This window comes from Manacus vitellinus, unplaced genomic scaffold, assembly GCF_001715985.3.
Source record: "Manacus vitellinus isolate BGI_N305 unplaced genomic scaffold, ASM171598v3 scaffold_5_pilon, whole genome shotgun sequence".
NCBI lineage: Eukaryota > Metazoa > Chordata > Aves > Passeriformes > Pipridae > Manacus > Manacus vitellinus.
The window spans coordinates 21692287-21743351 of NW_021940682.1; the positions used below are offsets into that span (position 1 = coordinate 21692287).

At 39.7% G+C, this 51065-nt stretch overlaps 4 protein-coding genes across 5 annotated transcripts in view; 2 read left to right on the top strand and 2 right to left on the bottom strand.

Moving 5' to 3' along the window:
* Nucleotides 1-29: 29 nt before the first annotated feature.
* Nucleotides 30-14881, top strand: LTA4H (leukotriene A4 hydrolase). Its single transcript, XM_018080801.2, has 19 exons — nt 30-300; nt 734-864; nt 2946-3066; nt 3537-3605; nt 4316-4420; nt 6584-6636; nt 7094-7166; nt 7459-7599; nt 7812-7835; nt 8703-8773; nt 8886-8997; nt 9878-10022; nt 10115-10218; nt 10629-10699; nt 11197-11251; nt 12019-12114; nt 12633-12715; nt 13959-14063; nt 14374-14881. Exons 1-19 carry the CDS (start codon nt 259-261, stop codon nt 14492-14494), a joined length of 1722 nt encoding a protein of 573 aa, XP_017936290.1. The 5' UTR covers nt 30-258; the 3' UTR covers nt 14495-14881.
* Nucleotides 14882-17745: 2864 nt separating this feature from the next.
* On the top strand, nt 17746-32367 carry HAL (histidine ammonia-lyase). 2 transcript variants are annotated; one of them, XM_018080808.2, is made up of 21 exons: nt 17746-18124; nt 18546-18606; nt 18776-18803; nt 19086-19160; nt 19259-19331; nt 19414-19480; nt 19669-19706; nt 19787-19912; nt 21312-21451; nt 22990-23037; nt 23641-23788; nt 23873-23968; nt 24084-24142; nt 24918-24998; nt 25841-25906; nt 26009-26174; nt 28183-28317; nt 29316-29424; nt 29525-29594; nt 30634-30799; nt 31271-32367. In XM_018080808.2, the coding sequence occupies exons 1-20, from the start codon at nt 17878-17880 to the stop codon at nt 30790-30792; spliced, it is 1992 nt and encodes a 663-aa protein (XP_017936297.1). In that variant the 5' UTR covers nt 17746-17877; the 3' UTR covers nt 30793-30799; nt 31271-32367. The 2 variants fall into 2 exon arrangements, with proteins under 2 accessions (XP_017936297.1, XP_008918493.2); XM_008920245.3 differs by having other exon boundaries at nt 17747-18124; nt 30634-32364.
* Nucleotides 32368-34311: 1944 nt separating this feature from the next.
* Nucleotides 34312-44156, bottom strand: AMDHD1 (amidohydrolase domain containing 1). Its single transcript, XM_018080906.2, has 9 exons — nt 43980-44156; nt 43223-43329; nt 41614-41678; nt 40755-41032; nt 37799-38024; nt 36688-36812; nt 35759-35852; nt 35201-35361; nt 34312-34766 (listed from the first exon to the last, which is right to left on the bottom strand). The coding sequence occupies exons 1-9, from the start codon at nt 44135-44137 to the stop codon at nt 34652-34654; spliced, it is 1329 nt and encodes a 442-aa protein (XP_017936395.2). The 5' UTR covers nt 44138-44156; the 3' UTR covers nt 34312-34651.
* A 6044-nt stretch (nt 44157-50200) lies between these two features.
* SNRPF (small nuclear ribonucleoprotein polypeptide F) overlaps nt 50201-51065 on the bottom strand; it is a 37290-nt gene continuing 36425 nt past the window's right edge. The window contains exons 2-3 of the mRNA XM_029963437.1: nt 50899-50991; nt 50201-50316 (exon numbers count right to left, since the gene is read on the bottom strand). Of these exons, the coding sequence (XP_029819297.1) occupies nt 50250-50316; nt 50899-50991 (160 nt within the window). The 3' untranslated portion in view covers nt 50201-50249. The remainder of the gene's footprint in view (nt 50317-50898; nt 50992-51065) is intronic.

Genomic DNA, 51065 nt, shown 5'->3' on the forward strand with positions numbered 1-51065 from the left:
GCCCCCGGAGCCGGCGCGGTGGGCAAAGGAAGAGCAGAAATGCGTGTTTTCTCGTTGAAACGGCGAATAGGGTGTTGCCAAAAAGATGGGAATAAATCAGTGGAAAACTACGCTTAGGGCTTTTTCACCTGTGTGTTTCGTTATGCCAGCTGCTTTCTCGGTTATTTTTGCAAATAAGAGTATGAACTTCATTAGCTCCTCTATATGTGAAGTTTGGGGTTTATGGGCTTCTTCTCATGCTGACTCCATAAAATTCTTATGCGGTTGGCACTTATTTTCTTAAGAAAAAAGCCTAATCCTGTAAGTAATAAAAAGTAACACTTCACTCGAGCTACAAATGGGAGTGTTGCACTATTTAGATCATCTTCTGTTGAGCGAAAGCCTGGATTTACAGTGGCTTGTTCCACGATGGAAGCCTTGGCAGAGGCTTTTATATCATTTTAGACTTCACTGCAGTACTGTGAAGCCCGATACCTTCGTAGTTCACTTAGTAAACTCCTGTTTCTGCTTCCATGATCAGAAGTTGTTTTTTTTCCTCTTTCCCCTCCAGTTTTCCCAGTTCAGTGCTGCTCTCTTAAAATGCTTGTTCCCAGTGGTCAACACAGTTAGGCAGTTTTTCTGGTTTTACTTAGTAAATACTTGTTCCTTTGGAGAGACTTGTGTTTAAGATTTCATAAATATTGCATTTATTATTACACTATTTAACAGGTATGTAATGTTTTCTTCATCGCAGGTCTTGGATACAAGAGATGTACAGGTATTTAGAGTGACTGTAAATGGACAGGACGCACAATTTGCTTTTGGGGAAAAGCACAGTTTCAAGGGGACTCCCCTGGAAATAACATTTCCTAAGGAGCTAAGAAGGTACACACTTTTGTCTGTTCCTTTAGGTAGTTTCCAAAATGCACTGTATGCTGCTTGTCTGCCTGTAGGGTTGTTCTGTAAAGCTTGCAAAGGGACTTAAATTAGGGTGTTGCATTCATTTGATATGATCTTGTAGATTAATTTGGTATTTGATTTTCATTAGCAAAACTTTGGGAGTCTTTTTACCTACTCCCAGATCATATATCATGTATAAAATTACTTGCTAAACTGAGTAGCAAAATAACATGTAATGTATCAAATTTTTTCCAGTGCTTCTCATCAGTAATATTATTTCTGCTTCAACTACCTGAATTCTGTCTTTTCAGAATTGCTACAGTGTAGTGCCCACGGAGTTACAGCCCCTGTTTGCCATTTTTTTTACATAAGGGCTGACTCTGCATTTCTGTAGAACTTCGGGTTACCACTATGATTAGATAGAAGTATGTTTTCAAATAATAAAAGTTTTAATGTGTTGACTACACTAAGTCCCTGAAAACTGGGACTTGAGTTTTCTCAGCACGATCGAGAATTAACTAACCATAGTTAATTCTTAAATTTAACCTCTTAAATTCCATTAATTTAAAGGTTGTTGCCAAATTACAAGATGCTTTTTGGTAGTTTGCTTTATATATTGTAACTCCATAATATCTTACCCCTCTATGGTGCCAAAGCTGTGACTGTATGAGAAAGTTCCCTTGTTTGAATACAGTTACATACTAAGTTGCTTCTTACTTTTTGGGTTTCAGAACTAGTTACTACCTCTAAAAACTGTTGTCTGGTCTCTAATTTTTTTATTCATGTTATACTTTGAATTAATGCAATTTAGAAACACATGTAATGTGAAAGAGAAAGGAATGTTGTACAATAACTGTCCCTTCTGGGAAACACTTATGATCTAATATGAAACTATACAAATTACGTACTTGAGCAAACAGTCCACACAAAAACATAGGCCTGTTTCTTTTGTGTGACTTTCAGATGCCTTTTTTTTTTTCTTTTTAGTGCTAAATTTCCTTGTAAGAAAAAAGGGGAGTTAGAGTTATGAGTTGTGATCGTAAGAATTTATAATTTTGTGTGAGATATAGTCCCCCGTGTAAGTATCAATAAAAGAGCGATAAGAAAGGGTAGGAGTTACAACTGACAGTCTGACTGTTCAGAAAGCAATATGTCTTTATGGTAATATGAAGTATTTTATCTTTTCTTTTTGAATATGTACTTTGGAATGCTGGTTATAAACCAGATATGTGTGCCTGGTCAGCTTATCTAATGTCCAGCTCCTCTGATTAGCTGAAGTTTGTTCTGATTTATGGTTGGATTCTTTATTCCAGAAAGTTGCATGTATAACCTGGAATTTTCTGAGAATAGAAGCAAGTACTTCTGTGTGCTTTTGGTGTGGTGGTTAAAATATGGTTTTAATAAATGAGAGTATGAATGTGTCAGGTTGTGTGTGTTCTCTTGTGAGCAAGCTGATACCTGTCTTTCACAGAACCGTTAGTTTTTACTTTACACGAATTCTGAAACCCTGAAAAAAATTTGAACATTTTTTATTTTTCTTCTTAACCCTACTGTTAATAGGGATTTTCAGTAATTACTGAAAATTTGCAGACTTTTTTTTCTGCTTAAGGATCATACTTACAGAACATTAACATCAGTAGCAAAATCTAAATTTTTTTTATTTACAGAATACACATTCTGTATTTTCCTATGTAAGGTTTTGCACTTTTTTGTTTGAACATTTTTTATATGTATATGTGCAATGTTAGATAGTTGTGATAGAACTATATATTTGTAGCTGGCCCAAATAGTTCAAAGAAAAAGTCCATGTTCTCCTTGAAGAGAGGAAAGGAAAAGTTTATGGTTAGTAAAAACAATAAACAAGTGTTTTGACATAAAAATTGAAATAAACTATCTAATTTTTACTATCATAATTTGAAGGGAAAAGTTGTGCTTAGTATGCTACTTGTTCTCATTTTTAATGCTTTTGAGACAGTGCTGCAGACCTATTTTCCAGAAGTCTTTGCAGAGGTATTTCAGTGTGATCAGGATTTGTGTCAAAACAGTCTATGTTCTTTATTACACAGGGGACAAGAAGCAATTGTTGAAATCTCTTTTGAAAGCTCTCCAAAGTCTTCAGCTCTCCAGTGGTTTACTCCAGAGCAAACTTCTGGAAAGAAACACCCATTTCTCTTCAGCCAGTGTCAGGTTGAGTACTTTTTTTTTTTTTAAGCTTGTTTACATACCACTATTATTTTCCTCTGGTTTCTACAGAGCTGGAGAGGAAGTCTGCTAAGGGAAGGTACAGTAGCCCATAACTTCTAATTGTGCATGTCAAAAGTCCTAAAGGGAAACACTTAATGCCAGGATACTGATGAGATTTTTTACATGTTTGCAGTTTAATAATTCTGTAAGAGCTTTACACTCTCCAGTTGTTGAAGAACATACACTACTTTGTAATCAATATATGTGGCTGCTGATCAGTCTTACCTACCATTATTTCTTTTGCAAAAGCCTTAAAAACTTCTGTCATATATAACTGATAGAAGTATTGGTTTGTGGATAATGAATTCTCTGGAAGAGCTGTATAGATTTCCACAATAACACATTAGTTGATTTATTTCTAGTCCTCTGCATTAGAAAGGCTGTTATAACTTTTTTCTTTTCTCCCTCTCTAGGCTACCCACTGCAGAGCCATCTTTCCATGCCAAGACACACCTGCCGTGAAACTAACCTACTATGCAGAGGTAAATGAACCTAAGTCAATGTGTATCTTAACTAAAGACAACTGCAACAATGGGAGAATTTATATTCACTCATTTTTGGGGGATTTTCTTGTAGCTGCCAGCATGTGGCCCAAAATAAAAACAGAGAATGTTGATTTTCAGCTTAATGTAAGAGCCAAGAACTGTTTATCTTCCCTGTAGTACTCCTCTAGCTTTTATGTTTTCTGATATATATATTATATCAAGTCTTTTCATTCACACATATCTATTTCCAAAAGAAAAAAATACAGTAGTAAGAAAGAAATAAGTCCTAAAATTAAGAATGGCAAGAAGTAAGACAACAAAGAATGCTGTAGCATAAAAATTCTTGAAATTACTCTTATGTATTCCTTTAAGTATTTCTTTTGCTATGTAGTTAGGGGATCTTTGCAGTTTGATAGTTTGATTGTTTTAAGGAATCAAACAGCAAGATGTGCAATATGACGTTATAATTCAGTTGTCTGAAGAAAGTGAGACTTTTAACTTCTGGTGGAGGTAATCCTTCGGCTCAATTAAATATTACCGGTCTTCAAGACAAAATTTTCCACATACATTATATTCTACTTGATGGAGATGACTTAACCACAGAACGATCTGGGCTACTCTTTGTTATCGCTTTGTTACCACTGCTTCTAGTCTGTTGTGTAATCCTATGTGCTGCCTGCATTGCTTAGAGTTGGGTGACCTTTCAGATATCCATTCCAAAAGAGCTGGTGGCTCTCATGAGCGCTAACCGTGATGGAGAGATGCCTGACCCAGAGGACAGCAGTCGGAAGATATACTGTTTCAGTCAGAATGTAAGTGCTCCAGGAGAGTAAATGGATGCCCACGGTCTTATTCCTGACTCATGCAGTTCACAATCACTTCAGAGATGGTTTTGATGTCATCAGGAAATCATGTGACTACTCATGGTGGGTCTTTGCTATTCTAGAAATAGGAGGTATTATGGATCTGGAGATCCATAATACCTCCTATTTCAGATACCTCAGATCTTGTTCTGAGAAGACAGCCAGTAAGTGCTGGTGGTGTTTACTGGTCTTTTTTGGCATTCCCAGAAAAGCAAAATTCAAGTATTGAAAACATTTGGTGTACTCAAAGCTAGTCCTGTCAAAATCGTTTCTGTCTGCACTGATCCTTGGAAAATAATGCAGACACAAATAACATGAGAGTAGGTTTTAGAGAACATATACTGCAAATTTTAAGCTCACCAAGATCTTAGCAGTGAAGCTCAGCATTGAAACCAATTTTTAGCTTGAAGTTAGGCAAATTCTGACAGCAGAGATCCTGAATTTTTTTTTTTAATGTGAAAACTTTGGCTTCTGTGGAAAGTATCTTCAGGGAATTTAATGTTACTGTTCTCTGGATGAAATGCTATTAAGTGGTGCAGCTAATTTAATGATTCCACTGCTCCTAAAGCGGCAGTCTCAATTTACTCTTCTGGCATTTTTCTTCTCACAGGTTTTTGGATTACAGTTCTGATGCTTATGAGATCTCTTGGTGATTCTAGTTTGTTTTGCTGAACAAGCAGATAAAATTAACATAAGCTTGAAATTTGTTTTTACAGAAGATCTGGGCTATTGAGAGACTTAATGACTGCAAGGAGGGATGGAATTGTGTGATTGGAGGAGAGGAGGGGAACCTACTCTGAACTGCAGCAGCTCTTGGGTTTCATTTGGTTGCTCTGTGAAACCTGAGGGAGGCAAGAGGACAGAGAGGGAAAAAATAGTTACCTTATCTGAGAGCTCATCAAAATGCAGTGTTTTGCCTTCTCTGTGGAGCCAAAACATTTGCCACTCACAATCTAGTACTTAAGGTTTCTATGCTGTGTGTTATCCAGAGCTGTATGTTATCTAGAAATACATTGTTGATAAGTTTGGTGAACCTGTACAATTTAGAAAACCATTATTTTTTAGAAAAGACATGTTTTCCTTTTACCAAAAAATTGCATTAAGCGCAAAATATATAAATGAAAAAAGACAAATGTGTTTCCTGAGATAAAAGAGGCAAATGCATCAAGCTTTTGGATATGTAAGTGTGCTGAGCTTATGTAGAACTACTTTTTTTGCTCTTGTGTGGACAGGCTGGTTAGAAGTGTAGTGGAGACCAGCCTCTGTAAAAATGAGTTTACCACCCAAGAGCCATTGACATTTGAATTTCAGAATGTCAAAATAGCAAATTGGACATCAAAATATAGGGATATATTGACAATTTTGTAATAACTTGTCTATTACTTAAGTCAATGGACTTTGTTCTTTTCAAGAATATGTTCTATGGATTAATAGGTAAAATTAAAACACACATGATGATATGGGTATTTTAATAAATGATATTTAAATAGTTTGGAGATAATGGTGGAATAAAATTTTCTGAAATGTTGTCTCCAACTAATTATGATGTAAAGTATTACTTACTTATTTAACAGTGTTAATCAGATAAAGTGGAACTCTTACAGGGATGGCTCTATTATGCCCTTTTCTTTCCAGAGCACTCAGAGAAAACATTTCTCTATGAAGATATTCCAGTTTGAAGTTTTTTCGTAAAAATAACAAATACTCAGAGTTTGTTTTAATTACAAACGTGGAAATCAAATACATACATTTTGATTTTTCCTGAATTTTTTATATCCATAAATATTCTTGTTTACTTCATTAACGCTCTTCCTGCATCCTTCTGTGTGATAAAACTGCCCTTTATCCAAACAGTGTCTCTTAACTTCTCCTTCTATAAAATTTAATTTAACTGAAATGAATATGGAAAACTGACTTTCTTTTGAACAGGAAGTACATCCTATGGAATATCATTTGGGGAGTGCCTTTAAAAAAACAATACCTGCCTTTAAGGCAGGAAACTGTAGAGGAAAACTTCTTTATTTACATATTTTTGTTTTTCTCTGAATCAGTGGTCTTGCTAACTGACATTACAAATAAGATTTCTTTTTTTTTCCTCATGTTCTTCACTAGGTTCCCGTACCTTGCTACTTGTTTGCTTTAGTGGTTGGAGCTTTAGAAAGCAGGTGAGTGAATCTGCACACTATAAATATTAATAACTATAATAAATCTTCAGAGTTATCTTTTTAAAAAATTTGTTTCTTGGTCTTTTTTCTAGTTTTAAAAGGTCTTAAAGGTTCAGTTAACCTGTTTGTATCAAACTGCATGTATATTGATTTGCTCTTGCATAATCCTTTTACTTTTGCTGTAAAAAGTGAAGTGTTTGGAACTGAAAAAGCTCTTAAGGGTTTACAGTTTAGCACAGGAAATAGATCTTTCTTGGGTAACAGATAAGCCTTGTCATGTACAAAAGGCAGATAAGTATAGCTTCAGCTTCATTTCTCATCTGCACAAGGTTGTGTTAATCTAGGCCATAATAATGCATAATAATGCAAAGTTAAACATACGCTTTCTATGTTGGTTTCCCATAGAATTATTTCTGGTTCATAGTGTCTTATTGGCATTTATTTTTACTTTCAACAGAAAGATTGGCCCAAGGACACTGGTGTGGGCTGAAAAGGAGCTAGTGGATAAATCAGCCTATGAGTTTTCTGAGGTGGGTAATGAAAAACAATAATAAAAGTTTTGTAAACTATTTTCACATAGTATTGGAAAAGGAACAAACTGAGTTTAACTGTTTTGTTCATCTGTAGCTCTTCTTTCTCTCCCAAAAATGTTTGCAGCACAAAATTATTACTGCAAATACATATTGGTACAGTCTTGTACTCATTTTGCATGTGGGACTCACCAAGGTGACAGAGGATGAAATATGGGATCCATTGCTTATTGTTTGTTCAGTGCTTGTAGTCAGAATTCATCTTAGAAACTAATGTGGATTCTTGTTTCAGGCTGAAGCTATGCTGAAAACAGCAGAAGATTTAGCAGGACCTTATGTATGGGGACAGTATGATTTGTTAGTCTTACCACCTTCTTTTCCTTATGGTGGTATGGAGAATCCTTGTCTCACTTTTGTAACTCCAACACTATTGGTAAGTATAACAGTGATAAGCAAGGCCTAAGGATAAGTTGACTTGTACCCATCAAGTGGTGGATAGTAACGTACAAATTGGATTAATCTTCTTAGACAGACCTGTTCCTACCTCCTTAGGAGTTAGGGATTGTACTAGAAACTGCATTAAGTGGTCTATTTTGAGGTTTACTTGAACTGACAACTAAGTTATTTTTTTCTTTTCTTTTCTAGGCAGGTGATCGATCTCTGTCAAATGTAAGTCCAAAATAGGTTCTTGTTTTTCATTCTAAGTAAATTCTAGAAAACTGGAGATGTATGTATTTTGTATAATGGACAGATGGTGCCTGTATGTATAGGGGGTGACTGGGGTTAGCTGCTCTGTAGCTCTTTTCCTGTCCTGTTAAACCACAACACCTATGTATAGATATGTTTAAAAACAACAACTGAATTGGCCTAATTGAAATTGTTTCTAGGGAACATCTTCCTCTATACGTGTATCTATGAACTAGAACTCATATTATGTACAATTTACTATAAAGTGAAAGTAATGAGTACAATTTGAGTAATTTTTTTTTTTTGGAAAGGTGAGAGCTCTGAGTATTTTTTTATTTCATATGTGTTTCTACTTGACTGATGTACTGCTAAAGAAAAAAAGAAGATTTTCTTATACCAAGAATACAGAAATATGGATACTTTTTAATGTGTTGTGCATCATTAGCCTTCCAGGGGTGACTTCCTGTTTGATATTTTGGAAAATCACAGCACTGCAGAAGTTGCTTAGGTGGGAAAGTAGTACTAGCCCATCACTTGGTATTCTGTATTCTGAAATGTGATTTCATAAATGAGTTACCTACACCAAGCTACCAGAGGATTTTTGTTGATCAGTGTGGCTCTATGGCTTGCAGGCTGGGCATTCAAAGTTATTTCTGTAGAAGGTTTGTTAGGGGAGTTAGTCCTCTACTTGAGATTTATATGGATAGGTCTACAGAACTATGAATGGTGGCTGACTTTTGGAATGTAATGTAGTAAATAAGATCCTATCAGGATTTTAGTCTTTCTGTTGGAATTCGATGTTCCTTTTCCAGAGGAGTCTAAATTTTATATCTGTTTTCTGTGTTTTAGGTTATTGCTCATGAAATCTCTCATAGCTGGACAGGAAATTTGGTAACCAACAAAACATGGGAGCATTTTTGGTAGGTATGATGTTCAGTGCAATGCATATGATATTTTAAATTTAATCTGTAAAGAGACCAACCAAATTCATTTTGCCATCCTATGGTGCTGACTTTATCAATGTGTTTCCAGGCTGAATGAGGGTCACACTGTATATTTGGAACGCAGGATTGGTGGTCGGTTGTTTGGTGAGCAGTTCAGGCACTTCCAAGCCCTGGGAGGCTGGAGAGAACTGCAGAATACGGTAAATATTTTTAAAGTTATCACAACTTTATGCTTAAGACTATATCTAAATTAAAAAAGCTGTTTTCATGTGTTTCCCACAAATAAAATTAATTGAGTCAGCTTTCCTAATACTTTCTTATTAGATGATGAACAGCTTTGATTCCAAGGTGTATGATTGCTTCCCAAGGTAATAGCTTAATATACACAGATTAGATAAAGCTTTTTAATCTATTTTAAACTGTCCTGTAAGTGACAGCTTAAGTAACATCTTTAGAGACTCCCCTGCTTATTTTTGGGTAAGGCTAAATTGCAGTGTTACCTCTTGCCGTACTGGTAGGCAGCTAAAAGCTTGTCAAAATTATATGCATGCGTGACCATCCAAATTTCCAATGCCTCATGCAAGTAACTGTTTTGGGTTTTTTTCTGTGTCTAAAAGGGTTGTTTAGTTTTGTGTTTAAGTAGCATGGTCAAACCTTAGTTTTAAGATTTCAGTCTGCGATATTTCCAGCCCTCTCATTCTCTTTGGTGATGCAGTGTGCACTGGTTTACATTTTTTTCTTCATATCAACCATTTAAATCAGGTGGTTAAATAGTTTATTAATAAAGGGATAAAAATGGATAGTTTAATAGGTGCTTATGGTTATGACAGCTGGAGCACACGGTGATTGGTCATAACATCTTTCTGTTTGTTACACGATCAGGCACTGATAAACGAGAAAAATTTTAGTAAACTATGTTTTGTGCAGATTCAGAACTTCAGGAAAAAGAATGAGAAAGAATGCTTTGAAATGAGGCTGTCTTAGTTTTGGATGGTTTATACTTTATAGAGAGAACTATTAGTGATTTGAAAGAGTGCTAGTTTTCCTAGATTAATATCTTTTCTTGTGTTTTTGACACAGATAAATACTCTTGGAGATAAAAATCCTGTAACTAACCTTGTCCTTAATCTGGATGAAGTAGATCCTGATGTTGCCTATTCATCTGTTCCGTATGAGAAAGGCTTTGCTTTGCTTTTTTACCTTGAACAACTTCTTGGAGGACCAGGTAAGTGTTAGTCAGACCTTATATTTTATTGTTTTCCATTTTAATTTCAAAATTGTTTCAAACACTGAAACAATATGTTTTTTAACTGTTAGATGTCTTCATGGGCTTCTTGAAGGCTTACATTCAGCAGTTTGCTTATAAGAGCATAGTAACAGAGGACTGGAAGAAGTTCTTGTACTCCTACTTCAAGGATAAGGTTGAGTAGTATTTAAAACTAATTGCTTGAAACCTTTTAATGTGAAATTACGGTATAACTCATGATTTATCATCTTTAAAGACCAGTTCTTTATTTTTCTTTTCTTTATTTCAATATCTTAGTATGATGTAATCTGGCATTTTGTAAAGATAGGTTTGCATTATGATGCCTTTTTTTTTTTTCTTTCCATAGAAGGGAATATTTTGTTTTGAAGTAATCTGTATAGGATTCTCCAGGGTAAATGGAGCAATGTTAATAAAACAAAAAAAAAAAGGTTAAAACTAGATTTCATAGGGTATGCTTTTCTCAAAAAACAAATGCAACCAAACAAAAAACCAACCAAACAGAAAAGAACAACGAAACCATTAATTCACATTTAAAATTTAATAAGATTTTGTGTTGCTTTGTAGGTAGATGTTCTTGATAAAGTTGATTGGAACTCATGGTTTCATGCTCCAGGAATGCCACCAGTGAAGCCTACGTAAGCTGCATTCTTCTGAAGTTCATCTTTTCCTTCTTCAGATTGCATATGATTTTTCCAAACAGTCATGAAACAGTTTGTAAATAGGGTTAAAGTCTTCTTACAAACATTTTATTAGAGAATGCCCTACTACTATGTAGGAGAAAAAAACATCACCGTTAACATTTTCAGTCTTTTATTCTGGTGGAAATTCATTTTGCTTTGAAAGTTGCCAGGAAAGGTTGTTTTTTCTGGCACATTGTTACAACAGTCTTCTCTTTTCAACTTTAAGCTGTAATATATGTATGAGCATATATGCTGAGTATTAATCATTTTAGGAGTCTGTGGGATCAAGGGATAGTGATATCTTTTGTAAATTGTGTTGCAGTATTGAGTTGGAGCATACAATGAACAAATGTGGAGCCACTTGAGAATAATTTCTAATTATTCTTGTAAAAAATATTACAGGTGCTTTTTCTGTTTCCGAAGTGTGATCCTTTGTTTTTAATATTTGACAGGTATGATATGACACTAGCAAATGCTTGTGTTGCCTTGAGCCAAAGATGGATTGAAGTGAGTAGTTAAAGAATGCTGAGGTGTCTGTATCTTGTAAAACTTTGTTGTACAAAGTGAGCCCTTCTTTTCTGAAATCTATTGTTTGCTGAAAGAGCGTGTATTTATGGTGATAGTTTGGCTACCAAGGATTCTGCATTTCCTAGACTAGCTTTTCATCAAAGTTTGTGGATTAGCTATGACTTATGTTGGTGAAGTGTGGTACATATTTTAACAAGGCACACAGCCAGCTTCTTGTTAAACATATGTAGTAACTGAACTGAGAATATTCTTTTTGAAACCCTGATATTATGACTTGATTTAAAAACAAATGCCAAGATATCTCTGCATCACTGATTATATTGTATCAGCAATAGTCCTACTATGTTATAGTGAAGTTATGCATTTCCCATCAAAAGCTGAAATACATAAGTTGTAATAAGTAACTAATACCACATAATTTTCTCCTAATTTTAACCATAAAAAACATACAACTAATAGAGAATTCAGCATACCTTCCTTTTGTTAGCTCTGTGGCTTTTCACCTAACTAACAGAAAGACAGTGGAGATAAAAAGATCAGTGGAGAGAAAATAAGTGAAGAATACAAACATCAGACAGCAGCTTAAATCCCTCCCTTCCCTTTATTGTAACATCCTGCACAGATAGAAATCAATATCTTCTTTATGTGAAATGCCTCAACAGTAAGTGCGGATGCCAAAACAGAAAATTACACCCTATTGTACTTTTTAAATACCTATTAAAAATTAAGTAACCATTCTCTTTTAGGCAAAAGACAGTGATTTGGGCTCATTCAGCTCAGCAGACCTGAAGGAAATGTCATCTCATCAGTTAATTGAGTTCCTGGCACTGTTGCTTCTGGAGGTAAATGTGCACCTGGGGTGACTTGATTCTGGTATCGCAAGAGCAGACACAGAAGCCCTACTGTGCTTTGGAATTAAGTTGTTCTTTTAAGTTTTACTAACTTAATCTGCTCTCACCATACATGGTTATTAAAACCTTCAGCCTTGCCTCCCTGATTTATGTCTGGCTCTTCAGTTAACAAGCAACATATAGAGTATTTTGGATTGAAAGGTAAAAAGAAAACTATGAGATGATGCTTGAATTTGCCTGTATTTGATGTTATAGCAAATAAGCTATAAATCAAATGGAATGCAAATACTTTGTTTTGATTGTTTTGATAGTACTGGATGTGGGATTTAGCTGATATTTATTCCTTGCCTGTTCCCTAATACTGTGGAAAGGTGAAAGGAACAAATAAAATATTTGTAAGACTTCAGTTTCTTTGTAGCATCAGTCTTCTTGATTACCCTGTTTATTTTTGAAGTATCTGGCTTGAAGTGTTCCTCTGGCTTATTCTGACTGTGCAATTTCTTTTTCAGGCACCTCTTCCATTGTCACATGTCAAACGCATGCAGGAAGTATATGACTTCAATGCTATAAACAATTCTGAAATAAGATTCAGGTTGGTTCTAGTGTGGGCACTTTCCTAATATTAAATGCTTTCATAAAACGAATTGTCCTGCTTCATAAATGGTCTGAGACGTCCTTTGTACAGAACTGGTGCAGACTTTGGATTTGGGTTTTTTGTTGTTGTTGTTGTGGCTTTTTTTTAAAAGTACATGTGCAAACATGCTTACCAGAGTCGTGTTCTGTTACTGTGAATTGGGCAAATACAGTCTGGTAGAAGAACTCAAAGTGGACAGTGGATTAGCTGTACCTTATTTTAATCTGTCATGCTAGCAAAGGAACCTGACAACCTGGTAACTTATTTTGGGGGTGGTCTTGAATAAAACAATAGTGACCAATCTTTCCAATATTTAGTCAGCACCTGGTCGTCAGGACTTAACCTAGTCAGTTTTTCTGCTGATGTACCAATGTTTTTTTCAACACAACTTGAAATTTTTTTTGTCATATTTTATTGCTTACTATTATAAAAAATTTGTCTCATTAAAAAAAGTAAGTGTCAAAGGGGAAATTTCTAAACAAGCAGTAAGTACTTCTGGCTAAATTGATCCTCATGCCACCCTAATTTCTTCTATTTTATACTTACAAATTGTGTTTGCACATGTCACTTGTTGGAAAAAGGTACCCCATCGGGATATAAGTAATCTCAAAAGGTATCTTGAAGTATTGCATATTTTGCTACTGTTACCTACTTGGATACATTTAAAATAGTTACCACTGTTCTGCCTTAACTGGGGGGAGTTCTTAGTTTCTTATTTAAAAAACTAAGTATTTTAAACATATAGTTCCAACTTCCTGTAACAAGATGAATTTCTTCTCTTTTTTTAAACAAAACAAGCACATGCCAGTAGCTTGTGATATTTTGTTTGGATTTTTTGCTGGTTTGTTTTTCGGGGTTTTCTATAATCACTTGGTCAAATATGACAAGGGCTGTATAGTTCAGCTCTAATTCTGAGTGATACAGCTAGACACTATTGTAATATAAAAAATTACATAGCTTCAGAAGATAATCAGACCATTTTGGAGAAACTTGGTTGCAATTTTTTCCTGTTTTATGGAAAAGTTCACCTTTGTACTATGCTAGTCAAACACTAAATATTTTATGTTGAATTTAGCTAGAATCTCACTCCCGTGATGACAGAGCAGTGCCCGGAATGTTTATGGGAACAGAGTCGTAATATAACCAACCACCACAAATGAAAATAAAAGTGCAAATTTTTTCTTTGCCCCCCCATCTCCAGATGGCTGCGTCTCTGTATCAGGTCCAAGTGGGAAGAAGCTATTCCTCTGGCTCTAAAAATGGCAACAGATCAGGGCAGGATGAAGTTTACTCGACCCTTGTTCAGGTAAAAGTAATCTCCAAATTGTAGGAGCTCATGCTGTTGGCATTTCTAGTATAATGGAATGTATAATAGAAATGCATTTATGGCACACCTTTAAGTGATATAATAGAGAATTCTCGGAATACTGTGACCAAGCTTATCTTCTGAGTCGCTTTCCACTTGCTGACTTTTTTTCATAGAAGAAAGCTTAATCCCAGTATGCACCTTAAGGCGAGGCTTTCAAGGGAAAAGTAAAACCTTGAGGAAATCCCTGGTGTACTGTTTTTCTAGATTTTTGTAATGGTGCTTCCCCTCCCTCCTCCTTCTTTTACAGGGACCTTTACAGTTTTGACAAGAGTCGAGATCTGGCTGTCAAGACATTTCTGGAGCATAGACCCTCTATGCACCCAGTCACTTCAATGCTTGTGGGCAAAGACTTGAAGCAGGACCAGTGAAATTTTCTTGTTCCTGAAAGAAGAGACTTGTTGCCCAAACTGTTGATATGCGTGCTTGATTATGCCATTAAATGCTCTGCTGCTTTGGTACTGATGTAGCTTAAAATTAATTTTCCAAATCAAATTCAGTACTTTCTATTTTGCACTTCCAGGTAAAGCAGCAAAATTGCTACATCTCTGGAACTGGAAGAATGTTTTTGTTACAAGCAATTTTTAGAACACACAGAAACTTCTGAGATGTCAGTCATTTGTCAGTGATAGAATTGAAAAACATGAAAAATTAATTGGTGGATGGTATGACTCTTTGTGCACAGCATTCTTTTCCATAGCACGGTGATTGAAACTTCAAGTATCTAAAGACTACAAAATAAATCTTTTGTTTCCCTACTTGCCTGTGTACTGATCTGTGCAAAAAGTTTTGATTTAATACTTTTGTTTTATTTACTGTTTTGTTGTGGGAGAAATTTTTGAGTCCAAAAGGACTATGAAGGTGGTTTTCAACCCACTCACTATATATTTTCAAAACTTATTATTGCAGGGGAGCTAAAGTCCAAGTCTTTCCTTACCCAGTTTGATATTTTTAATATTTGCATTTTTAACCGGTTCTGGGCTCTACCCCTTGTGCTACTATAACAACTTAGAGGTAAGTGTGAAAACAATGGGAGAGGGGTGTTTCCTGGATTTGTTACAGCGCTGCAGTTCAAGGTGGTGGCGTAGGTGATGCTGTGGGGAATGCTGCCATCTCTAGGCTGGGTTTTGCAGCGAGTTTGGTAAGGACTGCTTTCCCTGGAGGTGATATGTTTGTATAAATTAAATCTGTTGACATAGGGATAACCCCGTGCAAAGAAGCAACAAACAAAACCAAAAGTGCTGATTTAGGGGAGAAGAATAGCAAATATAGGTCGTGACAAAAGGCTTGGATTAAATAATAGCACTTAAAAGGGGAGAACCTGACAATTGATTAATTTATGTTCTGAGTTTTGATCCTTACAAGCTTTCAAGTTGTCATAGTTTAACCCCACCCAGCAACTAATCACCAGGCAGCTGCTCACTCGCTCCCCCTAGTGGGATGGGGGAGAGGATTGGAAAAGTAAAAATGAGAAAACTCAGGGGTTGAGATAAATACAGTTTAATAGGTAAAGTAAAAGCTGCACACACAGGCAAAGCCAAACAAGGAATTCATTCACTGTTTCCCATGGGCAGGCAGGTGTTCAGCCATCTCCAGAAAAGCAGAGCTCCATCACACATTACAGTGACTTGGGAAGACAAACACCATCATTCTGAACATTTTTCCCCTCTTTCTGCTTCTTCCCTCCTCAGCTTTATATGCTGAGCACGATGCCATAGGGTATGGAGTGTCCGTTTGGTCAGTGGGGTCAGCTGTCCCATCTGTGTCCCCTCCCAGCTCCGTGTGCACCTTCAGCCTCCTCACTGGTGGAGTGGGGTGAGAAGCAGAAAAGGCCTTGGCTCTGTGTGAGCACTTCTCAACAATAACAACATCATCCTTGTGTTATCAACACTGTTTCCAGCACAAATCCAAAACATAGCTCCATACCAGCTACTCCAAAGAAAATTAACTCTACCAGAGCCAAAACCAGCACGCAAATAGATGAAGTGTACTTCATCAAGAGATTAGTTGTTTTGTGGAGGCAGCTCTAAGATAAATTAAGGCGTGAACATACCTTGCTGACTTTTATTCAAGGCACTCTAAGTGCTTCACTTCAACTTTATCCCACATATGTTTAAGTAGTTTAAATAAAAATTATAGAAAATTTAACTCGTATGTTATTGAGGCTGAAAGATCAGCTTAAAATCTTTCTGTGAATGTTGTGGCACTCAACTTTTATTAAACACAATAAAATACTGGCCTTGGGGAACAAAAATAATGTAATTTCCTCATGTGTGTAGAACTTAAAGACTTTCTTGTGTTAAGGATGTAATGAGCCATTCACTCTCTTGCTGCTCCCCTGAATAAGTGGTAACTTCTGCTGGAGAACCTCACTGAAACGAATTTTTCTATATTTCAGCTTAGAAATTCGTGCAGTTCCTTTCATTTGCTCCCAAAATCTGATTAGGCTTCTGCTACAGCATCACCTTAGTGAATGAATGGAGATTCTTTTGGGCAAAGCTTTGGTCAGAGGCGGGGGTTTCTGGGTGTCAGCAGGCTCAGGTTTGAGTTATCAGATTGCAATGAAAACTGTCCTGTGTTTTATAAAAGCTTTATGTCACTGGTTTTGGGGTAACTTACATTTTGTTATAAAAGCCTATGTATCATATATAGTGCTTTGGCAACTGGAGTTCATGCTGCCAGATAATCCTGGTTTCTTGTTGTCAGAGCCAGAAAAAAGAAAATTGTGTCAGGCATGGCTTTCACTATTCTCATTACACTGCGCTGCTGGGGCAGTGTCTCCCACATAGAGACTCCCACCCATGGGTCCCAAGCTAACATTCCCTACAATAATTAAGCCCCAAGTAGTCCCTTTGTCTGAGAACACTAGTATAAGTAGCATGGACTATGAGTGGTGTTACTTGTTTTGGCTTTAAAGATAAAGGTATTTTCAGCTTCTGTGTGGACATGGTTATTGCTAAACTTTATTTTGGCACCATCATAACAGGTACCTCCACATCTTTTCCTCTTTGCATCTGCCTGCAAAGGAAGCATGACATAGCAGCACTGGGCTTGATAGTGTGCAGCTATGGCCTAGTATTTGTTGCTACCTGTTCTAGTAACTTCTTTCAGAGCATAAGGGAAAGGGCAATGGAAATTAATTGATCTTTTCCTCACCTACATTAAAAAATTTGTTTTCAAACTTGATCATGGAACCAAGCAAAGCAGGTTTGCTTCCTCTACTGCCTGCTTTTATCCTGCTCTGGATAGAGATGTAAAAGTATAATCCAATCTTCTTTCAATCCTAGCAATCATGAGCAACCCATAATCTTAGGTGACTCTCTTGCAGCCCTGTCCCTCATGGAGGTTCTTGTTACTGTGATTTACTGCCAGGTGTTAACTTTAACTCTTGTTAAACCCTTACGTTTTTAGAACAGTTTCACTGCATCTTAGTCAAATTTATCTAATCTTAGTACATAGCTCCAGCTCCTGGATTTTCATTTCTATATTCCTGATGTGATCTTTGGAAAAAAAATGGGGGTTGTGTCCCGCCGTGAGAAGGTGTGTTCCCTGGGTTTGGTTTGATTGGATGAAGTCAGCCAAATACATCGATCTCGCTTATTTACAAAGGTGGGGATTTTGAGGGTGGATTTTTGCCTCTTTCGGATTGCAACACTGGACTCCAGACAGGCACTTCAGGCCATCGCGTGGTCAATGTGAGGCTGCTCCACACTGCAGCCCTTCTTGGTCAAGGAGTAATTTTTGGAGAGAAAGCATGCCGAGATACACAGTGCATGTCCGAGGAGAATGGCTGGCAGTGCCGTGCCTAAGCTCCACGAACACCATTCGGTGGCTGGGAAAGGAAGCTGTGAGGCGATACATGAAAAACAAACCTGACAATGGGGGATTTGCCTCAGTGGAAGAAGTGAAGTTTTACATTCGAAGGTGCAAGGGACTTGGCTTGTTGGATCTTGATGATACAGTGGGAGATGCTCTAGAGGACAATGAATTTGTTGAAGTTGGTAAGCAAAACCTTAAACAATGTATTGCAGGGTGACTGTGTTGGCATCTGAGTCAGCCAACGGTGGCTTTATCTAGATTCATCTAAAATTGTGCCTGAGATAGTCTACAGTTTTTATGGAAAAATGCCCAATCATTTAAGAATATTTAGCTTTTGGAAACAGACCTATATAAGGTTTAGAAGGTACAGGATTCTATATACATCATCTGTATATGCTGTTATATATAGTATAAGCTGTTCTGCTTTTGCCTTTGGAATACCTTAAATAATACATACTTGTTATTTTCCCAGAAGCATACAAATATGTTTGGGGCTGATAACTGCAAATTAGAATTCTTACTACTGTATATTGTAATGAATAACAACTTATATAAAGAATGCAATTTAATCCTCTTTGTGTTTATTCTGCATATTTCTTCTAGTTATAGAAGGAGATATAATGTCTCCAGATTTCATACCATCTCAGCCAGAAGGAGTTCATTTGTATCCTTTTTTGAGTGCTTTGTGAACTTTTTACAATTCCAGATTTATAATTCTCTAGATTCCTCATTTTTTTAGAGTTCTTTTGTTCTTAAAACATATTTCCACCTGTAATCAAGTGGTTACTACCCATGAAATTTTGTCTGCCCTTTTTCCTTTACAGAACTTTCAGATACAGCAAATACCGAGAACCAGAACAGGTAGGAATCACCAATGATTTTATAACTCAGTATTACCAGAATACGCTGAGAGTTAAGCCATTGCAGCATTCAGAAGAGCAGGGGCTGTTAGATTGACTGGGTCTAGGAAACTAAATTGTGATATGTTTATTATGTTTTTATTACTGAGTTCCTGTCTTATGAATGAGCATGCAGAAGCTTCCTGTCATTGCTGAGTTTTGGCTGTATTTTTTATTTATTCTGATTATTAAGCAATGTTATATGTATCTATATCCCAAAATAAAAAGTGATTTTTTGGTGTAGTATATTTCTTTAGATGGCAACAGCTTAACAACGGAGGACTTGGTCAATTTAGGAAAGGGGCTCTACAAGATAAAGGTAAAGATTCTGAACAAACACAGCTAAAAATTACATGTTTATTTTTCTACAACTAAATAATGATAAATAAACTGGTATTTAAACTACTTATGTTTTAGCTTACACCTGAAGCTGAAGCTAAAGTCAAACAATCACGAGAAGTGATTGAAAGGATCGTAAATGAACAGACAGGTAAATATTTTTACCTCTAACTATTAATTGTTTAGAAAACTTCATCAGGTTCCCTTCTTAACCAGCAGTACATTTCTTGCAGTTGTTTATGGAATCACCACAGGGTTTGGGAAGTTTGCCAGGACTGTCATCCCAAACAGTAAGCTGAGGTAAGTTGTCTGTGCAGCTTTCTCTGTCCTTTCTTCTCAGGAAAGGAAGAAGAGGGAGCAGTTCAACCCTATACTTTTATACTGTGGGGTTTAATGAGAGAGCTGCTTCAGTATTTCCTTCAGTTTTGTGCAAAATAAAACCAGATGAGACTTTTGGGGAATTTAACATGGTTTTTTTTTTTCTGTAGGGAGCTTCAAGTGAACTTGGTTCGTTCTCATTCTGCAGGTAATGAGAGACTGGCTTGATGTTTCCCTTTTCTGCCTCTGTTGGTAGTGGGTTAGTAACTGAGAGGGTTTCTGTTTCAGGTGTGGGGAAACCTTTGACCCCTGAGAGATCTCGCATGCTGTTGGCATTGAGAATCAATGTCCTGGCCAAAGGATACAGTGGAATATCCCTAGCAACCCTCGAGCAAGTTATTGAAGCATTTAATGGTAAAAAGATGTTTAAAGAAAATCCTGATTTCCCATTTTTTTTCTTTTAACTATTTTATTAAATGGTGTAACTCAATGGATCAAGTTACAGATGTTGGTCTTTGTACTTGGTGGTTCTGAGAGATCAGGACCAGAGCTTGGCTGTACAAGCTCACAACTGGAGACCATTCCTCTGTTGAAGGACGTGAAGCATGAGATGAATTGACAGGAAAGGCTGAAAGAAAGGCATGCAACAGATAGAAGTTTGGAAAATGAGCCTCTGAGAGGTCAGATAATAATTAATTCAAGATTAAGCTTGACTTAGAACATAACTCTGGGCAAGCACTTTTGCAAAGCCTCAAATCTTTAACTTCTGTCCTGTCAGGTGCTAATGTGTGTGACACCATCTTTAGGGATACTGGGTTTTGGGGAAAAGTGGGCTATTACCATATAGAAAACTGCATGTGTTAGTGTTTGTCAAGCAGAGCAGCTTAAGCAGCACCTGTTTTTGTGAGTAGACCCCCTGAGACCTACAGAGGTGTTTGTAAGCAAGGGCTACAAGGCAGCCACACAGAAGCACATGGCTAGTCAGCAGCTCACATAGCCACAACTGTCACAGCAGTTCCAGCTGGGTGGCCTTCCCTCCCTTGCCCGGTGCTGTGGCAGGGAAACTAGAGGGGTGGCTGTGTTCTCCATTATCTGATGACCATTGATGGTCCCTCTGGTGAGGCATGACAGTATGGCAGTGATGAGCAAAGAGCACCTTCCCTATAGTCAGTGTTAGGTTCAACTCTCCTTCTCTCCTTTTCCTAAACTGTAGATTGGAAGATTGTTCTGAGACTATAGACCAGATATATATGAGAGGAGAGCCATGTTCATTTATGTGAGCCCCTAAGAATACAGTCTTTGTGCTGCCTTCTGTTTTACCCTCCTCCTCCTCCTCCTCCTCCTCCTGCAGCAGGTGAAGGAGCTGCAATTCTGTGTTTAGCTCTGTGAAAGAAGAGGAACAGACTGGTCCCTTCCCAGCTTTTTCTGCAGTTTCCCAGGCTCTGTTTTTTCATTTTCACACATTTCAGTTCCCTGAGGATTAGGGTGGGGGGAAGAGAGCTCAAAGATGGTTTCTAAGAGTAACCCAGTGTTTAGTGGAGTCAGAAATTAAGAGAGAGGTTTGTCTGCACCAGGTGGTCACCCTGTGATGGAGACCTGAGAGGAGTGATGTTGTAGCTGCCTGGCTACGTGGCTGTAGATGCAATCACCCTGGGCTGTGGTCCCCCAGACTGCAACAAGAGTAGTCCTGTTGGTGCCATTGTCCATGATTGCAGGATGTTATTGTGACCACACTTATGAGCTGACTTCTCTGTTTTCCGAAGCGTGTATCAAGGTGAAGCTCTAATAGTTGTTTGGGTTTTTTTCTTTCTAGCATCGTGCCTTCCTTATATCCCAGAGAAAGGGACAGTTGGAGCCAGTGGAGACTTGGCCCCCCTCTCTCATCTTGCTCTGGGATTAATTGGAGAGGGAAAGATGTGGTCCCCAAAGAGTGGCTGGGCTGATGCTAAATATGTAAGATTCGTGCACCTGATTGTTTGGTTTTTTTCTGCTTGGTGACTCACTTTCTGAATTGCATGTAGCTTTGAGAGAAAGAGAGCTTTTGCTCAGATTAATAACATGTAAAAGTCTTCAGAGTTTCTGTACCAGTTTGAATTGGGACTAGGCTGCCTTTAGCAACTCATCCTCTGCCTTGAGGAAGGTGGATCCATGAGAATGCAATAACTGACTCACATGTCACTGGAGCAGATATAATAAGCAGCATGTTAATAAGTCCCAAGAAATATAATGCCATAGTATTGCAATACAAAATACCACAGTGATGACATTTATGAACTAGAGAGAGGGACAGGAAATTATACCAATTATGAAAGAACTATTACTGCATCTTCAGCTCCATGAACATTAGTGCTTTTCTAACAAATCCAAGGCCACTTCTCAAATTCAAAACATCAGATGCTAAGAGTACCTGGAGACTTATTGGAGGCAGGAATTTAGCAGTAAAATTTCTACTGATTTTATAATTGCTTTAAGTAAATACACAGGTTTTTGTGTATTTATCATTTTATCACTTATTTTATCATTTTTGATAAATTAACTAGGGTTACAAGGAACCTTTATATTATCCTCCTCCACAAGATGAAAGTGTTATAATGGAATTAGTTTTTAATCAATTGTTTTTCTCTCACTAATAACATCAAGAGATTAATCTTGTGTTGAGTATCTCAAAGATGGGCCCCTCCAAAGTCTTTCATGGTAGTTTGTGCCACTACACCTATCACTCCTATCTATGAATATTTGATTACCAGACTTATTCATGGATTGATAGCTGTACATCACTACAGACTGGAGAAGTATTGAGGACTACTGAGGCAGAGGAGTAGGTATGAAGCAGACCAGTGTGTCCTGAACCTTCAGGACCAGAAGTTACAGTCGTACACCCCTGAGATTCATTACCTCTTCGGTTGGAAAGGTTGAGAGATTCTATTCAGAAACAAGATTATGCTGTTTCTGAATTTCCCACAAGAGCAATTGCCCTATAGAATAGTCATGTATAGAATAAACTGAGTAGGATGACTCCTGTCACTAGAGATTTTCTGCAGAAAGGATTAGGGAATCATTTGTAAAGGAATAATTTATGCCAAGCCAAAACTGCTATGAGGCAAAGTGCAGGCAAAACTGCCTTCCCAAGACGTTTCCAGCCTTCTTTCCTATTACCCTCTTCCGTCATCTAAAATACAGAAGATGTTAATGGGCTGTGACAGTATCTCACTTCAGTGCTCCTACTACCTTTTTTTACTAGCATTAGGAAATGAGGTGCTAGTTTGGAGGCCCAAAAATGCTATCCTTTATTTAACCCAGCAGAAAAAAATATATTAAATGTTCATGATGTAAAGCTCTTTTTCCCCCATCACTTAAGGAATTTGTTAATATTTCTGTTCATGGAAACATTTAAGATTTAAAACTTTTAGCAATCAAATTACTGAAAAGTATTTTTCAAATTACTGAAAAGTATTTCTCATTAATTACCTTGTCATTAAACTCCTTCACAGGTCCTGGAAGCCCATGGACTGAAACCAATTACCTTGAAACCAAAAGAGGTAATAAAGTATAATGATGCCAGCTGATGGAAAACGAGCATAGTCAATCATTAGTTGCTTTATGCATACAATAACAGCATTAAATGAATTAATAATGTATTTAATTCAAACTTCAGAAGGATATTAATGAAGTGTTATTGGGAGTGGGATTCACCTCTCCTAGTGTCACCCTACTTGACTTGAAATGTCAGACCCAAGCTTGGTATTTAGATTGGCTCTGCAGTCAGTGGAGAGAGACAGGCCTCTTCAGAAAGCACTATATATCACCCTGAAACAGCTGACTAAAAAGCCCCTTCAAGGTACCTATCTGCCCTTTGGCCATAGCAGAGCCCAGATGACTGACTTGAACTACGTATCTGACTTGTTTGGAACTGCTGGAGTTCCAAAGGTGCTTACTGTGACTTAGTAGCATCATGAGCAATGACAGTTTATGTAGCAAAGATGCACCATCAAGCTGTGCATTTATGATTTCAGGATGGTCTAGAAAGCTGAGCAAAGGTCTTTCATTCAAATGAGAAAGAGAATTATCACAGAGATGGGGAATTGTCACAGCGTGTGAAATAACTGCAGTGAATTTTCTTAACATCTGCTATCTTTTTGAAGGGCCTGGCCCTCATCAATGGGACACAAATGATCACCTCACTGGGATGTGAGGCGGTTGAAAGAGCCGCGGCCATAGCGAGGCAGGCTGACATAGTCGCTGCCCTCACACTCGAAGTCTTGAAGGGCACAACAAGGGCCTTTGACACTGGTGGGTACTGGTGCGTCCCTGTCTGTTTGCTTAACAGCTCTTGGCAAGAGAGGCAAAACCTAACAGTCTAACTTGTATTTCTAGACATCCATGCAGTACGGCCACATCGAGGGCAGGCTGAGGTGGCATTTCGATTCAGGTCACTTCTAGATTCTGACCATCATCCATCAGAAATAGCAGGTGAACAACCTTAACCTTCACCATCTCAGATTACCGGAACAGGCTGGGTCCTTCAAAAGGACAGAATGCTTTTGTGTAAGAAATATTTGTCATTTGCTTCCCTTGTTCCTTCTAGAGAGCCATCGATTCTGTGACCGAGTTCAGGATGCATACACAATGCGCTGCTGCCCTCAGGTAAAAACTGGCTTTTATCTCCTTTCCCAACAATAGGCAGTGAAGTTTCCCTCAGAAATACTGTCAGTTATGTACTGTCTGACTCTGCTAGAGGAAGTGGTTTTATTTTGTTTCTTCTTCACTTCAAAGTTAGTGTTAATGGAGACATATAATTTGTTGATCCCATGCACACACGCATCAGGCAACGTCTAACTAAGCTGTGTTCAGATGTGGAGGAGGCCAGGTGTTGGAAGCAGAGGGAAGGTGCTGGTTTCCATGCTTGCAGGTTTTGTAGGAAGTTTCTTCTGCATTGGTGTTAAGACCATGAACTGAGTGTTTCCAAAAGCAGACAGAGTGTAGTATCTCAAACATGTTGGAAGAACTCAGTCCTGTGAGTTTTAACAGGAACAAAGCTATTAAATCAGTGGAATTAATGGAATGTAGTTAATTAATGAGAGATTTTGTTTTCTGTGGGGTTCTTGTAAGGCTACTTCTCCCCAATAACACTTCTGCCTCTGAATAAATATGTTATCTTCCATTTAGGGCAAACCAACCCAAACAAGTAAAGAATGTCATATTCAGATTACTCTTTTGGCAAAACTGCCATAATAATAGTAAATATAGTCTTTCAAGTGTCCAGGATGGGCAGTGTCCCACAGTGATGCAAATCCAAGACTATCTTCATGTGTGGATGTAGAGTGGGATGATGGGAAAGAGGGTCCCTGCAGCTCGGTTAGCATCCTGAAGGTAAACTAATTGCAGATACTAAGCTCAGGTGTAATGTCTTTTGTTCTAGGTCCATGGAGTTGTAAATGATACAATTGCTTTTGTGAAGGACATAATGACAACTGAAATCAATAGCGCCACGGACAACCCTGTATCTTTTTGATAACTTTATTACTATGTAAAATTCTTCTTGGCCTTTTTTATCCTTTTCTTCTGCATAAATACTTGCACAGGAGGCAAAAAAGTCATAACTGGCTTTGGTCAATAACTGCCATTGGCTGCAAGAGCAGCCTGTCTCCCTTTCCCCATGACTGTATTGGAGGTATGCTAGTATGTGTTGGGGCAAGGAAACCATGTGTGCATATGCTTTGGTGCATGTTAAATGTTTCCTAGATGGGAGTCCATATACTTTGATTGAATATGTCAGATAGATGGGACTTGGCGACCAAATGAATGGTGACTTGGTGTATGAAGCATCTGTTGGTGCAGCATGAGTGAAACCTGAACTACAGAGCAAGATTTCCACTTGGTCAGGGAAGATAGACAGATGTGTGATTGGTAAGCCCCATGGTGGCTCAGCCTGGTAAACTCTGCACAGTTTTTGCACTGGCACTAAGCAAGGCTGGATTTCTGTCAGCAGTATAATGATGCTGTGCATAATATCATCTATGAAGAATCTGTCAAGGAGCTGAAAAACTACTCTAGCATCCAAACAGATGTGTTTCTTTGCACCCCTCCCCACCCTCAATCAAAGACCTCATTTTATGTAGCTTATTTGAAAAAAAAACCATGTCAAAATTGAAACTAGAAGTTTGGAGAACTGAGATTGGGTCTTCATTTCCTGAAAAGTGAAATTGTGGAAGTAATATAGTGTGCTTGCAGATAAAAGCCTATTGGCACAAATATTTCTTCAGTTAAGATATTCCAATGACTGGCAGATATCTTTCACGTAAACTGTATTTCACTCGTGTGTACCTTAACTTCTCCTTAAAGATGGTGTTTGCTGAAAGAGCAGAGACCATTTCTGGAGGAAATTTTCATGGTGAATATCCTGCAAAGGTAATTAAGCATTTGGAGAAAGGAAAAAAAATATTTTGTTTCTGTTTTGGTTTGTTTGTTTGTTTCTGTCATCCGGTCTAATGAGGTTTTTTTCTTTTGTAGGCTCTGGACTATTTGGCAATTGGTGTGCATGAACTCGCTGCAATTAGTGAAAGAAGAATTGAGAGGCTCTGCAACCCCTCACTCAGTGAACTGCCTGCATTTTTAGTCACTGAAGGAGGTCTGAACTCAGGCTTCATGATTGCACACTGCACAGCAGCTGCCCTGGGTGAGTGCTTGAGCAGTATCATTGAGAGAGCAAGACAGACAAATTTCTATCAGGGCAGATGTAATCTAATAGTAGATACAAAGGTATCTCGCTCCTGTTTTCAGTCTCTTCTCCACATATTTTGTGCTGTTTGGGTGCAAAGTCTGAGCATTGAGTGCAGCTGCAATTATTTCAGCTCAGGTTTCTTCCTTGTTCTGCACTGACTCTTGGGCAGGTTAAGTGCTCTGAGCAGCCCCAAAAGTGGAAGGCCCTCAGTGTCTCCATTTGATGGCCGGGTCAGTACATCAGTATCAGACCCCATAGTCCTCAGAAGACTGGAGTTCCCAGGGCTAGTTATCAGAGGAGCACACTGAAATTAAGCACTAGTTCATTTTTTTCTCTGGCACTCATGACTAAGGCAACAAAAAGCCTGCTGGCTACTGAGATATTACAGTTCAGGAAAACATGAGCCAATATAAAGGTAAACATGCTCTGAGAAGACAGTAAATTTTAAAAGATGCAAACAGACAAAGGAACAGAGGATGTCAGATAAATGAGTAGATAAATATCCTGCTGAAAAAAAAAGTGAATTAACTAAATTGATGTACTAAATAGCCTGGGGGCTATTTTGGGAAGTGGATCTGGTCCCCTTGTTTGAGGGCTGGAAACTTACCTTTTGTTTGGGTAGAGTTTAGGGTGGCTCCAGGCCTCAGCTGTTGCTTGGCTTCAGGCTTCACAGCACACTTCTGCAACCTGGAGTGACAGCTTCTGGGGTGTTTTTGGTCTCTGCTGACACCAGGAGTCCAGGGGTCAAAACCTTCTTTTCCAGGTCAAAATAGACAGGATTTTATCTAAACTGAAGTTTGAGTTCCTTTTCTTTTTTTTTAACAAGGTACTACTAATATTTTTTAAATCACTCTGCCAGTTTCTAGGGTGTTTGTGTACCAGCTAATCTTGTTCACTGCCAGGATTAATAGATAAAACTGCAAAACATTTGCGGATGTTTTGCAATGCCACTGGATGTGTCTCTGCCCCCTCTCCAAGAGCTCTATGCTGCTGGACTGAGCTGTTTGCAGTGGCCACATGCAGCCTCTCTACGACCTGCCATCACCTGCTTGAATGTGCCAGCTGGGCTCTGGTCCTGGACTGTGTCACTCCAACCTATTTGCAATTGTGTCACCACCTCTCTGTTGCTCTTGTTGCTTTTCTGAAGCCACTCGTTTGGCAAGGGCATTACACAGCATCCTGCTGGGCTTCAAAAGGAAAAGGCCTGAGTGCAGCCAGAGCTCTGTGAATGCAGACTTCATTTTTTCTCTTCTAAAGAGCAACTCTCAACTTCAAATTGTCATTGAACAGTGCCCAAAACCCTTCCTGCAGCCAAATTCCCTTTGCTTTGGGGTGCAACTTGAGAGACTTACTCCAGGGCTCACACCTGGCTTTCAAAGCAGGAATGCTGTCACTCTCAGGGACATGATCAGTCTTGTGAAATGAGGGTGGGAGAGGATTCATATCAAACTCCTGCATCTTTCTAGAGGAAGTTCCTTGAGTGCCTCAGCTCCAATGAGGAGGCCAGAGGCTGATCTCTAACTGTCTTCTTGAAAGCAGGGGAATGGTGATATCTGTAACCCTAAAAAAAAGAGGGAACCAGTGATCTTTACAGGCCTTGGAGAAACAGGCAAGACCAGGCTTGTGTTTTGGTTATGCTGTCTGCTCTTTTTCTTTGATGCCATCAGGCCTTTGAGCCAGAGCAACTCAAGCCTGAAGATGGGGGAGGGAAGAGTGAGCAGTGTTTCTATATTTGGCTAATATTTGCATCTGAAGATTGATATTGTTTGCAATATAGAGGCAAAGGTTATCAAGGTGGTTATTACGAATAATTCAGTCCAGGTAAAATATGGATGCATCCTTGAAAGAGGAGCAATAGTTGGACCCAAAGTGGCAGACAGGCTTTGTGCTCCAGGTTGGCCATTGCTTCTTCTGTCTCCTGCCCATTCTCTCCTACACTCATTGTGCTGGATTTTTTTTGCAGTTTCTGAGAACAAAGCCTTGTGCCACCCCTCTTCTGTGGATTCCCTGTCAACTAGTGCTGCTACAGAGGATCACGTGTCCATGGGAGGATGGGCTGCAAGAAAAGCTTTGAGAGTTATTGAACACGTGGAACAAGGTAAAATTAAAATGCTGATTTCCAGATAGACCTCTGGGATGTAACCAGATGAAGATATTAGTGCCATTCATTCTAGATAGATTTTAAGAAAAAGGGAGTTAATGCATCTAAAAGAACTGTCTAAAAATACTGTGTTAAGTACATATTAAGTACAAGCATTTAGATCTTTTGAATGGAAATGAGGTAAAAGCTCTCTTGCTTTTGATTTATTTATTTATTTGCCAGATGATGTGCAGAGATAAGATGTCAGCTGTTAGTAGGAGAACTGAGTAATACGCGGTACACAAATGCTGAACTCACTTGCCCAGTTTATACATTTGAGAACTCTGAAGACTTACTTTACAGAAATACACTTTTTGGGTGCAAAGCAATGAGTTTAGGAAGCCGTGTGTTTCAACAGCATGCTAAGAAACTGAGTGTCCTAGATCCAGTTGGTTCACTCAGTTCCTGGGTGAATTGACTCATGAAAATGAGGAGCTATTACTGATAATGATGGGGTGTGAGTATGCAGATACAGTGCCAGCTTCTCCAGACAGAATACTCTCTTCAAAAGTGCTATATTTTTACTGATGTTTTCACGTGGGCTCTTGCAAGCTTTATAGAGAGAACTTCCTTTTAAAGCTCAGGCCTCTCTCTTCTCAGTGCTAAGAAGGTTTTCTGATTTATGATGGACATTCATTTGAGTATTCAAGACACCCTGGAAGAGATTCTTGGAGTTTTAAGACTCTCGTGTCCAGAAGTTCCTGGTACACTTGAAAGGTCTGCACAGCAGAGACCCAAAATCTGCTTGCTGAGGTGCTGGATACTGCTCCCAGCACCATCCATGAAACACTCCAGTCACTGGAGTGGCTCTCTGGGGTGTGTGGATCCACTGTTTTTTCACATTGCCTGAAACCATATCATATCAGCCAGAACAGAGGCCAGCGGTAGCTTTATACAGGAAACCTCCCCTTGAGCTGTGCCTGTCAGACATCCCTTTCACTGTTCTGATTCCCTAGTTCTGGCTATTGAGCTTCTTGCCGCCTGCCAGGGCATTGAATTCCTGCGCCCTCTGAGGACAACAACCCCATTGGAGAAGGTCTATGACCTTGTGCGCTCCGTGGTGAGGTAAGATCAGATAAATGCCTCCCCCAGAGGTTGCCTGGGGAGCAGCTGCTGCTGGTGGTGGTTAATGTTTGGCCGATGTTCGCAATGTGTCTCGTTACAGGCCTTGGATGAAGGATCGCTTCATGGCCCCAGACATCGAAGCAGCTCACAGGCTGCTTGTGGAGCAGAAGGTGAGTGCTGGCTTTTGGCGTGCGCAGTAGTTTGTCCCAAAGAGCAGGCTGCAGCTCTACTCTGGAAACACCCCTCCATACATGGCCTCACTAAAAGCACTCCTCCGCCTGGGGCAATCCCACCAGATGTTTTGAGATTTGTTTTTTCTTAGTTTTGGAGGATAGGTTTAGAAATCAGTTCCTAAACCTGCCCTGTGTTATAACTAGTTTACACTTCTAAATCTGTCAAGGTCCAGACACAGGTCCAACTTTGAATTGTTTGAGGGCAGGGTCCTATCACCCCACAGATGTCCGGAGGTATCAACAGTCTCTCCAGATAGTGATCCTTATTCCTGGGGCAGTGATTGTTCCCTAACCTGAAGGCCTTTGTGCATGGTCTCAAAGCAATAAGGGGACATGGCAGAAGGAATAGCAGTGGTGATATGTGTTAACCTAGGCTAAGTGTACACCTTTAGTATCTATCTATTTTATTGGTTTGTAAAATAAAATTAACAAAAGAATTCAGCAGAGTAAGCAAATGGGAGAAGAAAATTTTCCCCCTTTTTTTCTTGCATGACAGGAGGAGAGACAAAGGGAACTGTAGAGCATTTTCCTTTTTTGCCTTGAACCCCAACAACTATCCTTCCCCTTTTTCTTTGTCCATGCCAGCTTCTGTTTTACTTCCCCAACCCCTTCATGATCAAGTGGTTTTGTTGTAAGTTACAGTAATTCTCTCCCAACCATTGCACACAGAGCATTAACCAGCTAACAAGACAAGGCAAAGTGGTTTTGCCTTGAATCCTTTCACCTTGTCCCCTTGGAGCTGTATCCTTTCCCATCCCCTGTCAACTCCATCCACATGCTCTTCCCTAAACCTTGCTCTCTCTGCCTCTCTGATTCTGCTGATCACATACCGTATATCTGCACAGGTCTGCCTCCTACCCATATCTACCTCAACCTCAATAATTTTTCTACAGGGTTTCCTGAACTTGCGAGTTGATGTCTTAGCTGACCTTTTGTTTTGCCTCTGACTCTGCTGTTTCATTTTCTTGTTTCACAGGTGTGGGAAGTGGCTAAACCTTACATTGAAAAGTACAGGAGGGAACATATCCCTGAATCAAGACCCATTTCACCTACAGCTTTCTCCCTGGGATCGCTGAGAATGAATGCTGATGTTAGTCATGACCATGAGCATCAGGATGAACTTCAAGAGCTGTAATCCTCTGGTAGAGAGCAGATCCTTTCCAGACCTTGTCTGAGGGTGGCTGTTCTACTCAAACTCAATGTGGTTTCTCCAGGTGACTCAGGGGACTTGACTGTCTAGCTCAGGAGTACAAACAGATATTAAAGAAATGGCTCACTGCTTTCCTGACATGTGAAAGACAACTTTGTCCTGATAGTGTGGTTTTGACTGAATCTCCTGAACTTCTGAACACAAATCATTCAGACTCCTGCTGAAACCAGTGGATGTTTTATGCAGGGCCTCCTGTATTTGTTTTGTCAGCTCTTTGCCTGTTTTCTCTTCATTTGTGCCAATGATATCAGCCTGTTCTCACTTTTTTTTTCCGCTTTGTGTAACTGCTGTGGTCCCCTTCATTTTGCCACAAGAAAAATTATCTTTACATTTAATTCTTCTTTCTTTTGCAGATCATATGTGAAGTACAGGTTCTTGTATAACAGGAGCATTTTTTGAGCAGGTGCTTCACAAGTCAGAAAAGCTGAGTGGATAAGAATGTGCTATGGAGATTATTTCTCCAGAACAAATATTCTGGAGAAGTTCTTTCAGAAGTTCCTATGTCCCTGTTACCTATGTCTCACTCCCAGCCACTGTGGATGTCGTCACTGAAGTGAGCCACGCTAATGCAGCTTTCCAAGAGCTATGTGCTCACATCTGCAATCAATAAACTGAGGCTTCACATAAGACTATAACAATCTATTTTCCTGTCATGTGTGATGATGAAAATGTAAAGCAAAAGCTTAATTTGGAAATAAAGAGGACAGGTGAAACAGGGGCCAGAAAAGGGGGAGGAGGAGGTGTAGGAATGGTGGATGTGAACAAGTGCTGAGGCAATAGCACTAAGAACTACACTGCCATGGCTCACCAGGTATCTGCCTGGCTGCCAAGGGCTCATGACATGTTCTCTGTGTTACAACACTGACCTCTGGCACAGGCTTTATTCTACAAGGGAAGAGTCAGGACATAGATTTCACATCGTGGTGCAATGATGACATGGCACTACTGAGCTTGCTGTGGGGCATTCAGAATGAGCTGGAAATCTTCCCAGGCTATTGGCTATGCTGCAAGGGGTGGCCAAACCACTAGTGTGGGGCTACCCTTGAGCGTTTCAGACCTACCATGTTAAATGTGCCCTGAGGAGGGGGCTCATGCCTGTTGGCAACCTACCAGGGAGACACCTAACCTGGCCAGAAGACCTGAGAACTGGGGCACCCATGGCACATGAGTTCCCAGTTCAGGTCCTTCCATCTGCACCTGAGGTGCAGCATCTCCATCCTGTCTCTCCCTCATGTGCCAAGAAAGTCCCTACCCTTTCAGCTTGAGGCTCTCTGTAGCAGGCATATCTCAATCTCCTCCTGAAGCTGTTCCATTTTGTATAGAATAAGGTATTAATTAAAAATGAGTGAAAATGAACAGCCAAGCTTATTATATCTTGTAGGATCAACCACTTGCCCTCAGCTTTGTGTTAAGGCTGACAGTTCCTTCAGCAGCAAGGCTGGCAGAAGTTCCTACGTCCATGTTACCTATGTCTCACTCCCAGCCACTGTGGATGCTAAAAGCAAAAAACTTCCTGCACTCCAGAGGGATGTGCAGCTGCACAGCCACGGTGGTACTAGTGCTGTAAACTGCCGAACCACATAGCTGGCTGTCAGGAACACTCAGGCCAGCTGTGCCACTGAGGGATAACCCCACACTCTAACTGCAAACTGCCACTAATTGCAGCCCTGGGGCACTCTCCCAAGTGGCTACTGGATTCAGCTGAGCTGCTCGGGCAAGCACATAGTTTGAGGTTCCCATCAGAGCTTGTGCATGAGAGCAGAATGCCCTCACTTCAGTAGTTTCAGGCCGTGAATGCCTATTCCTGTCCAGAAAGAGAATATTTGAGGTTTTCCTTATGCAGTCTTGGGCTCCAAATGCCTTAGGCACTTCAGAGAGGAGGTTCTGGACCTTGCTTCCCACTCACCTCTGCTTTTGACTGCCTGGGACCGAGGAAGCACCAGCACACACTGCAGCATGGTGGCCTTAGCTTTGCACCACGCCTGTGCAGAGCTGAGAGGCACCGCTCCAGCACCACACTGCATTTCAGAAATGCCTGTGCTCCTTCCCTGACAGACTTACCAAATCCCTGGATAAATGTTATTTATGAAGGCTGTCTTGGGCAGAATGGACTGTGTGACTTCATACTTGAGATGTTCTTTCAAGTTTTATAAAAACAAAGGTCCACACCCACATCTGGTGCAACATCTGCTTGCAGGAAAACACGTCAGGTGGCAGGAATTCCATTACATTGTTCTAAAAACTGATTTAGTTGGCTAGCCTGGCTCAAATAAAGCATGAACAAAAATATTATATGGGATGGCTTATATATTTCGGGTGTTAACAGATGTGCCCAAGGCTTAGGGAGATCAGAAGATCATATTAAAGCTCATATATGTTTGTGATGACTTTCAGATATCTGTTAATCAGACTGACACTGTTGTCCTTTCCTTAGGGTCTGGTTCACTAAACACTCTGCTCTGTATCACAGGTTATGTCACCTGCTTATATCAATAATTATTTTTTATGTGAAGTTCTTCATGCTGGTCAGGTGTAGTTTTATTACTTCAGAAAGCAAATCCCTTTTGTTTCTGCAGCCACCATCCATTTGAAAATTTGAAGAAAAGACTCAGTCCATGTGTATTCATAGACCCTCCCTATGCCAGACCCTCTGTTTAAATACTGCAAAAGCTTAAACTCTCCAGAGTTGTATCATCCTTTTTTTCTACATACTGCATCCCCAAATGATGGTACAAACTCTGGAAAAAAAAAAGTAGTAACTGAAAGAAAAAAGAAAGAGAGCTTTGAAAAGACCAGGCTCTTAAATTTTGACGTGGCTCTGAATAGGAATTGTCATACTTAACTTATCAGCATCACATTCAAACTTCCACGAGCAAATATGTTTCGTGTTATTTCAGGTTCAGCCTAGAATAAATGAACATCTGAATGACACTGCATGTGATCTTCTTTTAAGTTTCAAGGTAATTGAAAATTTGAGAGGTTGGCTGTACTCATCAGACCTCACTGGGCTAACTGCCTCTAAGAGTAAACTTTAAGGTTTTTGGCATCACTAATTTCTAACAGCAGGCCTGGCTCAACCTCTAACTTACAATGCACCCCAGCTTTCAGCAGCCCAGAGAGTGGTGTACCTGATTGCCTTTTCCTCTCCTCTTTCTTGTGCCCCTAAGACCTCAAAGGAGCTGTAAGATTCTCAGCAAAGGAACGTATTGCAGAGCAGCTGATTCACGGCTGCAGAATCGAGACTTGGTATTTTGGAGAGGTAAGAGGTACTGTGTTTCCCACCATAACTGTGGTTCCTGATATCTGCTGAGTTCAAGACTGAGCAGACCCAGGAGCTATGAACATTGCCTTGGCAAGCTGTGACATTCCAGCATAGCCACAGGCCACTCCAAATGTGCATGCCTGAGCCCCTGGCCCCTCTGTCACAGGTTACTTAACATAACACTGCCCAATAACTTTTACCTGGATCCAAACTTCATTTATTGATTGCTGGTTTGTTTGGGTTATTTTTAAATACAATAATTTTATGGATTAATTGTATAGGAAACCATTTTTGGAAACGGTCTTATTTCAGATGGATGCAATTAGAAATTATTTTATTGCTGTAGAGAGAAGGACAATGGACATGAAGAAGTACCAATGGGGTAATGCCTGGTAAAGTTTATTTGAATAAGAGTAACGTGAGCTGGCAAACAATCTACTGGTAGTTACAAATCTGATTTTGTCTCTTGCTTTGAAATACTCCATGCTGATTTGATTTTAGTAGCTTAGTAACTGTCCTCTCTCAGTAACTGCTCAATGTCTCACAGGTCTCATTTTGATAGACGACTTTTCCTTTAACTATGACGTAGTTGATCAGTGTTTCATGTCCCCCAAACTGGTAAATCAAGTGCTCCCACCTAAAAAGACACAATGTTTAAGAATATACAAACTTGCATAAAAACAGGTCACATACCCAAACAGGTCACATACCCATTATACCCGGAAATTTTAAAATATTTGCTTGAAAATGGGAAAATACTATTCCATGTGTACATGTTGACTCTTGCTGCATGAGTGCAGTGAGTTGATATACAGATCAGTGGGGAATTTCTTACACAAAATAAACAGGCATTAATAGATAATTTGTTATTAGGCATTGATTATTTGTAATAACAGTCCCAAAATCTTAGGCTCTATTTTCCACTGAATGAGTAAGGAGAATGAAAATGGGTCTGAAATGCTAGCAGTGTCCCTTTTTTAATGCATAGGTAATTTCTCTGCTCTCCAAACGTGGTAAAAAACAAAGTCCCAAATGTTAAAGCACATTTGAAATGGCAATGGAAGAACAAACCTTGATGAATTTATGATAACAAGATCCCCCTGCTTGCCGATCTCTAAGGAGCCATGTGTGTCCGATTTCCCCAGAGCATAAGCTGCATTAATGGTGGCAGCTGCCAATGCTTCATTCATTGACATCTTCATGTTTACACAGGCCAGATGCATCACCATAGGCTAGTAGACAAGTAAGGGGAAAATGGGAGTTACCAGCAACACAAAGCTGTTTATGCTTCAAATCCCTAAGCACTCTCCTTCTTCCTTGCACAACAGAGGGAGTTGTTCCACGTAAGGTAAATCTTACCAACTCCAAAATGAGAACTCTAAAATCAGGAATTCAAGAGCTTGTTTTATAAGCCTCTCAGTGCATATAAAGAATGGAACCCCTTCCATTTTCAAGAATTTCTGGCTAAAACTGCCAACACACACAAACAAGCATGAGCAGCTGCCTATGTGGGGCATACAGTCTCTTCATGAATACGAAGACCATTAATAGCATCCAAGGTCTATACACAAGTTGTACTAGTAAGAATTTCATAATTTTTCAGTGTCATAAGTATTAGAAGTGGCTTACCATTGAAAAACAGTATGCATTAGGATTAAAATCGCTGCCAAGAGCAACTATAACTCCTTCTTCCAACATTTTTCGAGCTTGAGGTTGCTTCAGTCTAGCAGGAAAAAGACACTTGTCAGTACGATTTGGTTAGTTATTATACAATGGTTTACAAAACCAAAAGTCATCACTCACTTTAGCTACCTTCATGCATTTGGTTTTGGAGATGAAAGCCCAAATTGTCCTCTTGCATCCCTACCTATCCCCCCATGTACAACCTAAATGGGAAGTGTGATCCACTGCTTTTGCAGTAACAGCATGTGACAGCAGTCAGTATCAACCATCAGGCTCCAGGACACTGAAATTCTGGTGTTTATCCAGACCTCAGCCAGAGTTTACAAGGTGAAAATCTCCATTTCTCAAAAAAACCTAATTTTCTAGTCCTTACATCTTCAAAGACAGGCTCCCAAATATGAGCAGTGGCACATGCAATGCAATAGTCCCTTCCTGATTATTTAGTCTGTGACTTTAATCTGCATACATTAGAGGATCTTCTCACTTAGCAATTATAATGCAAAAGATCTTTTCAATATCCTCAATATCAGGAATAAACATTTCAAAATTGTTTGGCCACTCAATCAGTCTGGGTAAGTGTTTTCAAGGGTGGACACTATGAAATACGCTCACTAGGAAGTTTTAGTCATAATCACTGTAGAGCCATTCCAAATCTATTGTGAGACTTCTCAGAAGTCTCACAGATTTTTGAGGATTTCCACCAGAAATAAGACATAAGGAGGCTCATTCAGGTCTATGTGCTTGTGATTGTCTTCACTGATCCAGACTGATCCCAAAGGCATGGATACATGCTTATGCTTTTGCATGAAAAGACCCTAAACCCACAAATATGGGTTTGCTGCTATGAAAGATTTCCTTCTATCTAGTGGCCTTACCTTAGCATGTAGGCAGTTGTTGGTAAAAGGACAGCAGCACACTTAGCTCTTGCCATGGCTGTGATACCTTCATCACTAACTTCTTCCAGGTGGCTGATAGCCCGGGCTCCTAGTTCAGCTCCAAGCTAAGCAAATTTTCAAGAGAATTACTCACTATTCTCAATTAATTCAGTAAAATAAAGTTGTTTCCAAACAACTAGAGGAGACAATTCACTATTAACGTAAAGTTTACTAAAAGAAATAATAAAGAATGCTTGAAAGCACAAACAGAGTACAGAGACAAAATATTTGTTAATTTACTGCAGGAGAAGCTTTAGCCATCCACGGAGCCAAAGCATACTTTCAGTGGTGTTTTTAACAGCCAACCATGCAAACTGTGGGAGAGCCAGGGATAAAAACATTATCAACTCCTGTTCATAAAGGATACATTAGAAAATGGTTCACAAAACTGATACTAGTTGCAGAACTAAAAGTCCAACTGCTGCCTTCAATGGGGAAGCCAGAAAGGCTTTTATGATCAATCAAGTTTTGGTTTGGTTTTGTTTTTTTTTAAATACAGCATAGAATAACTTGACCAGACTCCACAGGAAGGAAGCAATGTTTAAACAATGGTAAAACATGGTCTCAAAGTGACTTTCTTTTTCAAGATATTTGGGAATGTAGTCTTGACTAAACTACCCCTCTGAGTGTGCTCAGACATACTGGTCTGAGTAATAAGACCGCTGAGTGTGCTCAGTGCACACTTGACTTGTCGCTGCTAATGGGACATTTAATGAAAAAATATTTTTCAAGTTGTCTAGAAACCATGTTTTTGTCATTCTTGGGTTCGTGGATGTCCACCTTCCCCATCTGTATCCCATGTGGAAGATAAGCAAAGTCAATGTTTGATTAGCCAATGCACAGTAGTCCCAGAGGTCGAGGTTTCCTCCCATGTCCTCAACTCCAAAGCTGCACAAGTACTGCACTTCCTATCATCTGATACAAATACATGTCTATGAATGGTCTATTTTATAAAGTCTTAGAAAAGAAAGGTTTGAAAGCTGCAATTCTTTCGCAGATTCAGCTCTCATAAGAGCAAAAATGGCTTAACTGAATCGTAAGAAAGGCGCACCTCAGCAGATTTCATCGGATGGAGTTCATCACCATGGAAGTTAATCTGTAACCCTATATCTTTTCCAGCTTGAAGAATTCTCCTTGTAGACTCCAGATCAAAGACTCCCTTCTCACAGAACACATCTATATTGTTAACATGTATTTCACCACTTAGGTTGAGTTCTTTCAGTTTAGGGAGATGGTTACTGATAATGTCTTCTGCGGCTTCAGTAGCAGTTTTCCCTCTAATGAAAACAAAATGTTACAGAGCAATATGAGTAACACCTTTGAAGTCTGGCACATGTTCAAGCCATACATGCATTTACTAGATTACTTAGGAAATGATGTAAATATGAATCGCTCAAAAAAACTTCAGATTAAAAAATGTAAACCCACTGTACTTCCTGAAACATGAGTTACTTTCCATTCAAAGAATATTAGACTGTACTACTGTATATTTGTTATAAGGTTGGCATCTTGGATGCTAAACAAGATATGGGATATTTTAAAGCAAATTCTTCTGCTTTCCTATTCATTTATTCTGACCTCCTTATACTGTATTCCAAAACATAACTATTTAAAATATGTAAATGAGTATTTAAATATGTTAAATGGTATTCATGCAATATTTCTATGCAAATATCAAAGCTCAAAGGGGATGTGCAGTACTAGTAATTATTTTTAATTTACCTCTTCTCCTTTTATATCATTTAGAGTGATGGATAGATAACTATTTCTAAATCAGAGGGACCTCCCAAGGTTTAAATTGCCAAAGTTAGAACCACTTTTGAATCCTCTGTTACACAAAGATAACCCAGGAGAAATCAGTGAATGCTTTTGAAAGAGCAAATAATCCCAGAACATGAAGTTGAGTTAGTATTTTGCAATTTTAATATCCAAAGATAGATGTACATCAGTTAAATATCTGAGACATCTCAATTCTCCTTTCCGGCACTGTAAGATGTGCAGAGATTGGCCCTGCAGAGTGCCACACAGGACTGAACTGGGAGTTATGCAATGGCAATAAATTCAAGAAGCCAAATTCTGCTTGAATTTATAAACAAGGATGTGCAGTTATAAATCAGAGCAGAACTGTGCTTGCTTTCATTCACCCCTCACTGACACAGTCATTGGGGTTGCTCAGGCTTTGACCATGCCAAGCCTTCTCCTTTTTCTTCCTTTATTCAGAAGCCTTTGAAGGAATTTTGTCTGAAAGATTAGGGCCAGAGCCAAGACAAACCAGAGGGAAACATTAAGTCTAGGTTTCACTCCTTAGAAGATATAATGCCCAAAAACGCAAAACAAAACTGCTGGTGTTTTAATGCAGGAGACTCCTGCTCAGGCACCACTTTGAAATGTCTTGCCAAAGATGAAAAGGGCCCAATGAACCCTTGCCAACTGAAGAAAACAATAAAAAAATCAGACTTTCCCAAAATCATGAATTTGATTCAAAATGATGACTAGAGGGACCAGGAAAGAATTGCATAATTCCTCCTGTTCAAAATAAAAACCCAAGCCAGAGAAAAAGTTTGAGGGATAGCATAAAATTCAAGCAAAATATTCCAAACAAAAACATTTGATTGAAAAGAGAAGAGGATTTAAGAAGACCTAAACTGGAAAATACAGATAATTCAGTATTTCCTTCAGGAAATTTCCTCAAATCCCCAACTGCCTTTTCTCCTTATTTAAAATACAGTATCCTTACTATCTGTATTTTGTTATGCTTGATGTTCATCAGTGGGGACAGAAGCATGCAGAGACTGAGAAGGTTCACCTGTCTTTCTCACATGTTAATATGTTTGTAAAAACACTGGAATTTATTTATTCCATTAGCTTGTAGAAATGCTTAAAGTATTGGTGGGAAAGACTATTTCTCAGGATTTTGACTGAGATCCTCTCAAGGCTTTTTAGAGGAGGAAGAAAGGAAGGGCTAAGAAATATATATAGTTTTGGGTAAAATGTCAAATTTTTTTCCCATTAAGTCCTCCAAATTTTAGTGGAACTTCTTGAAAGAAGTAGTTGGTGCTTTCAGCTGATTTTAGTTACTTTATTCTTTACAATCTTCCAGTTACTGGAGATGATACAGGATTCGTTTTCAATAGTTAGATTAACAAAAGACAATTTCTCATTCTGCCCCAAATACAAAATAATTAGATTGTTAAAAAAAATGTCTAGGTCATGTTTTCTTGAATGGGGAGAGGTAGGGCTTTTTTTGGAGTATTCTTTTTTCTTTTAATGAACATCTCTTAAATATTGCCACATAATAGGCCTGCTTCCATCTCACATGCCTTGTCTTGCAGCAGCCTGCTGCTTAGTATGTCAAAATACATATGTTTCACATGCACCTACCTATCTAAAACTCCTCATTAATTCTTTCATACACTGAAATCTGGTAACCTGAAGACATTATTTTCATAAGGAAAAAAAAGTCAAAGCTAGAAAGGCTTTTTATGATATGCCTACTTGAGCTATCAAAATCATTGTGATTAAACACATTTAGTTTAGTTTTCTACTCATCTCATAGCTATAAGATGTATGCAAGTATTCATTGCATGGAAGCGTAATTAAACTTTGTCTACTGAGGTACATAAGGATTAAATACAGTATTTTTTGTTGTTAGCTGACAAAAAAAAATCTCATGGCAGAGACTAAGCTTGAAGGATAGCAGCAAATGCAAGAAGAACTTTCTGTACAGGAAATCCAGTAATCTGTGTTACATCCAGTGTGAGAATCAGCTGGATGTAGCTGCATGCAGGGGTTCTGTGCTAAGTTTTGCTGGTATTTAGGAGTCATTAAATACTGTCCTCCCATCTTCTTTCAAATTAAAACTTAGGACAGCCTTCTGTAAATACTGACTTGTTTCAAGTATGTTGCATTTTAGGAGTGGGGCAGAAGAAATCTTTCTGAAAATAACAGCCAATTTTCAATGCAAAGCAGTAATACTTAACAAGAGCAAGCAAAATTAATCTCATTACTTCGGCACAGAATGAGCTCCACAGTACGTTGAAGAAATGCCAATATCCATGGACCTCTTAGCACGTTCAATCACCCTGAGCATTTTGAGCTCTGTTTCCAAGTTTAAGCCATAGCCACTCTTGCACTCAACCAATGTGGATCCTGCTCTGAGCATGCGTTCCAGTCGGTGTTTGAAAGTACTGAACAGCTCTTCTTCCGTGGCTTTCCGGGTGTGTTCCACAGTAAAATGGATTCCTCCCCCAGCCTGGTGGATCTCCATGTAGGATGCACCTGCCAGCTTAAAAAGAAAACAAAAAACAACCCCCCCCATACAATTAGCTATGAATTGCACATTTTCTATCCAAGGGATTCTGTAAAGTGCCTTGAGGTCTCTTTGCAGTGAGAGAGACAGCGAGGGGAGAAAAAAAATCCCCATTAATTCCTCCTCCCTTTCCCTCCTCTCTCCCTTCCATTTAAGTGAAGAAATGAAGTAAGAAGTGACACAAAGAGAATTATTCTGAAGATTTTCTTCCCTCTGAATCCAAGGGGAAAACTGGACTCTAGCTCAAAATTCATTTATGTGGAAAAAAAAGGTGAAAAAAAAATCAATATTGAGATGGTAATAGAAGGCAGTACTTTTATATTGCTTCAATTAATGCAAAAATATACCAAGGCTGGCTGCAAAGGTTGCAGTTACACTCCTCTATCAGCCTACCACTATTCAAAATCATCCCTCCTCCCTCAGATTGTCTGACAGAAATCATATATTTTTCTATAATGGAAAAATGGGAGTCATTAGAAAGCAGAAATAGTTGTACATTTAAAAAAAAAAAAAAAAAGGAGAAAGAAAAATCCAGCTGTGTAATTTTACGCCATTACCTTCATTGCAAACTCATGAACCCTATCACCAGCCCACACTGGATGTGTATGTGCATCTACCAGGCCTAAAGAAAACAAAGTAAATGTACACTTGAGTTACTTCAATGTGTAAGAAAAAGGATTATGAACATGAAAGGAAAGTGAATAGACAGTGGAAGCTCCCCTACAATGTCTCTATTGGTTAGAGAAAAAAAAATCCAGCCAGCCAAATATCTAGGATTTTCTTAAGAGGCTATTAATTTTCTTTCGATTTTTTTTTAGGTCCAGCACCTTATGCAAAATGTCTCCAGGTAAATGCATCAGTTGCTAAGTTTTTCATATTATTTTGATTATATTTTCAAACTGTAGAAAAAATGATAAATTACAGGCTTTGAAAGAGTTCATTAGACTTCAAGCATTGAAAGAGTTAATTAGATTTTAAACCTGTGCTCTTCAAAAAAGGCAAACTGCTTAGGCCAGGCTTAGCACACTAGCATTTCCTCTAGCAACAGTCCACTTACTACAGAGGGAGCTTTTTCTACATGCTGTGAAGCTGACGCTACTGAGTGCCCGGAGGTCTAACAGCTCATGTGCTAACACTACTTGCGTAGTTTAATAGGCTTGCCCAGGGTTGGGGGGGGGTTATCAGTTAAAGTTGCAGAGTATGTGACTTAAAATACCTTTTGCCTCCAACTGGTTGTGGGCAGGATGGAGAAACTGAGTTTTGTGGCTGAATTGATGATGGGCAGAAAAGAGAGATGAATCTGAAAAGTCACTTGGTGACTTTTACCAGCTACGTTACTGTTGTGATCTATGATACAGAGGAACACATGTAAAGATGAGAAAGAGGTCAAAGCTCCACCACAAAGCCCGAAAGAATCACCTCTAGTGCCATAATTTTCTCCTTACAGCACACCTGATGGGAACACTGTGATATTCTGGCCCCAGCACAAGATTCTATCATTATGAATATAGAAGAAAAAGGATGGAGTGACATTTAACATGCATGTACTTGTCACCACACAGCATTCATAGAATCACAGAATGGGTAAAGTTGTAAGGGGCCACAGTAGGTCATCTGGTCCAACCTCCCTGCTCGATCAGGGTCATCCTAGAGCACATGGCACAGGATTGCATCCAGATGGTTCTTGAATATCTCCACAGAAGACTCCACAACCTCTCTGGGCAACCTATTCTAGTGCACAGTCACCTGCGCAGTAAAAAAGTTTTTCCTCATGTTCAGGTGGAATTTCCTGTGCTTCGGTTTCTAAGTCTGTTGCTTCTTGTCCTATTGCTTGGCATCACCAAGGAGAGCCTGGCTCCATCTTTTTGACACCCTCACTCATATACATTGATGAGGTCCCCTCTCAGTCATCTCTTCTGAGTGCTGAACAGGCCCAACTCCCTCAGCCTTTCCTCATAAGAGAGATGCTCCAGTCCCTTAATCATCTTTGTTGCCCTCCACTGGACCCATTCCAGGAGCTCCATGTCTCTCTTGTACTGAGGAGCCCAGAACTGGACACAGCACTCTAGATGTGGCCTCACCAGGGTTGAGTGGAGGGGAAGGATTACCTCCCTTGACCTGCTGGCAGTGCTCTTCCTTAGTATCATTATGAACAAATGCACCTACCTGGTAACACGCACTTCCCGGAGCAGTCAATTATCCTTTCAAATGTTGCTTCTGAAAACTGATTGCGAATTACATCTGCCTGGCCCACAGCTTTGATACAACCATCCCTGCAAAACAGAGATAACAAACAAGGAACGTACAAGCCTGTTGAAAAGTCAAGTGCTCAGTGACAGAGCTCCTGGAACAACAGAGGCAGGACCTTGAGCAGGACTGAAGGTGCCCGTGGGGAGGTGGTTTGCTCATTTTACAGATGCACAGAAAACAATGAGGTAACACCAAGTGTTCCAAGCTGTTTGCCATAATGTTTGTCATGTCCTCTGCTTAGATCCCTCTAGATAACACCTTGTTACTCCTCTAATTCCAGACAGATAACACTGTTTTTCTCCTGTGGGTCAGCAAATATACAGCATTCCTCCAGCAGGTATCTATCTGCGGGGTTCTCTTCCCTTCACAGAAAATCAAACTGTCATCATCTGGAGCTGGATCGTGCCCCGTGCCCTGAGAAACCATAGGGATCAGCCTTTTCAGGGCTGATCTTTGGTTGAATAGCAGCGTTCTGCCAGTGGAGCTTGGGGATGGTACCGGGAACTCTGAACCGCGCTGGGGGATCTCTTCCACCCTTGCACGGGGCTTCTCCTCACCCCACCGGTGGGCTGAGCCAACAGCCGGGCAGAAGCCGGCGCTGGGGGCGAGGGCAGCTCGCAGTGACTCCTTCCCGCAGCCCCCTCTGCCGCCCCCGCCCCGGCCCCGCACTCACAGCCCCACCACCAGGCTGGCGCTCCGCAGCACGGCCAGTTCGGCGGCGCCGTCCCGCCGCCGCAGGTACCGCTCTCCCCGGCCGCAGACCAGCACCAGCTGCTGGGCGTTCTCCAGCAGCAGCCGCTGCCGCTCCCGGCCCGCCATGGCCGCAGGCATCGAGTGCGGGGCCGCCGCTCGGCTCAAAGTCCCCCGGGGCGGGCGGGACAGAGCCCCTCCTGCCCCCCGCCCCGTCCCGCCTCGGGCCGCGCTCAGCCCGACCCCGGACCCGGCCTTGGCTCCGCCCGGCTTGGTCTGTCCTAACTTTGCAGCAGCCTGCTCCAGCGGAGGGATGCTTGCTCGATTCGGTCCAGGATAACGGGACAGCATCCGTGCATCGCTCTGATTCACCATCAGCTCCGAAGTACCGGCTTTTCCAGCTGGGACCTCCCAGAGCTCTCAGTTCTCACAGTACCATCCGGAGATTACCCTTTGCCAAAAAAATAGGAAGTTCTGATTTGGGAGCGTTTCTTTGCCCACATGGTCCTTATCCGGACTCCATCATCTCACCAGCATCCATCACCTTTCCAGCACCCACCACCTTGCTTGCATTCCAGCAACAGCTTCTGAGGGACCTCCCCCGCACCAGATGTTCAGACAGACATTAATTTATCCGGGCAGCTATTAATTTATCTGATTCCAAGATCGAAATTCTGCTGCCCCCTACAGAATCAGGGATGGAAGAGTCGTGGAGCAAATATTTACTCTCAACATGGATTTTTTGTTTTCTTCTCTCTTCAAATATTCATAGAGTCTATAGGGCTCCAGTAATTCCCAGCTGGCAAGTGGAGTGTCCTTCTAAACAAGTGGTCCCTCAAACACCTTTCTGGTAGAGGCAGTCTTGTTTAGAAACCTTCTTTTCTTTTAGAAAGAGGATCAATTTAAAATGCTTGTAACACATCCGTGTGCAAATATATTTTCCTGTCCAGCAGAAAAAGATGTATATGTTAGCTCTTTGAATGAACCTTTCTGGTGAAGTCTTGTTTGCAAATGAGGCAAAAAAATGCAGCTAAAGCACAGTAATTTGTATTTAATATCAAAACTGAAAAGTGAGTAAAACTACGTGTTGGGTGTTACCTTGTGATGCTTCTCCACCAGCTCAATACTGTATCACAACATAATCCTTGTCTTCCTCCTAAACTCTCACTGGGCATGCAGAAGATTGACAGGAGAGCTGGTAGAGAGTGCTTTACTGCTTTCAGGAGTTGCTGCTGATTTTCCCCAGCAGTTCCACAATATGTTTGAAAGCAGAAATTAAAGAGGAACCTTGCAAGAGCCAAGGGCAGATCCTAATTTAAATCCTTAGAATAGGTGAAGATTTTATGCTTAGTAACATAGGAGCGTATTTCATTTTAGGACTTACATTCTGCTTGCAGAAAACTTACAGCCATGCTTGTGTATGCCCTGGTTCTTTTCTGGTGAAGATTTTTCTCTGCAATAGGTCAGCCTATGAAGAAAAAGGTTAATCCACTGCAATCAGTGGTTTCTGACATGCTGTGCCTGATCTATTTTTAAGAATATTGCTCAGAGAACTTAGTACAGAAGCAGTTTCTAGGTTGCATCCTCAGGAAATTCTAGTTTTATTCAAGAGGTAAAGATTCTAAGTACTTGGCTGTATTTTTTTAATGTTGGCAGAATTCATTGGATGTAAACAGAGGACTGTAGGGTGTTAGAAAAACCCAGCTTAAATTTCTAAACTTAGAGCAAAAGTGCTTTTTGAAAATAATTTTAAAATGTGGCATTTTCAATAGTACATTATAATAATGAGAAGTAAAAAAAAAAAAAAAAAACAAAAAACCAAAAACCAAACAGTGAAAGTAGAGATAAATAAAAAAGTTCAGTATCAGGTTATTAAGAGATTTCATCTCTTCTCACTGGTGCTTTATGTGACAGTATGATGCACTTACTCCTCAGGAACACCTTTTCAAATACATTGTCAGTTACATTAGAATGTTTATTCTTGTAAACAACATGTAATTTTTTTCAAAAGGGCCAAAGTTAAATATTTGTCTTAGACCAAATATTAGCTAAATTTTCCTTAAATTTGTGTTAGTTTTTTCTTCTGCTAAACAGTCCTTTACAATAATACATATAGCATGATGAAATGTCCTGAAAGGAGACGCTGTGCATGCCTTAACAAAAGCTAATTGTTAGTGGAATTTACTGAATGCTATTTCCCTGTTTACAAAAGCAGCAGAGGTTACTAGACTCTCAGGATCAAACATAGAAATTGCATCACACGAACAAAACTGACTTGCAAATGTGGAATAGATCCAAACTAAATTGCAAATTTGTTATGTGTGCTTGGTTTCCATAACCCTCTGGTGACATGGGGTCAACCTTTTTGGGGAACAGCGCAATCTGCCCCAGAGGAGACAATTCGGTTTTCCCTGAGCAGTGTAACCTTGCCAACTTAGGTGCCTAGGTTTCCTTTTCACAAAAACTGCAGCTAAGGGAAAGAGAGCTTGCATGCACTTGTGTCCTGTCACAGACGTAGGAACTGGTACAATTCCAGCATCTGGCCTTAGGGCCAAAGCTTGTCATTCTTTGCAGTCAGTGACCTGCCCAATACAGAATTGGAGTTCACAGCATTTTGTCTCTTAGCAATGATAAGGATTTAGGGTCTTCTCAGCTAGGTTTTGTACTCCTTTTGGGTACTCCTAGGAATGGGAAAGTTTCCAAGTAAAAAAATAAATAGCAACCAACCTATACCAAATGAGTAACACAAAAAATAAGCTCAAAACTACATGTGGTGCCATATCTTACTGTAAGTCTTTCCAGGCTCTTTTTGACTAACTAACTTTTTACCATATTAAGTAAGTGGTTTTGCAGGGTATAATTTTTTGCTGATGGAGTGTCCTGCTACTTTGTCTTCAACTTCTTTTATCCTATAAACAATTTGAACAACTTTATCACATGAAAGCATTTTTTTTTTTAGTTACTCTTGGTATCTTATATTTAAAAAGTAAAATTATGAGCTCTTTTATTTGTATCTTTAACATACACATAATTGAATGTTTGCAGTTCTTTTACCTTTCGGACTTGCTCCAGAAGCGATGAAAAATCTGTTTGTATTCGTGGGGCTTACTTCATACCAACTAAGGACCAGCTCTAATTACTTCAATTTATTCAGAGTACCTTACCTTCACCTGCACTGTAATTCATTCCACACCACTTAGGACCAAAAATAAAATGGTCTTTCTGAGTCTGAAGTCTAAGGAATGTACCTATCAGAAAAACATGCGTAACAAAAAATCCCCAAAGAATCTGAAACTATGTGAAAGGAGCATGGTTTCGCTGAGAGTGAAAACTCAAGACTATAAAGCAGCTTATCTGTCTTTAAAAGAGGGAGAGAAACTACAGGAGAAAAATATCTTTGTTTTCTTCATTCTGAGTGGGTTCTTGCTTTTGCAAAAGGTAAGTCGACTTGTCTTTCCTATTATTCATCTTAATGTAGATTTTCACCTTTTTTTCTTCTAGATAATGGTTTCATCTAGATATAGTATACATTAGGTATGTCTTTTGAAAGGTCATAATAAATGTCTCAGTACTTTAATTCATTTCTCAACAGCCCCTCACAAAAACAAATGGAAAAGATGTGGCTGCTTTCCAGATGATGGGTACAGGTCTGTCCTGGAATATCAGCAGCCTGTTTTTAAGTTAGAAGTATCTGCCATGTTAAGGACATGGACAAAATGCTCCCTTGCTTCTTTTGTGCTGCCAGTTTTTAAAAAAGGTTTCTACTCATTTTAAACTGCTACTGGATCTTCCTTGTGTGAAGAATTTTCCTAGCACAAAAACTAACATTTGTCCAACAAGTAGCAGTGTTCTATATTGAACAATTCTCACCCCATAGGAAGGTGTCCTAGATAGGACAGCTGAAGACCAGTTCATCATGGTGGGTGTAACCCAAAACTGTATTCTATAGCCTTCCATGTCATTTCCCAGAAACTAGACTATTGTTGTCAATAGACTATTCGCACCCTCTGCCCATAGAGCCTGACTCCTCAGGCTATAAACTAGGTGTTAAGAGGCCTGTGAGATAGGAGGATGCTCTTGTCCTCACACCGTTTGTGGAACTCCCCGCCCTGAGGGGAGCACTGAACATTCCTGCCTGAACTGGAGGATATTCTTGGAGTCTTGGAACATTTTTTTTAACCCACTCGTGGGATCCAGAGGAAGGCTGCATCTCATCGCTCAGCCAGACTTAAACCACCACTGGACTGCGATCACCACTTTTGGCCAGATGTAGCAGCTCTCCCACCAGCAGGTTCTTCCCCTCTCCCTTTACTTTGGACTCAAGCGGGGCCCAAGGAACACCACTTTGCTCATGCTCCAGGGTGCTGGGTTATACATTTGGGTTTTTGTGGGTTGAGACCAATTGTTTGTTTGTATTATTGTACTTACTGTATTATTTTAATAAATTGTTATTCTGACTTATAATCTCTCCTTTGAGTTGAGTTCATTTCCCCTGCTGGTTAACTCTTAAACCAGCACAGAAGGGAATCAGAGGAAGTGCTATGAATCACAGGAGGACTTCAGCTCTCTGCAAGGCAAAACCATTTTCTTTACCCTCATGACAGGAATTAAGCATTCTAGCTGTACAGCACAACTCCAGACATCTTTCTACAGGTATGCCTCTGTTCAGTTGAGGAACCAGTCACATTCATCTATACACATAAAAGTGGTTCAGCATAAGCTAAGCCTTCCCAGTTATTCTGAAAAGCTGAAAGACTAAAACACTTGGTAATTTGTCACAGTAATGGCGCTGCCTGCTGATCCAGTGCAAAGATCACACATGTTAAACTCACCTCCAGCCCCACTTCCACCTCATGTGGAGGAGCAGCTTTCAGGTCAGTGCTGGCCCATTCCAGATAAGGAACTGATTACATACTAAGATGACAGTCACAGCTTTTTCTCCTCCAATACTGATACCACTGTAACTTCGATGGCAGCAGAGGAAGGACACTGTTCTGCATCACACAGTCATTAACAGCCTGTGCTGTATCACAAATCAGACATGACACTTTTTTGCCTCTCATTCCTGCCACCAAAGCTGTTCCAAGAACACATTTAGTTGTTGCTCACTGCCAGTTTAAAAGTACTTATCTAGCCTTGTGATACTACTGATGTTAATTTAAATAGCTCTTTTCCCTTTCCCAGTGGGATTGTAGCAGAGCTGAGAAGTAAGCCCTCAAGCTGCCAAAAAGAAGGGCCTGGTTTATGTAATGAAAGACCTTCACAAGTACATCCAAAATGATTTGTCACTCTTTATGGCAACTTACAGATGCAAATATTAAAGGAACACATGCATAGCTACAGGGATGACTTCCAACATGAGAAACAAACAGGGAAGTATTTTTCTGCAGGATCTATCCTGGCAGGCTGGTGTTTTTCCCCCAATTTACACAACCAGTATTATATCCTAATGCAGTCCAAAGCATCCAGCACTGTTCACTCCAGCTGTCTCTCAAAGGATGTGCAATCCCAGCAGGCAGGCCTGGAGATCGGCACTCCACATGCAGCTTCTCTTCTACAGCTACGATCTGGGCAGCTTTTAAACAGAATGTCTTCTCTTACTTCTGAACCCCCCAGGAGAACAGTATCATCTCCATTTTCCAGCAGAGTCACAAAGCACACTCCCATTTTGCAGTCTGTTGTCTCAACTCTATCAATTTGAAGTCTACTGACCTTTATAGTTGCCAAGAGCTTTGTGTGGCTGTTGGCTACTAAGTTGATGCAAATTTGTCCTTCCTTAATGACTGTACAGCCACACTTCAAGCTTTGTGACTCAAGGCAGTGGAGACACTGGGGTACAACAGTCTGAGAGACACTGGGGTACAACAGATCTCTACATCTCACCTGAAGTGAAGTCTTCCCAGTTATTTCCAAATGGTTTATAAACAGGTTTAAAGATGAAGTGTATTTAAATAGTCACTGCATACATACTGTAAAATATAGGAACTTCCACGTTTTCCTGTGTTTCAGATGGGAAGATAACCGGTATTTTTTAAATACTCACTTTTCATTTTAATATTTTCAGCTTTAAAATGAAATAATTACCTGTTGCTCCTCCAGCATTAGCTTTTCAGACACCAATATAAGACTAAAGACCTTTTAAAGGGTTAACTTCCCCATATTAAAACACAATAGGAAAAATGTAAACACCTTATTACAAAAGTATGAAAAACAGAAAGAAAAAAAAAAGTTTATTTCCAGAAATACAAAACATCTATTCTCTCATTTCTCCATCTTCTTCCTCTTCTTCCACACCTCTGATGTACAAAACATTATTGCACCTGTAAATAGATCAAGAGTTCTATTAGTTCTTAGCTGTAAATGCTATCATTTTCCCCACATAAGATGCTTTAAGCATTTTCCTGCTCGTGTGTAGCCTGGCAGCAGCCAAATTCTGCATAACACATTGCTGCTGTTGGCCTTGTACAGGTTTTCCACAAAGTTCATTACAATTGTGAACCCTTATAAAAGTAGTAACTGGTTGACAATGCTGTACAAAAAAATTTTTACTTCTGGGTCAGCAGTTATGGTCAAGTTTAACTTCCAAGCATGTGAAATGTTTTCAGGTGCAACGCACTAGTGTACAACACCAAAGGATTAACAGATACACAGTAACACAGAAAACTAAAGCTTTACCCACCAAAAAAGGGATAGTAAATACTTTTCGAAATATATTCAAAAGTTCCGTTTTTCCTCCCCTCAAAAGGGACCTCAACATAAAAGACACACATTCATAGCCCTACTGTAGTTAGACAAGCCCTCTTAGTTAGACAAGAAATGCAACACCCACCACAAGTTTTAACACAATTGGTAAGAAGATTTAGAAAGAGCCTGCCTCCATAATAAATAAATACCCCAATTACCTTATCAAAACTTCACCCAGGTGTCCAGACAACGCACCGTCTATGTATTCCTCTGTGTTTGCGAGCTTGAGAGAGAAATGAGCAAAAACGAGACTGTAACAAAAGCAGCTCCACAAAGCACACATCGGCCCCGGCCCAGCCCAGTGCTCACTACAGCGGCCGGGGCA

What these genes read in the sequence shown, in the direction of transcription:
- LTA4H (XM_018080801.2), top strand. Translation starts at nt 259, where the DNA reads ATGCGGTTGGCACTTATTTTCTTAAGAAAAAAGCCTAATCCT. An exon ending in CAGCCTATGAGTTTTCTGAG is followed by an intron (nt 7,167 to 7,458) that starts GTGGGTAATGAA and finishes TTCTTGTTTCAG; the next exon opens with GCTGAAGCTATGCTGAAAAC. An exon ending in GTGATCGATCTCTGTCAAAT is followed by an intron (nt 7,836 to 8,702) that starts GTAAGTCCAAAA and finishes TCTGTGTTTTAG; the next exon opens with GTTATTGCTCATGAAATCTC.
- HAL (XM_018080808.2), top strand. Translation starts at nt 17,878, where the DNA reads ATGCCGAGATACACAGTGCATGTCCGAGGAGAATGGCTGGCAGTGCCG. An exon ending in AATACCGAGAACCAGAACAG is followed by an intron (nt 18,804 to 19,085) that starts GTAGGAATCACC and finishes TTTTTGGTGTAG; the next exon opens with TATATTTCTTTAGATGGCAA. An exon ending in TCATCCATCAGAAATAGCAG is followed by an intron (nt 23,969 to 24,083) that starts GTGAACAACCTT and finishes TGTTCCTTCTAG; the next exon opens with AGAGCCATCGATTCTGTGAC.
- AMDHD1 (XM_018080906.2), bottom strand. Translation starts at nt 44,137, where the DNA reads ATGCCTGCGGCCATGGCGGGCCGGGAGCGGCAGCGGCTGCTGCTGGAG. An exon ending in ACAACTGCCTACATGCTAAG is followed by an intron (nt 35,853 to 36,687) that starts GTAAGGCCACTA and finishes TTTTCCTGCTAG; the next exon opens with ACTGAAGCAACCTCAAGCTC. An exon ending in GTTATCATAAATTCATCAAG is followed by an intron (nt 34,767 to 35,200) that starts GTTTGTTCTTCC and finishes GTGTCTTTTTAG; the next exon opens with GTGGGAGCACTTGATTTACC.